The sequence below is a fragment of the Numenius arquata genome, chromosome 4 (genome assembly GCF_964106895.1).
Source record: "Numenius arquata chromosome 4, bNumArq3.hap1.1, whole genome shotgun sequence".
Classification (NCBI taxonomy): Eukaryota; Metazoa; Chordata; class Aves; order Charadriiformes; family Scolopacidae; genus Numenius; species Numenius arquata.
In genome coordinates, this window is record NC_133579.1 from 40,009,741 (window position 1) to 40,081,829 (window position 72,089).

The window sequence follows — 72,089 nt, forward strand, 5'->3', positions numbered from 1 at the left end:
AAAAGGCTCCAGGGAGACCTCACAGCAGCCTTCCAATATCTAAAGGGAGCCTACAGGACAGCCAGAGAGGTACTCTTTGTCAGGAGATGTAGTGACAGGACAAGGGGTAATGGTTTTAAACTGGAAGAGGGGAGATTTAGATAAGATACTAGTAAGAAATTCTTTACTGTGAGGGTGGTGAAGCACTGGAACAGGTTGCCCAGGGAAGTTGTGGATGCCCCATCCCTGGAAGTGTTCAAGGCCAGGCTGGATGGGGCTTTGAGCAACCTGGTGTAGTGGAGGTGCCCCTGCCCATGGCAGGGGGGTTGGAACGAGATGATCTTTAAGGTCCCTTCCAACTCTAACCATTCTATGATTCTTTGAAAGAAAATCCCACCTCAGGCCTCCGTGAAGGGTGGCAGAAGGCTCAAAGAGATCTTACTGGTGTATCTTCAGGCATTAATTATTTTATGTCAGGGATTTATGAGTCTGGTACATAGCTAGCACTGACATTAAAATCCTCTCTTGCTGCTGCTAATAACAAAAGCTTTTCACTTGTGAATTGCTCGTTGTCTTCGTGCTGCCTGTGATACTTGCTGATGAAAATACTGTCTGTATTCTCTGGCTGGCTGTTGCTCTTAAGTCAAGAATGCTCAGTAGCCCTCCCAGAGCGCATATGTGGAGTAGCTGTGGCTTTGAAGAGGAGTGTTTGCTCTCTGTCAGCATCTGAGGTGTCAGTAGCCCAATTTAAGACTGCCGTTGTTTCAGGAAAATAAAGAACTGTCTGTCAGCTTATAAATCTGCTTTCCTAAAAGGATTCCCTATTCTGTAGCTCCAGGAGAGGCAATATCTGCTGTTCAGTGTAAGAAGGCAAATGTAAGTACCTGCCAGTACTGCAATGCCCAAGAACTGAATGCCTGTGCAAAAACTTACCTCTGTTAGCTTCAAGGTACTATATATCTGTGTATTCATTTTGATATGTGTTGTAATTAAATTGAACTAATGATACACTCATATTTGAAGCAGTTCTCTAAGGTATAAGTTTTTTGTACAGGATTGGCAATGTTAAGTAATGTGTACTGATTGTTCACTGGGCATAATAGATGTATATTTTAGATCTCAAAGTGGTCGACAGAATGGAAATGTCTGAAGGATCACTGAATAAATCTGCCTTTTTTAGATAATTTTCATTCAACCTGGAAGTAGACAGAAAAATGAAATTGTTTCCTCAGTCTTTTGAAAGCTACTTTAATGTCATGGGAGTCTAGTGAATTTTAGCTGTTTACGCAACAGCAGTAGTCTTTGTACTTTTATTGTATTCTTGGTTTCCAAATTTTAGCTATCCTCTTGAGCTCTTGTAATATTTACAGTGATATTCTGATTGGGAATATTTTGTCTCCCTCCTGGATCAATTTACACTTTTTCTTGTATAGCAAAAAGTATTGTAAAAAAGAATGTGAATCCAAAATCTGTGGCTTAAATTGGTTTTGCAACCTTATTATTTGATTAAAATATTATTCATCTGGTCCTTTGAAACCTTGCCCATTGCAGTTTCTTTGTGCAAGCAAGATAGGGCTTTCCTAGTCAATCTAAAAAGTATTGGCTACAGCTGGGGAAAGGAAGTAACTTAAGAAAACCTTTCAAAGACTCTCATTTGAGGAGTTCTGTAAATAATATTTTATTTTATTCTCGAAAACAATCTATTGGGAGAATTTGGCATTAGGGGGATTAATGAGTGTGAATATTTGGTTTCGTGGGTGGTTTTTTTGTTTGTTTGTTGGTTGGTTTGTTTTTTTTTTTTTAATTCTAGAAGACCAATTTAAAAGCAATGCCCCTTCCCCACCCCACCCCCCCCCCCTCAAATACTGAGCTGGTATGGAAGAGTTTCCAGGATGCTTCTGGAAACAATTAATTTAGGCCTTTTGCTTTGTGTTCATTACTCTCCTATGAATTCCAGGCTGGAGGAGTGGGAGTTGACAGGACTGCTTGAATCACTGCATCCAGTCCCCTGCAGTGGTCTCTTATAAATCCAGAGGGCTCTGCTTTGAAAGGCCATCTTTGCTGAATACATAGCTCTCCCTCTGCCCTTCCCTTGTGGAATTGTGGTGCCTCATACAACGGTTTCTGTTTTTACATCTAAGAAAAATACTTAAATGATGCATCCAAAAATCTGGCCATGACTGGGTGACAGTGGCAGCTCACAGTGTCACCCTTATGAGCCTTTGCTTTATTGAAACTCCTCAGCTGATAGGAAAGTTACATACTCCAGTGCATACTATTGAACGTATTTTTTAAATGCCATCTCAATTCTGTTATTCCAGTCCACAAAACCATCTTCCTTCCTGCCTTATCAGTTGTTTCTTTCTAACAGCAACAGGTCTCAAGATCGCCCATCTAGATTAGCACCAAGATTACTAAAGAAGTAATCTTTAGTACTAAAGTGCTAAAGGGACATTCTCATCAGCCTACTAAGTTTTTTTTTTTTTTTATAAGGCTTTACAGTCGTTCCTGTAATCATCTTGTTTATCCACATTAATCTTGTAGTATTTCTGATCTTCCTCATCTTAAATAACAATTTTCCTTGTGGGAACTGTATTTAAAATGTTTTGCACTAGCTGACAGCAGTAACTTTGAAGCCAGTTATAGATTGAATAAAATTTACTCTGTTCTAATTTTATCAAAGTTGTGTTGCTTTTTATTCAACTTCTTATCTACTTATATCCCTGATCGTTTACTCAGTCTTTATATACTATTAATAACTTCATTATGTTAATGCAGTATTAATATCATAGAATCATCCAGGTTGGAAGAGACCCTTGGGATCATAGAGTCCAACCATCTACCCTACACTACAAAGTTTTCCCCTATATCATATCCCCCAACACCACATCTAAACATCTCTTAAACACATCCAGGGATGGTGACTCAACCACCTCCCTGGGCAGCCTATTCCAATGCCCGACCACTCTTTCTGTGAAAAATTCTTTCCTAATGTTCAGTCTAAACCTACCCTGTTGGAGCTTGAAGCCATTCCCTCTCGTTCTGTCATTAATTACCTGTGTGAAGAGACCAGCACCAACCTCTCTACAGTGTCCTTTCAAGTAGTTGTAGAGAGTGATGAGGTCTCCCCTCAGCCTCCTCTTCCTCATACTAAACAGTCCCAGCGTATTAATATACTTTAATATATTAAACTAACCATATATGTCTGGACAACTTGATGTCCTTCTGAATATCCTTCCGTTTACACCTGTTTTGGGTAGTATATGTAGTAAATTACTAGACTTTTCTGCTATCACACTTTGAAATTTCACATGGCAACTCTTTCTGGGTCTTACCGAATGGATTATACAGGCCATCCTGGTTTTACCAGAATAGGTAATCTCAGTTGGCTTTATTTCATCTTGGGTTTGATAATTTCCATTTCCTTGACTGTGTTGTGATCAATTTTCACATATTTAATCCTTCTTAAATGGAGGTAAACTGTATTTCTAGTATAATTAACATTTGGGCCATACTAGGTAGTTACTAATCTGCAAATGATCATTTTTGTTTGAATAGCACTGATTAGGAAGAGAATCAGGAAGGACTGTGTAGTAGTGGGAACTGCTTGAAAGCGTTGACCAAATGCTTGCTTGTTTTCTTGGAAAATTTCAAGGAGATTTAATCAAGATAGTACATGCTGCTTACAAACTCATTTGAGAAACTGTTAAGCACTCTAATTTGCAAAATGATAAACTGTTTTCAGAAGTTAAATGATTGTAGTTAAGATGTTTCTGAAAAGTATAGGTACCGAAATAGAAATGTATTTTAAATTAATTTTCTTGCAGTAACTGACAGAAGAGCTTGGTTTTGAAAGCATTTCTACTCAGTTTAGAAATGTTATTTCCTTACTGTAGAAGTAATTAGAATTAATCATAAAAGTTAGAGGTTAAGTAAAGACTACTGAGATAAGTAAATCAGGAGAATTAGAGGTTCAAGTGCACAGTGACTAAGTTCCATACAGTTATAAACAGTTTGACAAAATTGTGGATGGAGTACATACCTGTTGTCCCATTTTTGGCATTGCTTTTCTATGTGATGAGCCAAATTTTCATCTCACAAGAGTTTCTACTCTTTTAAGCATATTTATGCTTTCTAATTTATCTGTAGGAGTTCATAAAGACTTTCCTAACTTTTGCCTTTGCGTATTAAATTCATCCTTGTTTTTTCAAGCATAGTCAGCTACTCCTATGTTTCTGTTTTATTCTTCCTTAATTCCAAGGCCTACCAGTTTCATAGACATAATTGATAGGTTTTTTTTCAAATGGTCAATTTAAAAATTAACTTACGAATTGACAATTCACTTCTGATGAATTAAAAGTGTAGTCTTCCTGCACAGAGCAAGAAAAGTGGAAATTGATTTTAGTGACCTACATTTCTCAGGTTTTTCTGAAGAGGAAGTTTGCTTTTAATGAAGTGTTCCCGTACTGCTCAGACTGGTATGATCTGTGTTCTCTCATCACTTCTTCAGAACTTACTGTTGCTGAATTTTACTGAACAGATGACTTTTGAACACTGAAACCTTTCAAAATCCATCAAACAAGAGTAGCCCAATGAAGAGTACTTCTCTCTGTGTTAACTTTTGAGCAGAAGAGAGTACTGGCATCCTCAAGCATATGAATATTTTTTGCCTGATGTTTACCAGAGGTGTTTATGTTTCTGTAAAGACAACACACAATACACCTGTTTTCCACAGGTAATGGGTTTACCCTGTGATTTGAATATTTTTTTTTTACATTTGCTTTTATAACATTGGAACAAGGTAACACTTTGTTTATCCTCAAACTTACCTATTTACTGATGAGCTGATTGTAATCAGCTTTCCGCAAACAAGCACTAAAAAAAAATTTAATGGGCCAATAAAAAGAAAAAAAATACATCAGCACAGTAGCAAAAGTAGTTCTGAAACCTGAGTCTAATGTTGACATCACTTCTGTTTTCAAATATAGACACACTCAACTGGATAGGCCTCATTAATAGTTCAGCTATGTGGAGTTTTAGACAATGCTTATGATGACAGTTTGCATTTAGTTCATTTTTTAGAAGTTTGCTCAAAAATCCATACACATGCCTAATATGTTACCTAGAGTATGCCAGTCTTTTCTCTCTCATTACTAAATAGACTGAGAAGCTGAAAATTGAATTTTATGTAGGCCATCAATCTTTGCTAAGACGCTGTTTAATTAATCACTTTCCATTTGCTTTAAATTCGTATTAATAGCTTAGAAATAGAAAATGTTGTGTCCAGATTTTGATGAGCTCTTACTTTGTGCCAACTACTGCTTATTCATATCTGAAAGTTTGGAAAACAAACTTTACATCAGCTTTGTCTGTTTAGGTGCCACATCCAGCGTAGAATCCTATTTAGTTCAATAATAGGAATGAAGTCTTTTTTCAAGTCTGTCACAAAAGTCATATTGAACACTGATCACTAGTATAAACAAAGATGAAGTTGGTCCAGAGATAAAAATGACTGAATAGTCATGTGTCATACTGAGAAGAGTAAGCATTCTTTCCCATGCCAACTGTTTGTAAAGGAGGTGGTAAAGTGAAACAATACTGTTTATATGAGTAGTAATTTTAAAGATGACCTTTTGCTACAGTGTCAAGTGTATCATGGATTTTTGTCAGAGGGGAAAAGAAAATCACTTGACCTTCAGAAGTAACAAGACTTGAATGCACCCATTTTTCCTCCTTTCACTTTATTCTTGATAAGCTACAGACTCTGTTTCTACTCTTTCCGTGGTGTTTTTAGTACTACTTTTACTTCCATGGTATAAAGGTTTTGTTATCTATTATCCAGTATTTTGAAGGGAGGAAAAATACCTGGTTGTGCAAAAACCTTAAGTTTTATTACCTTACTCCGTAGCAAAAGCAATTATTAAACCTGTGCATTCTGGGATTGTTGCTGTGGTTACTGGACTTGTTTATAGGTGCAGTTGACCTTTTGCCATAATGACACACTGCCGATTCATGTTAAAGTTGCCATCAGGCTCCAAAGGTTTCTTTCTGCAGAGCAGCTTCCTAGCCTGTTGACACCCGGCTTATATGGATAATGAGGAAATTCCATGGTGGCTTACAGGACTTTCTGCTTGCATTTATTGAACTTCTTGAGATTTTCAACCTGCCTGCTTTTCTAGCCCGTGGATGTCCCTTGGATTGGCCACCCAGGGCCGTTCCAGGGTACTGTTTCAGAGTGTTGTCTGCATGCTCTGCCCACAGTTGGGTGTCACCCACAGCCTTGCTGAGCGTACATTCGGTCCCATCTACCAGGTTCTTGGTGAAGACACTAACCAGTATCAGCTCCAGTTTTGACCTCTGAAGGACACCACTGGTGAATGTCCGTCAGCTGGACTTTGTACTGCTGGTCAAAACCCATAGAGCCTAGTGGTCTAGCTAGCAGTCCACTCACCAGGTAGCCCACTTCTTCAGGCTGTGTCTCGGTCACTTCTGACAGAGTACTCTGGAAGACTGTCACAGTCCCTCATAAAGTCAAGGTAAACAACATTCACTGCTCTTCCCTTGCCCACCAAACCAGACATTGCCTTAAAGCAAGCTGCCAGGTTGGTCAAGTATCATATGTCCTTGGTGAATCTGTCCTGTCTGTTCCCAGTTGCCCTTTTGGTGTTTTGGTTTTGGGTTAGGTTTGGGGATTTTTTTTGTGTGTGTGGATGTAGGTTCCAGGAGAATTTGTTCCATAATCTTCACAGGGACTGAAGTGAGACTGACTAGCAGATGGTTCTCCAGATCCTCCTTTTTCTTCTTGATGATCTCTGGATCACCATGACCTTTCAGAGATGATAGAGAATGACCCTGCAGTAAGATCAGTCTGCTCCTTCAGCACCCTCAGATGCCTCCCATCTGGTGCCATGGAGTTGCACATGTCCAAGTGGTTTAAGAGATCCCTGACTCAGTCCATCTGTACTGCATGAGAAGTTTCACTCCCACTCTAGACTCTGCCACCAGACTCCGATCTGGGGCACCCAATAACAAAGGAAACAAAAAAGGCACTGAGTGAATATCTTAGCCTTTTCCACACCCATTTTCACCAGGTCTGCTGTTCCACTGAGCAGTGGATCTTCCAAACTTGAATTCCAGGGTTCCCCGAGTACCTCCCCACATGCTCAGGAGATATTTCTGTATTCCTCCTAAGTAGCTCTGCTTCTAATTTCTGTGTATTTTGCAGAAATAGCACAAGAACCCTCTCCATGATGCTGCTTGCCTCACTTTATCACACAGATCCTGACCAGCAACCCTCATTCCTCAAAGTCCTGTGGTCTTAGAAGCCTGCCTTTGACACCAGCCACGCAGCCAGGCGTTGATAGACTGTGTGTGCTCCTGCCTGCATTTTGCCCTCCCACTGGAGCAATTGAGGAGAGCAGTGTCATGCCTGCTACTCTTTACGCCCCTGAGCTCTGCAGTCACTGTTCATATGCTCAGGTTCACACCTGGCAGTATCATTGATTCGTACATGAATGAATAGCCAAAGGGTGGTTGTCTAGGAGCTGAACTCGGGCAGACTCAGCAGTCATTCAGGAGCATCCCAGGCAGCTTAACTGATCTGGAAATGCACATCTGCAGGCTTTCCTTCTGTTGCCACAAGTCACTGATTTCTTGGATTTGTCCCTTACTCAGCCCCCATCTTAGGAGTCTCCATCCACTCATCTTTTGAGTGCAATGCCTAGCTGTCTCTTCTTCTTGCATCATGAGGCTCAGACTTGTGGCACTGCAAGGTCTCTGTGAAGACCTATCTACTTACTGTTCAGCCTTGCTCATGGTGTACCAGTCTCCCCACTTTGTCCTGTAGCCTCTTCCACTGAAGCAGCAGTGCCTCAGGCAGAGCACCCCTCCCGTGGGTGAGGCCACCACCACCGCTCCAGCACCAGAGAGAGGTACCAAGCATTTCCTACAGCCTAAGCCAGGGATGGTGGAGGTCTGTCTTGGTCAAGGCTCTGGTATGCTAAGAGCAATTGCTTCAACAGAGTTTTTGGGCCCCTCTGCTTCACTGCTGCACTGCCTAAATTCTGCTGGTAAGCAGACAGTGGAAGTGCTGTCATAGACTGTATTTTTCCCACTGTTTCTAATGCATGAGATGGTAAACTGCCCAAGGGAGTGAGAGCCTTTGTGTAAAGGTACAGGGAAGGGCCTTACTGATGGTACCTGGTGCATGCTGAACTTTGCATTGCTGTCTCTTGATCACTTCCCTGAACCCTCAAAGGATTCAAAGGGTTCAGAAAGTGTCTCTTTGACATTTCATTGAACTCTCCAAGGAAATTTCTTGCATTAGAAGCAGATATAGTGACAGCCTATGCATTTTAAAACACTTCATACAGTTGGTGTTTTCATGGACAAAAAGTCTAGATAACAGTTCTCCTCCTGGTGTTTTGCTAACTTGAGGACCACTGAGCACTGTGCTCCTGTGTGTTTTGGACATTCTTTTATATCCTGGTGTCTCGCAAGTCTGAACCTCAAGAAGTCTGAGATCATAAGAATTTATTTAGTTTTAAAATATGTTATTTTTAATTAGCTTTTGTTTTCTTTTAAGTACAAGCAGTGTGGTAGTATGGCTTGATTCTTTGCCAAATCACTTCTGTGGTGTCTCAAATTAGAAGAAACCTGTCGTATGGAGAGTTTAAGTACTGTTGTACCATGTCAGACAGATTTCGTCTGTATACAGTATTTGTTTCTGCCAGTGGTTGATTGTGTATATCTGGGGAAGAAAACAGGGGAAACAATAGTTCCTTGCTGTACTCTCCTAGTGACCTGGTCACAGGCCGGCACTGCCTGAAGTAGGGGTGAGGATTTGGTATTTAATAGCTGATGAATAGACTTGCGGCACTGTGGCCGGCAGTTCCCCTGCATAACCACACATTGCGGGGAGTACCTTCCTTTTGGTTTTTAACCTCTTGCTGCTAAATTCACTTGATTTCTGCCGATACAAGAAGTAGGAGTAACAGGCAACAGTTCTCTCTTTATCACCTCCATGCAGCTTGTGATTTTATGGACTTGCCACTTGATTTAGGTTACGTCTTTTCCAGCCAGGAAGAATGCTACTCTCTGCACTTACATCTTACGATGAAGCTGTTCCTTTTGCCCTTCTCCCTTGTCCTTTCTAATCTTTTTATATCTTTTTTTTGAAGTGACAAGACTAGTTGCTCATACAGTGCTCAAGATGACAAAGCAGATATTGTGTAATGGCATAGTGATGGTTTGATTTCTGTTCTTCTCTTAGTATTCCGTAACAAATTATTTTTCTCTGCTGCTGATCACCAAGCTGATGGTTTTATAGAGCTCCAAGATTCAGAGTCCAGGCCCATCCTTCTGTCTATTGGAAAAAAAACAAAGCAACCAACCAAAAAACACAACCAACCAACCTTAGGATTTTTTTCTTAACATAATGTTTAATTATGGTAACTTCATCTGTGATTTTTATCATCACGTTGTTAACTACAGATACTAATGCACTTTTTGTTTTATATAGTCATCCCTGCATATCAAAACTATATAGATGCAAACCAAGATTATCCCAAACAAAACTCTTTCTTGGCATTTGATGCACACCTGTGCAGGAAGCAGAGGGATATACACCCTTCTAATCTTGTACAAGTGGAAGGCTACAGGCTCCTACGTTGCTATGGCATCTGAACCTATGCCACTTAAGTGTATAGGGATGCGTGGAGACATGAATGCCTCTGCTACCACTAAGAAATAAGCTGTATTTAGAAGAGGGTTGTCGTAGTATTTCCCCTCAAGAAGGGCGGGGGGGGGGGGGGGGGAAGGGTAGGAATCAAATTATGACAATGCAATACTAAAGGAAGGGTAGTCTTAATGATACAGGGTTTTTTGTGAGGCTTTTTTCATAATCATGGTTTATGATTAAAGTTCTCCTTTCCTTGCTTACTCTTTAACTTTACCCAAAAGGGTTGTTTATTTTTGGTTTGCGGAAAGCAACGCATTTGTCTTGGTGACAAAGGTGTCATGTGCCATTGGACTTTTATGTAAAATAAAGGCATTTGTAGACTAGTATTCCTAATGATGGGCCCAGAAAGTCAGCATGTACTACATGGTGGGAGCGTGAGGAATATTAGCCATGGGCTTCACGCAGCACAGGCTGATACCTTGCTTCCGGGGATGTTCCTGGTATTCATTCATTTAGCTTGTTCTGATTTCCAGAGGATCCAGAGAGTTCCTTATAGTTTCATTAGATGTGCTTACCCACCTCTCCAGGGGCTCTGCAGAGCACTCTGTTTTGGTCACTCGTAACATTTCTGGTGATGAATATTAAGGTAATGGATGACTGGAGTAATGCTGCTTTAATTGATCCTGTTCCCTTAATGTCACTGGAGTGCAAAATTTTGATACTTACAGCCTTCGGTAATTAAATTGTTACTTTTAAAATGTATTTAAAATTTCTGCTTTTACTTGCTGTCCCTAGGTAACTTTTTGTGACTTTTTTCTTTTTCTTTTTTTTTTTCCAGATATAGAACGGGGTCTCTCAAACTGGATTAAGGAAACCTGTTGATATTTTTATTTATACTTTTTTATTTTTGTATTTGACTTAAAGTGCCATGAAAAAATTTGCATATTGCAAGGTGGTCCTTGCCACCTCTTTGGTTTGGGTCCTTCTGGATATGTTTCTGTTGCTGTACTTCAGTGAATGCAACAAATGTGATGAGAAAAAAGAACGAGGCCTCCCTGCTGGAGATGGTAAGTGTTCTGCCTGAGTAGTCTTTAAATAATGCACATCTAAAAATTGCACTCCTTTTAAACACTTGATTTTTGTTTTTCCTCCCCCAACAATGTATCATCACATCAGCATTTAGATGTTTCAGAATGTTCAATGTTTCTTTGAATGACTAGGGAATAAGCATGTTGCCTGAGACGTATGTTGCAGACTTAATTGCTCACTTAGGATGTAGAATTTTAAACACTAAAGTACATGAAAAATAATAAAACTACACAATAAGCAGTTCAGGAATGTAAGCTATGTTAATACAGTCTAAAGCATGTTCTAAATTTCTACTAGCGAGGAAGCAAAGGCACTGTTAACTTAAATAGACTTGGTGGTAAAACAGACCAACAACCAAGTTTACTTGTCCCCCTGCCACTGCAAAAAAAACCAACCCCAACAAACCAAAGTATTTCCCTCACCCCCCCCCCAAAAAAAAAAAAAAGCCAAAACCGCACCTAAGCTAAAATTTGGCCAGTGACAGTAGAAATAAGGGACAGTGGATGTTGTAATGAAAATGAATTTATGAAAATAAGTAGAATAAACTTGGATGTAAAAGTGACAAATATGAGGAGGGGGTGTGTGTGTATATATATACGCACCCACATATGCACATGTTTATGTATGTAACTTTTGCTTTGAAGTGAGACCTGTATTATTCAATACTAAAGCTTTTCAAATAAGCTTTCACTTTTGTTACTGCCATCTTAGTTTTTGGGTAGTTATTTGAGCTGAGTGCATTTTTTTTCAAAAGCCGGTACCATTCCTGTTGCCAACTTTATTTTTGGGAGGTCATCATAGTTGGTCACATGGGAGAAATGGTTGATGCAGGGAGAGTTCTCATCCCTGCAATGTCTCAGCACAGGCATTTAAACCTGCAGGCAGCTGCTGCCTCCAGTTCATTTATGAAACATCTAATTTTGTAGTATGATGTCTCACCCACCGGAAAGGCTGTGTCTATATGTTTCACTGCTGCGATAGGAAACTTATGCAATGATGCTCAACGTTAAGTCCCATCAGCCAACATTTAGATTAATCAAGATTAATCAGTGGTTTCCATCACAAAAAACTTTTTCACCTGTTGACATCTAGTGTGGACAACTTTGATCTCCTTGGGGAATTTTCTGAAATGTTAAAGAACAATGTTGCTGTTACAGAATACCACTGGGGAGATGCTTAGGAAACACTAGTTTTGGTTTGGCTTTTTCCCCCCCCATGATGAAAGCAGGCCGGTAAATCTCCACAGAGAAGAACAATGTATAGGAATGTAGAATTTTTGTGCTTAGTGTGTCTGAACTGTTGTTTCCAAAACTGCATGCAAACCTTTTAGAGAGGTTCTAATTCACCTGAATTTTGCAGAAGGGACTGACATTTTCAGTTGCACTTCATCTTTTGGGTTTCTTTTTCAATAAGTGGAAGAGAAAGTGACATAAAAATGAATTAGGGTTATGTAGAAAGAATGTCTTTTATAGGAACTCAGTCTTTTCTCTTTTTCTTTTTGGTATTCAGAAGTTGGGAAATTTTCTTGAGGGTAAGGTGATGACCGATATTGTGGTGTTAAGGAACGGATCCACTTTTTGGATTACCACAAATTTTTTACCTGATGCTAAGCAGATAATTTATGCTGGGCTTCTTTAGAGCTGTCTTGCAAACAGGATTTTTTTGCTGTTGACAAACAGCAATTGAAGTCAATATATATCAAAGTGGTTTGATATATATTGATGATATGGAAAGTTCAGATGACTTTACACATAAAATAATCGGGGGATCATTCAGGTGAGGGAAAATCTACATTTTTTCATTTTTTTTTTTTTAAGGATTAGTGTTATAACTTTCCCTATGCCACATTAGTTTTACTTAAGTAGTGTCTTCATTCTGGCCTTTCCCTAACCTGTGTGTATTAAAATTCCTGATATCTTTTTAAATATCTTATTGGCTTGTAAACAAACCAACCAACTTATAAACTTTGTTTATAGTTTTGTACATTTTTCTTGTGTCCTTTTTTTTTAAACAGCTGACTTGTAGTAAGGTATGTGCAGAAATATGTCTTCTAGAAACCATGGTTGTGGTTGACACTGTGATACTTCCTTTAAACCTAAATGCATGTCTGATCTTAGATATTCTTACTTGTTCCAGTTGTTTACTGATTTGGAGTCTGTAGTGGATTTATTCCCGCTCAGAATGCCTAGACTCTCCTCAGATACCCAGTTTCACAGAAAAAAAATAGCCTCAATGTTATCAAAATCTGCTTTTTCACTTCACTTCCCCGCCTCCCCGATTAATTTCCATAATTGATTTAGTTTTCTTGATTCAGCATAAATTATGTAAGTGTTCTGAATTTAATAGTCTCTTTGTCCATGTCACTCTGGTACATAGCTTCTCTTTGCAATTAGTGGAAGAACTCTATGGCATTTAATGAACCTACTTGGCATAAGAGTAAGTTTTTCTGAAGAATTTGTAAGTTTATTTTAGGTTGTGCTTGCCTAGTTGGGAAAATTAATCTTTAGATATTTCAGCAGGAGCTAAGGATTTTGAGGCTAATTTTGGACAGTTCAGGCTTTCATGAAGTTAGAGGCATCTCTTTCTTAGTTTGTTTTTTTTTTTTTTAAATACAGAAAGTGCAGGGAGTTTCTTTTTCAAAATAAGGCTTAGAGCCATGGTCTAAATTGCCTTCGGGAAAAATCTTTCTCCTTGGTATTGATGACATAAGATACTAGCATCTTAAATCGTGAGCTTCAGTTTATATGCCTAGTATTGGATTGTATGTATATGGCTGTTATATTTTATAAGTTGCTCAAAGTAGTCTGCTATCATAGATATTGAAGGTTGGTAGTTAAATTGATGTGAGTGTGGAGATGAGGGGACACAAGGTCCCCTCAGTGGACCTTGTGGAAGTGGAAAAGGGACAGGCACTTACCAGGCTGTGAGTAAGAGAGCTGGGGTGGAGATGTTTGGGAAAAGGGGGCCTGACACAGTGTCTGGGTAGTATGGAACTGGGGAACTACAGTGATACCAGAGGCAGGGGATAGTTGAAATCTAATGACTGTAGTTGTGTGGAATGATTTGGACGTAGGCCAGATGGATTTGGCCTTTGCCCACCCCCTCCACCATGGTGGAAGAAAACAGTAGGTAGCCTGGGGGAGTGGGATCAGAACACATAGCAGTGTTGATTCCAGCATCCATCCGTGGGAGCTGGGAGGGAGCCTGTGCTTGTCCTGGCTGGTACTGCTGATGAGACAATCAGGCTGACCTGGATACAGCTGATGGTGCACAACCATTGCCCAAACTGTCACAGTTGTTCTTTCTGTTGGCACACCTTCTGGGTGGTGGTTCCCTTTTTGTAATTATTGATGGTTCATCAGTCAAATTCACAAAGAGTGATAGGTGATTATGGAAGGCTATTGCTGTAAGCTTACAGGTTGTTATGAGTTAGAAAATCACTGAAGCTTAAAAAGCATCATCCATGTTACGTAGTAGTTTTTTCCAAACCTGAAATGCCTAGGTTGTCTAGTTGAGCACTGTTGTTTCCAGGTGGGGACTCAGCATTGTAATTTAGATTTCACACCCTAAAATAGAATTTACTAATAAGTGTAAATAAGCTCTAGACTTAAAGGGTTCAAGCCATTTCTAACAATACAAAAAGGGACCATTACTGGGAACAAGAAATACCCAGGTAATACTGTGGTTATTTTAGTACAGATTTTTTTTTGTGTAGCTCTATCTTATTTCTGTAAGAATCTTGCATGTCAGTTCTGATGTCTTGACTTAAATGAAGATCAAATGAGTCCTTCCTCACTTGCAGTTATAGGCTTCTTACAGGTATGACTGCAAAGGAACTTCCATCTTTGACACTTGAAGCAGTTTCTAAATAAACTTCCAAACTCATCCTTTTTTCCCCTCAAGGACCATTCCACTTGTGTAATGATTAGAAGCCCTGCAAAAAAAAAAATTAAAAAAATTTCTTTCAGACCTAGGATTGGTTTTGCAACACTCTTGTGATCTCAGTTACTTGCTATTTACAATCTTTTCTTGGGGCAATGACAAATTTAAACTAGGACCAGTCATTTTTGTCAAGTACCAATCAAGGCTGCCTGTTCTGAATTTTGAACACTTTAGTATAAAGATGGGGTATCTAAGTTGTGATTCAGTTCTGAATATTCTCATCCATGTGAAAAATTCCTAAGAAAAGTGAGCAGGTTCAAGACATAAAATACAGATTTAATTTTTGACAATAAGAACTGTTCATCATAAATCAGTCACTATGAAAGCTGAGGTGTGTGTTAGAGGCAAAACTTCTCTGAACTTTTACCTGTTAAAACAACTTTCTTTTAATTGTGGTGGTTCCTCCAAAGGTGACTGGACTTGGTGTTTTGGTCAGTTTGCCATTGGTGTGGCCCCTGAAGACATGTCAGGGAAGAATCCACCCCTTTTTGTGGCTTTGGGTGGTCTTAGATTTCGAAATATCTGTTTTTCATCAGACACATTGCCTAGTTAAAAGGAATTTATAGACCCTAGTGTGTAAGGAGTTCCTGAATTTTAACAAAGATCCTGGAAGAGATCAAACACTCTTTGAAACTAATGGTTTACTGATAAAATGAGAAATGTCTGCAAAAACATTAGTAAATTTCCCAATCGATCAGGTGCTGATTAAGTCATTCATTTAGCTCCAAAGCTTGTATCTGTAAATTGAAGTGCTGTTTGCTAGCAGTAGGGAATCAGTACATGTCTATAGCCGATCAAAGGAAATATTTTTTTCATAGTTACTGACAAAAGAGCACAGCAGATTGACTTTTTAACAATGCATATTAGTCATTTTAGGAGAATGTTTTAGTTTGTGTTGATAGGTAAACTACATGCTTTCGTGAGAAAACAGATCACTGTAAATGCAGAAACCTGAGAGAAGATGGTTAACTCTTCTTGGAAAATCATCTCTGCTTGCAAACCAAGCTTGCCTGTCTTTGCATTCAGTGAGTTCCATAAAATATGTGTGGATCTAGTTAGCTATTAGTGGATTTTTCTGCAGGACAAAGTAGTACTTCATTTAGGTAAAATGTATAATCAGGTAGTACTTATCTGCTAGTGAAATTTAAAAATTGAACTGATGACTTGGTGCAATTTGTACACCTGGATCCAGCTCACTGATGTGCTAAACTAGCATCTAACAGCAAGATCTGTAAATGTGAAAGATCAGTTTTCAGTTGATTTGGCTATTCAATTTAACTGGCTTAGTCAAAGTTAAGAAACAACACATATAAGTGAAACGGGAAATCGTTTTTTCTTTTAAGTAGCAAATATGGTAGAATAAGACATTCAGTCTTGAGAATGCTGGAAAAAACATGGTGAATAATCATATTTTTTTAACATATAGCTATATTCTGATAGCTTCTGTTTAATCATTTTAGGTATTTGAACACTCAATCATTTTCTGTCCAAGTGAACCTATATATTAATTGCACTTAAAAATAGTTATGTAGCCTATGTAATAGAACCAAGATGAATATATAAAAGTAAGTCCAAATAATTGTCATCTTATATACCATAATTTTATGTTGATTACCCCCCAGAAGGCACAAATTTTAGTTTAAAAGGTTATACAATTGCAAATCAGTGAGTTTTGATGCAGGATCAACCGTACTTTCTTAGGAGGCAAAGATGCAAAGCAAACTGCGTGCTCATTTTAGCCCATAGTTAAAACAAATGCAGAAATCAGTCTGCTCAGGATCTGCTTGGACATATTGATTCTATCAATTCTCAATTTGAGTGGCTGACTGGCAACTTCTAGTATTATAGAGCTCAACTTGCAGTCAAAGGGAGTTTGGTAAAAAGAAGGCATTTCTGTGGTGGGAGGATTTTCTCTGGTAAATGTTACTGTGCAGCTAGGGGGGTTGCTTCAGATACTTGAAAATGAAAGTTTCTCAAGGAACACGTTGTGCTTGTAACCAACTAATGCTAAATGCAAACTAGCAAATGTTTCCCTTATTAGTAAGTATATATTTTAAGTCTTAGTATTTCAGTAAGGATGGAAGGCTTGGACTATTTAAAAAAAAAACCCACTATTTTTTATTCTTTAAATGGCTATTTGCTCTTGGCATAAGCTTTAGTTATAGAGTGCTGTCCTAGGTGCAAATTAAAGACAATTTGAAGCTAGGCTTGTTACCGAAGGCTTTGGTGCCTTTATTTTAAAATACATCCTGTTCCTCTGTTTAGACCTTAAGTTACTGTTTCTTAATTAAAATTTGTACTGAATTTGTATAGTAGTAATATATTTCAAGTTTAGTATTTGAGCATTTAAAACATTTCACTTTGGGAGAAAAGTAAACGGGTATTTGTAAAGAAAATGTTACAGGGTTTTTTATGTTTTGGGTTTTTTTCACTTCTTTTGTTTTAAAAAAAACAACAAATAATTCAAGAGTCTGGATTCCTTTTCTCCTCCCTCTCTTGCTCATCAGTTTGAGCAGATATTTGATATTTAAGATTTCTTTGGTTTAAACACGTCAGTGTTACTGTGTTACTGTTACAGTAACAATACAGTGTTACTGTTTCTGTTTCGAGTACTAACATTGCTCTCCAAAACTAATTATGTTGGCTAAAAATAATGTTAGTGAAACCAAGAGAAATTATTTCTAAACTATAAATGCCAATGTCATTCTGTCAAAATAAAATTGTGGAACCAAATGTAAAGTTACAATTTTACTTTAATCTTTACTAAAATCTATGTAAAGGAAAATTTTACTTTTCCTGGAAAGCTTGTGTGTGCAAGAACAATCTGGGATATAAGTGTCTCTTGTTCCAGAATTTTAACAGTAAAGCCAATTAGGACATGATAATGGATAGATATATAAGCCTTTATTGTTTTTTTCAAATGAATTGTGGTGTCTAAAAGTAGCACTTAACTAGTTCTGTTAAACTCCCTAATATGAAGATTAGTTGTCACTTCCAAAATCTGGTGCGTTTAGAACTGTTTTCAACAGGAACACTCCTATAGTGTGAAATAAAGTATAAACAAACAAAAGAAAGCATAAAAGCAGTTACCAATGTTCTATTTATTCTTAGTTCCAGAACCCATACAAAAACCACATGAAGGACCTGGAGAGATGGGAAAGCCTGTGGTCATTCCAAAAGAGGAGCAAGAAAAAATGAAAGAAATGTTTAAAATAAATCAATTTAATTTAATGGCAAGTGAAATGATTGCACTCAACAGATCTTTACCTGATGTCAGGTTAGAAGGGTAAGTGCTTTATATTGTATTAAAAATGTATTCAAATGAAAAATGTGCAAAGAATGATACAAAACAAGAGTTCAGATCTCGAAGATATTACTGTTGAAGTAAAAAGTAGGAGGATTACCTGTATATCTGGTACTTATTTTACAACTAAGATTGAACAGCAGAAACCAGTTTTCTTCAGTGTTATTTAACTTCGAATCTGATTACAAGTATAATGCCTGCTTGGGGAATAGAAATTAATTTAGTTGAAGGAGAACAAAGTTAACTTAAGACTTGGCATTTCAGGAAAAAATTACTTATTTGAAAAATTCATGCACTGCTTGTAATGAGGCAGACTAAAATTCTGCATTATATGAAATAGAAAAGATTTGATGATGAGAAAGAAATACTTTAACAATTTCTTACCTCATGAAATGTGCAAAGCCTCATTTAGATTGCATTATAATGTTTTCTAATATCCATCTGGTTTGGTTTTGATCTTGCCTCTGAAATATTGATCCTTTCATAGCTATTTGAGTCATAAGTAATTAAAAAGAAAATTGTAGCCTTGTTTTAAATAAAACTAAGATTGCTTTGCTCTCCTGGGGCTACCTGGCAGGGTAGCTGATGACTCCCTCCACCCCGAACCTCTCTTGTTTTGAAAGGGAGTCTCAAGTTAAATAAAGCTCATGAAATAAGATTTTCCCAAGCAATTATCTGCATTCTCTTGGAAGAATCAGATGCTATAGAAACCCCATTTCTTTAGAAGCTCTGCTGTTGCTTCTGTGTACACAAGGCCTAACTGCTGGATTAATTTATTTTCATTTCTTACCTCAGAAGATAATTTTAGAAGAATGAGACGAAGCTCTGTCTAGTTTTTATTTTTAATGCATGATAAAGACCTGCCTTTATAGGTACCTCAACCTATTGAAACGAATGTGATTCTATGTAGCGTGAGTTCCTGGTAGTCCTGCTGTTCTTAATAATTGAGCCGTGTATTCTTCAAAACATGATTTTAATAAGTTTGAATTAATGTAACTTTTCAGTTGATTTTCAGGTATATTATTAGTCATTATTACTAGAAACTTGCCTGTTTCTCAGTATAGTGGAAGAATGCAAATCATGAACTTGCAGGGTTTTCTTTCAAAACTAACAGATACTGTTTTGAGGGGGGGTTATATCCTTTTCTCTCATGTTATTGCTCTGGTTGTGGTTGTAACTTGGCAATGGGATCTCTTAGCGTTCATGCAGATTCATATGTAGTGTCTGTTCCTTTTATCACACTCTCTGTAGGGTAAGAAATTGCCTCACTGGAAAGTGGTGACTTCCACCAGTTAAGAACTTGTAGTTAGCATTCTCAACTGTTTTACCTATGAGGAAAATCATGCGTTTCATTGGAGACTTTTCTCAAAGCTGGGATGCTAATTTGGGGTGATTTCTATATATTTTTTTCTGCAAGAGCTGAGTGGAAGGAATTAACAAAACTTTGGGGAAATGGTAGTTGATTGTTTGGAAGGTAAACAGAAATAATTTCTCATTATGACCCTGAAAGTATGTAAGAAACGAAGTAACGTCATCTGTTTATCAGCATTCATATTGGAAAACTCACATGTATATATTCTACCATTTTTATAGTGTTAAGTACAAAGATAAAATAAATTTGTGTGTCTAAAAAGTTGACTTAATCCTAAGATTTGTGAAGTCTAGACTTTGACTTAACCAAAAATGGAAAGATGAATTGTTATAAACGGTGAAAAATTTAATACCTAAGCATTGCTCAAGCTTCTGCAGATAAATGAAATTACAATTTTAAAAGCAAGTTGAGCTATAGGAATTTTTTGTCTTTCACACTTGGCCACGCTCTGCAGTTACTGTGTTTCATAGTAAGATATGGATTATAAATTCACTAACATATGGATACAAATAACTATCACAAAACTATGTGTGTGAAAGTGGAATCTTAGAATAAAATTTTAGGTACAGTCTCAGGGCAGAGTTGGATTTTCTGGTTTTGTAAATTGCTGCCAACAATTTTAACATTTATTTGCTGTGTGCATTTTTAGTAGGCTGTGAGAAAAATGGTCATCAAAAAGCTCCTCCTTTTTGTCGTCTTTTCAGTGTGTACTCTATAAGGTCACACTAATTAAGAAGTTGGGGAGTGTGTTAACATTCCTCCAGCAAATTTGAGAACAATACTGTGTTTACAATGCAAGGGAATCTTAGTCTGTGTGTGGATTAATATTACTTTCCAAGAACACTGTAGCCTTTGTCAGAATTGTGAAAGCTGTAAATATGCTCTGGTGTTGTATGTATGTCTTATGAAAGTATTTATCTGATTAGTCAAAATACGCAGATGGTCAGAAACACTTTCTGCTGCGTTAGTAGAATTGCTTCTGTTATAACTTGTTCTATCTATATCCCTGCTAACATGGAAATAGTTTGGGGAGAAGGAGAATGGGTAACTTCTAATCATTCCTTACCACATTTATGTTCTTACAGCACAGCTGCCAGTAGCACTTTCAATCAAGGTTTTGAAAAAGCAGGATATGTTCAAAGGCACACTTAGGTGTTCAACCATGTAATTATTTTCTTCACAGGTTTTGTGGGTTGCTTCCTTTAATGTGGTGGTGGGGGAAAGATGTGACTTTAAAGTTCTATAATTCTCTGGCATGTCAGTTCTTCTGAAATACAGAGGTCTGTAAAAGTTTTGTCTAACGGTTAATCATTGAAAAGCTGGTGGAATTAGGTGTGCCAGGACCAATTTGCCACATGTATTTAATGGGGATGGCATGACCTGTCAGCTGGAGAGCGGCTTTTGAAGTGGTCTGCGTTGTCCTTCACATTAATTTTTAGTTCTGCCAAACCCCGTCGTCTGTGTGAAGGCGAGCACGTTTGTGTACCTGCTCGGTCCTCAAGGCAGCAAGTAACTTCATGGGTTACGTGTTCTGTCTTGCACTCTGCGTCCAGATGCTCACAGGTTAATCTCTGTAGATGACCCACTACAGGCATCATGTTTATGTTTTGGCCAAGAAGTTTTATTTCCTTACTAGGACAACAAAAATGTGAGCTGTTTTAATAACTTCTAGGCACTTCTCCAGCTCGAGGATCTACTCAGTACAAGACATCTACAGAAGCTGAAATCTGTGTTCTGCTGAGCTGTGCCCCCGTTGTATTAATGGGTTTATATTTATTATTTGGCACAAAATTACTGAGGCACATAGATGCCTTTAAAATCATTGACATATGCCTGAATTGCTAGTCATTTTGTGTCTGTAAGCAGAAACATTATTCTGCTTCTCATTAAAATCACTAAATTATTTGCCTAACAGAAAAAACTAAACCAGATATAATTTTTTTAGCCTGTCTACTTCCCTGAATCTGGACTGGAGCAGGTTAGTGTAACTAACTAGTATAACTGACAGTACCATGACCTCTGGAAGGATGTTGTTATGGGGGAACAAGCAGCGGGGGGGTAACAGATTGGTTTTTAGTTGTTAATAGAATAATTCTTGTAAGCATGTCTTATTCTGGTCTGTGAATCAGTCATCGAAGTGGGAGTTGATTCACAGTTGCCAGGAAAATACGCAGCTGTGGGCTTGACATGACAGCAAAGGGTAAAAGATGAGTGATTAGAATCATTGGAGTCTTGTCTTGATTTTGTTGAAGATGAGGGAGGCAATAAATAAAAGGGGGGTCAATGACTAAAATAGGTGTTCAGCTGTGCCTGTGTGTCTTAGACCGGTATGGAGATTGGAAAGTGGTGTGATTAAATGCATGAATGTGTATGTGTCGTATGACTTGGTTTTGCTCTCAATGCTGTTTGAGGTGACTTGGAAGCTGTTTTGTAAAATGAAGAATGAGCACTATGTTCAAAGGCTGAGCTTTCCAGGCTGTAGTCATTATTTAATAATTTGTGGAATATATAAAACATTTAAGGAGACATTTGGGTCCCTGGTGTGAGAGTTTAAACCCAATTCTGACTTTTTTTTTAACACTAGAAAAGAGCATCTTTAAACACTGCTCTTTTCCAAGCACAAGCGGTGAAGGCTGGAAACAATCGGGGCATAGCTGGGATGGAACAATGTCGTTCATGTAAGGTCTGGTCCCCTCTGGAGTTCTTTGATGCCAGTGCTAGGAGGCTGTCATATTTTGCAGGTTGAGATTTCTTGGAAAGGTGATGGGCTTTCGCAGGCAGACCTGCAGCAAGGATGAGTGTGGATAGCTTTGGGATACCTTAGCAAGCCTTTCTCCAAGGTTGCAAGTTCTGTGGAACTAGACATAAAAGATCTTCCTTGTCATTTTGTTCCTTAGTTGGTATAATTTTGCCAGATTCAAGGGTATCGGACATCTTATAAATAACTCAGTTCTGCATAACATTTGGGATCTTTTAACTATCCTTTTCTCAAACTGTCTGTATTCAGGAATTATGCTGAGTTTTGAGTGGTATAGATAGTGTTAGGGTATCTCTAACTAAGACCATGATGTTTAACCAGTGTGGTAATGTGTTCAGTTTAAGTTATTATTGAAGGCTTTTTTACTGAATCAAACTACCCTGCTCAGTTCCTGCTGCCAAGCTTACTTTCACAATCAGGAGGAAGTAGGTAATTTTTTTTCTGGGGTTAAAAAACATTCTTCTAAGTCTAACTTATATGAATGTTGTGGAGTTTATAGCAATTACACTGGGCTCCTTTTGGTACTGGCCCATTGTAGAATCAACATTTGGAAATGTTCTTGTTCATGTTGACTTAATGAGTTTTCTGGAAGAAACTACCTATAAATCCTTTTCTTAGAGAAAGTTTAGAGGGGAAAAAAGTCACTTGAAAAATCAGCCTGCTTCCTGTAAACCTTTTTTTTTATTTTTAAAATATATATAGACATGATTCTATGATATAAATACACTTGTATATATGCATATCTATACATACGTGTGTGTCTATATATACACACAAACACTTAGCAGTCTCACTCTTAGTTATGAGTGACTTCCATTTTGAATGAGCAGCCGTATCCTGAACTTTATTCAAATTGATAAGTGAAGTATGGAAAATAACGAAATGTAATTTGACTGGAAAACTTAAGGTCCAATTTCAGTCTTTGAGGATGGAATTGTTTTGCTTCTATCAAGAGATGCTTCCCTGTGATCACTTTCAGGATAAGGAAGATTGTCAATTGAAGCTAATTATTCTTGTGAAATTCTGCTTGAATTCTGTAACCACAATGGTTTTAAGGACCATTTTGGATTTTGTTTCCAGGGTCTAAAGAAGATTTCCACTTGACTCATGAGATAATGCGACCTTTCTTATATCCAAATCTTTGACATCAGAAGAAAGGAAAATTTCATACTCTTGATGTCAGGTAAATTACCTAATGCTGTTGAAGGCAGACATTAAGCAGGCTGGATGGAAATGCTTAAATGAGAACAAAGGATTTGCCTGCATTCAGGTCACCTGTTCAGAAAGATTAATTGGAGCTGTGATGAATTACAGAAATGAAGACTAAATTGTTCTGATTTGATTGGAAGAAGCAGCTTCAGGGGTAGCGTGAAGTTTTGTTTCAACCTTATCTACAGAGCTTTCTCTTTGTGTGGCCACAAGTTAGAGCTGTGGTTGTATGCAAAGCCTGTGTAGTGAAAAGTGGTTTGGCATGTTACGACAGTCGGCGATTCCATCTTTCTCAGAAGTATTGCTTTCAGCCCTTTTAGCTGTGTTGTTTCTGTGTGAAAATTAGATCTTTATCCAGCTCAATTGTCTTCAATTTGAGGGCTTGGGGCATTCTTAAAATTTGTGTCAGAAGCAGGTTTATTAACACCCTGGTTTGTGGTGATGTTCTGAGGCTGCTGCTCATATCCAGGAAAGACTAAGTCAGTGTTTACCAGAAACAGGCCACTTGACTTGAGTGCTGGTGGTTCTTGCTGAAGTGTTTTGACACACTCTCTGCCACCCCTGCTACAGGGCGTTATCCTCTGGTGGAAATGTAGGTCAGTCTCAGCAGCTTCAGGGTGACTGAGTCTTCAAAACTGTTCTAATCCATGATTTAAGTAGAGAGGAGTTTTCGTGTCGGGCATAGCTGTGCCTCAGCTCTGTTACATTAACTTTATTGCAGGCTATAACTTATGGCGAATGGACAGGTAAACAATGGAGCACTGACATTTTATAGCACTGCAGCGATATTAATCAGATATCAGTAATTAAAGCCTGAGGTTTCATGAGAGGAGTTCAAATTTTCCGATTTTTCTTCTCTATCGATCTGGCATTAACTTTAGTAACCTCAACAGAAAAGAAATGTGTATTTTCAAGTCTAAGGATACCAATGCTTACTTCCCAGAGACTCCTGTATATTTTAATACAGAAGAGTGTGCTGTTTGTATTGCATCAGTAATATTAAACAGATTTATTACAAGGGCTGTGCTGTGTAGCATTTCCTCAAAACTTTGGCTCTAACCTGATTTTCAGCAAGATTTGGTTTATTCCTTTGTCAAATGTAAGTTCTGGGATGCAGTTTATTTATAACTGCAGCTTTTATTTATAACTGTTGTTTGTAGTATGCAAGATAAAAGATTGTACTAAATTTGTAAGATGACTAAATATGTTTTCCTGCCCCAATCTGTTGCTAGTACAGCTTTCAAAAATGCATTGGCACTGCATTATCGCACTGCACATACGAGCTCCGGTCTGAGCTCCACTGGGATTTCCCTACTGAGCTGCTGAGTGCACAGGAGACACTTTTGCCTGCATTCCCTCGCTGTCCTTTATCAGAGTGCTCTGGATTGTGTGCACTGGGCTAGAAAACAAGGATTTCATACGTGTTTTACTGCTGTTAATGTTTTTGAGCCACTGTAAGTTATTGGTCGTGTTCTTATGAAAGGCTGGTGGAATCTGGCAATAAAACTGGTATCAGGTGTAGCAAATCATGGCTCAGGGAGTGTCTGAGTCTATTAATTTTTGTGATTAGGTAAGCATGAGTGGCCTTGTCCTGAAAATTCCATATTTAAAAAAAAAAAAAAGTTCTGATGTTACTCATCCTCTCTTTGGTCCTCTGTGGAGAATAACCTGTTGGCGGCAGCAGAAGGGGTAGAGATCTGCCCTGCAGTATTTAGAAATTCAGCGTTTATTTCCAATGCAGTATATAACTATGACATCGTCTTTCTAGAAAATTACCTACATTTTTTTTTTTCATGTTTTGCCTCAGTGAATGAGGCTTTCCTTGTTGCGTCCCACTGCATAAACATGGTAGTGTGCAGTTGATTTCCTACAAGATCCCTACCTTGTTTGTAGCTTTTCTGGGGGTGTGATTCTTTGGCTTATGAAACAAAAGTATTTAAGAGCTATCAGGATATTAAGTCCTGTTTTATTATGTTACTTTCAGAAATTATTTAGATGACTTTGAAGGGTGTGCAAACAGATCACTGCTAACTTTGTAAATATTTGTCTTTCAAGATATGACAATATTACACATGTAGCACTCAATCTTGAGTTTTAGGAATAATTTCTAAGTAAATTGATCTATGAATACAATTTCATAGTATTGATAGAATGCCAAGCGCTATTCTGTAACAAGGTGGCTGCACAGTTGTATTTTTTAAGATAATATTTGAAGTGTTTGTGAATGTCCCAACAGTAAACTGAAAGAGATGGCATTAGGATAGCAAAGGGCAGTGTCCTGTGTTTCTAACATCTCTGCGTCTCAAGTGCCAATGGCTAGAGTCGGTAAGCCTCATTGATCTCTGGCACTGAGTAGAGCAGAGAGGTATCAGAAGAATTTCACCTTCTGAGAAATTCAGATGGAGGATCTTGAAAGATCACCTGGTAGATTTCTTCTGTCCCTGCAGTGGTTAAGTAATTATTTATTTTTTTTCTCGTTCCTTCACTGGCATGAGAGAAGAGAGAAGCTTCCAGTTCTGCCAGATAAAGAGAAGAGTTAAGAATATATGGTTTGTGGTGTTGTAGGAAGCACAAAATGAAGAATTGTCTTCTTTCCTTGCAAGACTGTGCTGAAGCAGCAATTAAAATCTGAGATTTAATGGCTTAATTTTATTTGGACAGAATTGCCTTACTTGATGTCTCTGATTATTTTTGTAATGTCTCCTGTGGACTATTTGTACCCTGCGGTGAAAGAGAAAAGAGGAAAGCAGTTTATTCAGAGGCTCTTCAGGTGCATTTGAAGTAGCATCAGGTAGTTTTCAAGTGGTTATACATAATCGACTGAATAAAATTGTCTTTGAGATTTTTTTTTTTTCCCAAACGCCTCCTTATCTAAAAGCGTGCAGAGCTTCTATATATGATTCAGTTAACACCTTCACAAAAAGTTGTGATAACCGACCTTTGGCCTTTCATTTTAAAAACTTTTGTAATGGATTTAAAACTTTTTGAAATCAGGCTACAGGGTGTTAGGGACAACAATCTGTATTTATTTTGCTGTCACTGTTCTTTAGCAATGTTATGCGCATATATGCTAGGACCAGTCCTCCTTCCTTTGCTTTTAGTCCATTAAACTTGAATTTAAGTTATGAAGGTATTTGAACCTGTTACACTGCCTTGTGCTCTTGGGGATATATGGGCCTGTGAGTAGCCGTGTAGTTATGAGGGACTGGGCCAAAATATTCTGAATATATGATGCAAAATTGCAAAAAGGTGAAATTCCGTGAAGAACGTGTATGAGCATCTTAAAGAGGTCAGAGCAGAGTCATGTCTTTATAGTCACAGAATCATAGAAGGATTTAGGTTGGAAGGGACCTTAAAGATGATTGAGTTCCAAGCCCCCTGCCATGGGCAGGGACACCTCCCACTAGACCAGGTTGCTCAAAGCACCATCCAGCCTGGCTGGGGGAGTCCTGTGCCTCCTTTGTAAAACAACTATTAGGGAAGAATACAAGGCTAATGCAGCTGAAGGTAGGGATTTCAGCGCATGAGAAGGAGTCTTGCTATAAAGAACGTTACTGTTTTGAGCGTCGGAATGAGTACATCAAGAAATGTAGACTAATTAGGCTTTTTGTCATAATCATATTTTAATAATCTGGCCTATTCTTTTTCTGTGTCTTTAGGTAATAGGGCAATAAGTCTCTGCTTGCATTTAAAATGTCTGATATTTTTGGGGAGTTTCCACAACCTAAGTAATATATGGAGTCACATTAGCTGAGAGTTTGCATAGTGAATGCCATAGATTAAGGAAAGGATGATGCATTCTGTGTGAAGTAGACATTCTCAGCTGCTGTTTGGAGTATTCATTAAATTACTGGAGATGGTATGCCTTCCTTAATATTATGCACTCAATTTTAAAACTGTTTGAGGCATGATCCAACAAAAGGAACATAATGTATTAGTAGTGAATTAAAATTCAAATTGTCCTTAATTCATACCCTATGTGTCATTCCCCTCATGGTTATATTCTGCTACTAACGTTGCATAACTCTTGGTTGAAACTAATGCTTTATTTTAAATTCAATAGTAATCTCTTTCTTGGGTAATTTGTTTTAAAAAGAAAGACAAAAAGGATTCTTAAATTAAACGTTTGTTAGCAAGGATAAAACATGAGGTTTTCATAGAAGGTTAATGCTCTAATCGCAGATGTCAACTGTTCTATTTTATTTGTCTTGTGTTCTGCAGCAATATGTTCCTGGGGGGGAAGGAGCGTATGTCAGTGTTTCCAAAACTAAAATGAGGGGGGTTTATTTGTATATATTCACAAAAATTTGTATAAATCTAGCTAAAATGTATATATAGAAAAGCAGGGGCAGGGTGGTCCCAAAAATTCCTGTATGCCTTCCTCTTAGTGTTAAAAAAGTCCCCCTTCAAAGATAGATCTTAAATGTTTTGATATATTTATACTTCAGACTGCATAATGGTTTATAAACATGGTAGTCCTTGATCACTTGGCTGGCTTTTGTTATACCAGTTCATTGATTTGAGCTAGTAAAATAAAATCTTCTTGTAAAACTGCAAAAAAAGGCAAGACTGTAGATGAGAGATGTCATGTTACAATAGTAGATCCTGTGGCCACCCCAGCAAGATATTCCTGGTGAATGGCATATTGCTATTGCTTCTCACAGAGAGCTGCTAACGGGCTTCTCTCAACTTTTTTTACAAATATTCTGCCAAAAAGTAAAGGAACAATTGGTGGATTGGATTTGTATTACTACTGTAGCTGAAGGCCTACAATCAGACGCATTTTCTGATCTAGGGAGTGGTGCAACAATGGGAATAAAACATTGAGAATTTGGTTTTTAAAGTAGCAAAATAGGTTAAACAAGTGACAAACATGGGAGGGGAGGAATTATTTGGGTTATGACTTTTTTCATCTGAAATTCATAACATTTTTGTGAATAGCTATTTTATTTTTGAAGTGATACCACAGAAATAACTTTATTGGTTGGTATGCTTTGCAAGTTTTGGTTTGTTTTTTTTTTTTTTTTTAAAACATAGGGGTATATGGCTGCTTTCCCTAAAGATTTTATGATGTTCACTTCTGTGTGGTGAATAATTAAATTTGGGTATAATTATTGAAGATAGATAGTGCCTGATCCTACTGCTTCAATTCCCAGAAATGAAACATCATTCCACAGAAGCTCTTTCAGATATTTCTTCAGTTGTACCTGGACTTACTGTTCTTTTCTGGGATTTTGGTTCACATTGGGCTTTTGTTATCATGTCAGAGCTAAAACGCCTATGTGTTCCAGGAGCTGCTCTCACTTAAAAGAGCTCTGGCTAACCAAGTTATCCCGCAAATAAAATATTCATGCTGGAAGCCCAGTTTTGGCTGATGTTCCTGGTGTCACCAGTTTTTCCAAAGGGGAAAAAAAGGGTGGGGATAAATGGTCCTGTATTGGTCCTGTATTGGCAGGTTGTTCCTTCAGTATTGTTCTTATATGTTTAGGGTAGAGGATATGCACTACATACTTCTCAAGCCTTCAGGCAGGGCCCTGCAGTTAAGGTGATAGACACAAATACTTGTTAGCATATTTTAATAGCATTTAGATCAGGTTACATTAGAGTGAAATGACTCAATAGTTTGGGACCTAATGAAAGCTTTTTTGTTGGAATTAAGTTCCATTGAATATGCTCCATTGAATATGTTTCTTTTGCTGCTTCAGTATTTTCCTTGTGTTTGAGATCTGTATATATCTCTAGCTTTGATTCTTAAAGGATTTAGTACCATCAAATCTTACATAAGTTTCTGTGTGTTGTTTTAAATATGCAGGAAGAAGAGATCTGTGCAGAGAACACTAAAATTTGCGTGGTTATTTTTTTAGAGCAGAATTGTATTTTCAGAATTAAGAGTATTTTTGTACAGCGTGTTGATTTTTTTTTTTCTAGGAGATACTGAAAATAGTGTTGCAGAGTTTTAGATGTTGGGTGCATGTGGGGTTACTTGGAGTGTGTGTCTATTTTGCATACATGTCCTCTATATCCTGTTAGCATGAAAGACCGCAGGTTTAGCTCTCCTAACTTGGGAATGTGAATATAATTCTTTTCTAATTTGATGAACCTTTGTAGCACTTCCAACATATATACAATGAGGAGAAAAAAACCCTCTCTTTGTGTAATACAAACACATCAAATTATGAAATCTACTTAACTCACCAGTATTATAAGTAGCATACATGTAGTCTGGGCTTTTTCCAAATATCAACTGTGTACAGAATTCTTTACCTCTTTTAGTTATTTTTTGGGTTTGTTCTATATATACTTTTTATTGCATTTACTTCCTAGTTTGAGTTTGCCATTTCTTGTCTTGTGTGTCCCTCTCCCTGCACCCTCTGTCCCCGTTACAGCACAAGGGTTTCCCCCTTGCCCTCTGAGGGAATGCAGACCAAAATTAGGGGCTTGGATTAGTGTATCTGAACATGCTACTCTTCACAAAACAAGAGTAGTAGAAATAAATAACCTGTTACCATCTCTGTGTGTTAGCAGTATGGATGTCTCTTTCACTTCTAGAATTGGTTATTGGGTTGAGGTTCTCCTTTTTAGTGGTAGGATGGAAAACATAGATGTATACATAAAAGTCAGGGTGTTTTTTAGGTAAAAATATAAATCTGTCCACCGTTTGCTTCTTTGTCATACTTCGCATACAGTTGATATATCATGAATGTCAGTACTGATACTCAGAAATAAACCCCACAGTTGCAGTTCTAACTGAAGGCTTGACCTTTACCAATATATGCCTTTTTTTGGTTACAGGTGTAAAACGAAGGTGTATGCAGACAACCTTCCTACAACAAGCGTTGTCATTGTTTTTCACAATGAGGCTTGGAGCACACTTCTACGAACTGTTCATAGTGTGATAAACCGGTCACCACGTCACATGCTGGAAGAAATCGTCCTTGTTGATGATGCCAGTGAAAGAGGTAATGATGATGTCGATGCCTTAGCTTGCTGCCCTTTTTACTTCAAAAATTGAGACTGACGTTCTTCGGGCTTAGCTCTTCTCAGCAAAACACAGTAGCTGGGGCAGGGCATGGCAGAGCAATGAGCAATGCCCATTTTGAAATGCAGGCAGGCCATTCTCCACTGAAAACTAGTCTATCTGTTTGTTAACTTTTCTGTTGACAGTGTAGAGTTTGTGTTTGCTAGTGGGTTTATCCTGTTACAGTTTTCATGTTTTGCGTTTAGAATTTTAGCACATTCCTAAAGCTTGAGGGCATTTGAATCACATGGTGAATAATAGTACAGGCAACTGTTCCTCTCATACACCCAAATTTATTATCACTACCACCATGAAACTTGGTGCTCAGAGGGATTAATTTTGATTCCTGGGAAGTTGAAACTCAGTGTCTATGCTGTAAGAGATTTCCCTTTTTAATAACTAGTGCTCTAGATGAAAACTCCATGCTACAGAATGAAACTTTCCATGTGTAATGAAATTAATAGACAAAACTTAAGCTGATTTTTTTTTCCTTAAAATAAAATAACTTCAGTTAGATTTTACTCTTTTCATATTTTTTGTAAATTACAATATAGTATAAAAGAAATAATAATCTAGGCAATAATTGATATTTCATTTTGGTTAATAGTTGGTATTTGGCTTACTTGTTGCTTAATCTTCCTTGGTGGTATGGGTTATAAAATGTAACTTGAGGGATATTTTTTTCCTTGTATTTGTAAATGGAGATGAGAGGTTATTTATATTTTTTTTTCATTTAAAACACTTCTATATTTTTATATTGAATCACCCATTTTTTAATAGTTCTACATTGAAAGTTTTCCAATAGGGCTAACAGCTAGTAGGCCACTAGAAAAAAAGCCTTGGCAGCCACCAGTTGTAGGCAGGAATCTATATCAGCAGGGATTCCCATTCGCTAGTCATGGAAGGATCCATCATGCTGACATTTCTGCCTGATGCTTCTGATTCCAGTGCTGCAAAATCCATATTCTGCTGCTTATAGTAATTCCAACTTCAGAGAATACGGGTGACTTGTCCAAACAAGATCTATCTATGAAGACAGACACTGGATTTCAGATCATATGGTCTAAATAGCATTAGGGTGCATGGATTAGAAAGCTTAATGGGAGGTTTTATGATAGTAACCATTGCAACGGTTAGCAGGAGTTTTTGTAGCTGAAGAACTTTAGGAGTGGATTTTTGCACTTCTTTTCTAATGTGGTAGAAAATATGAGTTTCTTCTTCAGGCTGCATGTGTGTGTGATGCCTTAGCATATTATCTGACCTATTTCAAACTACGTATGTCTAGAGCACAGCTGATTGTGGAGTAGCTGAGTAGACTAAAGAAAGATGGTGTCGGCTTAACTGAGCTGTATCCAACCTGTTTTCCTAAGGAAGCACTTAGGAAAGTGCTCTCCGGTTGTGTTTGCACTTGTGTTTGAACTTGTCTGTGTTCCTTTCCTCTCTTGGGCACCCTCACTTGCTTATGCTTTCTTACCTGGTACTAACTTTAGCTGCTTCAGCCAATTTCAGTGCAATTTGGAAGAAAGGATAGAAGCCTTAAATACAATTACGCTCTGGCAGCAGAGGAGGAATGCCTATGCAAAGGGCAAGGCTACCACATAAATGTGTTTCAGATCAGATGAAGGGTGATTAGCTTTTGCTTTTAGAAAGGTACAAGATCAAATTTTCCCTGTTTTCACTTGTGGGGAATTGTAATTATGCTGCACAATTTCTTGTAGTTTTTCAACCCTTATGTAAAAATTCCAGATTTATTTCTTGTTCTAATGCATGTGAAACAGCTCACCTCTCGGCGTTGGTCACGGGGAACTATCTTCTCTCTAACACAGATACTGACATTTAGAGGCTGAGTGCCTATTGTAGGTTATTGTACAGGTATATGGTTCCTTAATGGAAAGAAGACAGTACAATTGTTTGAGTTAGCTTTTGTGCACAGGCTCTTGTGAGGAAAACAAAGTTTATTGCAAGTGTGCTCTGTTTCATCTGTTGAAACAGTCCTTGGCACTAATTCAAATCACTACTAATGATTGATTGTGACAGGTTACCTTTCAATATGTCCTAGAAATAGAGCAACCTAATATTAAAATAGTGTAGACATATTTCTTATGTTTTACCTCTTCAATTTCTGATTTAGAAAAAATCAATTTTAACATAGCAATATCCATGTCCTCACTATGAAGTGGAATTATAGCCCAGTTAAAGCATGTGGCTTTCTCTAGATATCTTTTTTATTTCTGCGTTTGGGTTCGGTAATATAAGCAAGGTAACTTAATTCCAGGCTGAAAAATATAGCATTTCAGACTTTTTTTGGTGGTGTTATTGAATCTGTTCCAATACTTAGTTTTGAAATTTGTGATCTTCATTTCAGATCACTCGGGTATCTTTTACTTGTCGTTATTTTCAACAATTACTAAAGATTTTTTTGTGTTTTGTTTTCCTAAAACTTGTTATGGTTCCAGCAAGCATGCTTTTACATTAAACAAAATGGAAGGGTATAATGCCTGAAAATTTTGAAGGGTTTAGCATACGCTACTTAAGCATTCTGTTTGTGTTGAACTAAACCAGCAGACTTTTCCAGAAAAAGAAAATGTTCAGCCTGAGTATTGTATTTCGAATTCTAGCATCAGAGTCAATTTAATTGGAATAAAGTAAGTATTCAGTCTGCCTGAAGCACACTTTGTACCTGCTAGTGTCATGCTCTTAGAAGAATTAATTTGCATAATATCACACACTTATTTACACTGAAAAGAAAAGCTTTGGAGAAACAAGACATACCTGTAATATCGTTCTCTAGTTACTGATCAGAATTGCATATTTTAAGTGTTGATCTCTGGTAACTATTAAAAAAAAAAAAAAAACACCTAAAAAAACCCCCAAACATTAACAGGAGAAATCAGGATTAGTCAGTACTTAAAACTAGCTCAGCACCGAATGGCCAAGCATGGTAGGCAGATTGCATCAGGATAGAATACACTCAGAGAAGTTAGTTATACAGAAACAGATTAAAACAATGTAAGCAAAACTAAATTCCTGCCAACAATGTCTTATAAAAGTATTCACGCTTCTTGAAACTGTTTGCATTCTTATATGTGATACATCTGTGTTTTATTGTATTTCAATTTTAAAAAAATGGTTTGAAACTTAGTTTTACATTTATATCCATATAAATGTGACTCAGTAATAGAATTGGCAAAGTATTTTTCAACTTATGCACTTACTTGACTTGAACTGAATATATTTGCTTTTTTGGCTTTCTTAGTTCTGCTACTGCCACAGAAGATGCTCTTTAAACTGTCTATAGTCTTAGGTAAAAATATGCACCCTTTTGACACAGAAAAGTTTGAAAGCAATGGAGAGCAGAAAGTTAAATGAAACTAAATACACGAATTATTGTTCCCAAGGAAAAGTATTTGTTGTTTTCGGTTTTGGTTGGTTTTTTTTATATATTATAAAAAACTCAGTCTGTTTGAAGAAGTGTATGAGGCAGTGCTAAAAATTTTCTCAGCTGTCATCCTGGGTCACTCATTAACAACTAACTCTATAATGCATAAAACTTTTCATTTGAGTGTTTAATATAGGATTTTGTATAAATATGACCAATAGGTTTGTATAGAAAATCATCTCTACAGCTTGATTCTGGCATTTCTTGTAGGCCAAAATGCATTGCATGCATTAAAATACTTGGAAAATACTGTGGGTTTTTTTTCCTAAAAAAAAAAAAAGCAAGTCTTGCCTTACAAGAAACTATTACCAGTTTCTGGATCGATGGCTAGTCCAAACCTCTAAACCCTTGCTACTTGAGCTAAGAGAGGGGATTGTGAGGGATGTGTATTGCTCTAAGAGACAGTGCTCTGAAGGGAAAATACACTGCTTAGATTTGAATATTTAAACCCTAACTGCTGGTAGCAGAGAAACACCAGAAATCTTGATGCCTGAGTTACCTTCCATGCCTTTGTAGGCGCAAGACATCAAGCTTTACCTTTTTGCTTATTTTGCTGAAATTGTAGTAGTATTTTAAGGGCACAGTTACTGAGTGTCTGGCACAGTGTTTTGTTCCTGGGAATATTCCTTCTGACGTTTTCAACAACATGGTAGTTAATAATATTTTTATGGACATGGTTAAACATGGGAGAAGGACTGTTCTTAACCCTATTCCCTCAATAGTGAAAATGCTGCACACATCTCTGTGATTGTTTCTTAGAGGAAAAACTTTGAAAAGTTCTTGAAAAGATAAATTGAAAATTGAAGTAGTTCACAGAGAAAATGTAGGTAGGTCTTAAGATTATTATATGCAATATGTTGACCGTGACTTTCTGTAATGTAACGTTCTGTTTTATGCTAGTTCTTGACTGGCTGCAGTTGTATCATTGAAATCTTGAATCTCGTTCTCCTGGCAGAACTTTACCATTCTGTTAATGTAACTGAGCATTCAAGGACCAATGTCACAGCCCATAATCATTCAGCTTTAAGTGGTTAGAACGACTTTAGAAGCTTTTAATCAGCACAACACCTGAAACATGCAGAGGAACATGCTGGTTTGTGTCACTTGTTCATGAGGTGGTCAGCATGGAGAGAAACACTTCAATGTTGTGTTCTCTTTGTGTATATCATGAAAGCCATATACATTAAAACTATAAAAGTTACCATGATACTAGTTCTTTTAGTGACTTTGGGAAGCTACGCTGTAAAGAAATGAGTTTATATTTGCTATACACTCAGTCAGCCAAATTGTCTGTGATCAACCCCAAAAGGGCTGCAAAATGTTCAGACATGTACACTTGCTTTGTACTAATAAACATTTATTCATTTGAGTCTCTTAATATGCAAAATAAGACTTAACTTGCTTTGAGTTTCTCTGGAGACATATAGTTAAGATTTATCAAACTCTTAGGCTCTTCTAGAACAGTTCAGCTTTCAAGATGTGTCAGAATTTATTTCTGTAGGTTTTAGTGACAGTCCAACAATGCACAGAAAAAAAATGAGGTGGTAATTAGAACTCATTCATCCGGAGCAGTGGTAAGGAATGGTAATCACCCTCAGGTCAGCTCTGCCTCTTGAGATTTACAAAACAGCCACTAAGAGTTCATGCCGTGGTTTTCCCCCCCACCTCCTCCAGTGTCATGCTTATTTTTGTATGAGGTAGTTACTATCTTACGCTAAATCCTACTACAGGCTTTGCACTATTGTAGTACAGCTCCCATGTGTTTTGAGTGTATAATCTGATATATTCTGTAGCTGTATTATAGACTATTTTGCCTTTTTTACAGATTTGAAATCTGCAAGTTATTGCAGAAGTCTGTTTCTGTGATTGTCAATTGCATTCTCCCTCAATTCTTTGTTCTTCCTGTGGCATCATCCATCATAGTCTAATTTTTCATGACGGACAAAAACTGTGCCTGGCAATGGGAAATTTGTTAATTTGGCAGCTCTTTATAATACAAGTAATTTTGAGTCTCTAGGCATATGGTAGTCAGCTATGACTCTTCTATTTTCAATTATTTGTTCCTCAGCTAAACTGAGGTTTGTTAGTGTTACAGACACTCATTTATGTGTAGCTGATTGGCTTTATTTTTGTTTTTAGGTGTTATAGTGATAATTTAATAGAAAAAAATATTAGCCTGACAAATGTAGAGAAAGCACAATTGAAAAACGTATTTGATCATGTTTTACCCTGCTTGCAAAGAAATTATCTGTAAGTTACATTCCTGTAGGAAATAACTCATTATGTTAAGCTTCTTGGATCATTTTCTGTATTTTCTCGGTAGAGAAGTGTTATGGCCAAGAACACTTATGCATATGTTTTTGAAAGTAAGAGTTGCATCTACTCCATAATACTTGCCTATCCCATCTGGTTTCTGTCTAAGCATTCTACACCCTCTTCATTTTTGTGTTTCCCATAATGAAGAAAGGAGGAGGAGGAGGAGGAACTTCCTGCTCTGGCAAGTGAAACACATGGAGATGTGGAAGGGCATATTGTGAAGTATAGAATAAGCAGCAGAGGAACCTAGCTGAGAAAGTAGGAAAAGGATAGAAAAGAAATGAGGAACTGCCTCTAATTCAAGTTTCTCATTAAAAACAACAAAAAAACCCAAACCAAAACTGAACTCTGTAACTGACAGTTTCCATGGTTTTGATCATTCTTTTGCAGACTTCTTAAAAAGACCGCTGGAGAATTATGTGAAAAAATTAAAAGTACCTGTTCATGTGATTCGAATGGAACAGCGTTCTGGATTGATCAGAGCCAGATTAAAGGGGGCTGCTGCTTCTAAAGGCCAGGTCATCACCTTCCTAGATGCTCATTGTGAATGTACAGTAGGCTGGCTTGAACCGCTGCTGGCAAGGATCAAAGCTGACAGGTAATTATCCATCTATCAGTCCATGTTGATTTTTCCGGTTATTAAGAAATGTTCCAAGTATTACAATATAGCCTACGAGCAAATACCTACTTTCTGAAGGAGTGGATAAGTTATATACTTCTCAGTTGTGTAAGGATAAAAGGCTAATTCAGTACAACTTCTAAAAAGTAAAACTTGGTTTAAAATGAATCTTATATTAGGATGCATGAGATAATGTGTTAAACAGCTTATTAAATAGACTAGATATTAAGTATGGTGTTACATCTCTGTTTTGTTCCTATGGTTATAGATAAAAATCACTTTTAAAATTTAATGTTACAAAGTACAGCATTACATGATGAAATACCTGCAAGTAATAATCTTTATTGAGAAATGTGCTTAGACATAATACTAACGTTTTAGTTACCATCAACATGTTTTTGTGGGACTATGATACGCAAATTGTTACAACTTGTGCAAATGGCCCAACTAATTAAATCCTTTGAATTTAGTTGCAAGCCTTGAATCTTTTTACAGAGATTTCTGTTAGAAGCAGCCTACTTGAGGACGGTTATTTAAGTGTCTTTACGTGATTAGAATTAGTTTCTGTGAGTATATACTTCAATGTCAGGACAGTGACAAGGAAGCCCCTTTCTGTGGACTTCGATGCAGTACTTTGTTAACAATGGCTATTGTTTCTTAGTACTGAGGGCATATAAGAATACTTCTTCAGAGCTAATGACTGAGTTTTAATTTCAAAACATGAAAGTTGCTTTCAAAACACTTAACTAGAAATGAAAGTTCTTATTTTCTATACAATCACTGTGTAGCATTGAGAAAGCTATGATCAATTTTTTCCATCTGCAGAGGGATGAATATTTATTACTAGTAATAATGCAAATACTATTTTAAAAAAAGAGCTAGTATAGCCAAAATTGCATCAGAAAAACACAATTTCCCTTAAATGAATTAACAAGACAGAATTTGAATATGTTCCGTCGTAACAAATCTATTGAGTACTGTTGATTAGAGATGCTATTTGAAAATTAAATCGTATGTGTTAAAAGGGAAAAAAAAAAAAACCCAAACAAACCCAACCTTTTTTGATACTTTAACTAATAGGTTTTGCTTCTTTCCTCTTTCTAGGAGAACAGTAGTGTGTCCCATCATTGACGTAATTAGCGATGACACCTTTGAATACATGGCAGGTTCTGATATGACCTATGGTGGATTCAACTGGAAATTGAATTTTCGTTGGTATCCTGTTCCTCAGAGAGAGATGGATCGGCGGAAAGGAGATCGAACCCTTCCTGTTCGGTAATGAGAAATTATTAAATTGGTTAAGATATTCACCTGATGTTTACTTATCTTTTCTAGGTTAATCTTGTAATTAATGAATTGTGTTGTAGCATCATTTTTGTCTAGTTGAAGGAACAGCATAGACATTTTTACATGGATTGTTTGTTGTAAACTCTTGGTAGCAGTGAAGGAAGCAATCAGCTTGTCACTTTAGAAATGTTTTTATGTCAATTACTGGCTAATTACTAGCTTTTACTAACTTTTATACTGATGCATGTGTTTTTATTAAAGCTTATTTTTATATTTTTTTGTTGAGCCTTATTTTTATCTTTTAACAAAGTAAATAACATTTTGAAAAGGTGTATCAATTTTTGACATGTATATATTTGAGTGCATACACATATAAACTTAATGTCTTCAAAGTGCGTAGATGGGAGGCAAATTTTTTACTTGGATGTCATGTAGATATTATGACAAAGGTAATGAGAAACACAGATGTGTGTAATGTGTACTTTTTAACAGTTGCAAACTTATATTTTCTGGCCTTGCTGTTCTGGGAAGTGGGCGGTATTTACTTACCATAAACCTGAGGATATGGCCTTTACTCTTTTTTGTTTGTTTTTAATTTAAGAAATCCAGAGGTCTTCTCAGGATATGGGTAATTGTATTCCTCCCCATGCCCCCGCATTTTGTTTTTTAGGGGGGAAAAAGCCACATAAATCTTTAGTTAGGTTGTGACCTAGCTTGCATTTTATGTATCTTTTGGAAAAAGCCCGAAGTGTTTCGGGAACATTGCTATTGTAGAAAATAATTTATGCTAAAAGTATAAATAATTTGTATATTTGAACTACAAAGTTATATCGTCAACCTAATACATAATTTACCTATTGTATATAGTTATTGACTAAAAAAAATGGAAATTTGGGAGATCTTGCTAAAGTTAGGAAAAACTAGCACAGTATTGTGGGGGTTTTTTCTACCAATAAGGAATTTGTAAAGAAAATCTGTGCATACAAAATCTGACTGTACAATTTTCTTGTATGAAGCAATAATAGTGAAGGCAAGCAGGCCATTTCATGGTCTCCCATAACGTTTTCAAGAGTAGTTGCTAGGAATATAAATTTCCTGTAAGAAACTGATTTCTCTTTTATGAGTTACCAGCACGGGAGGCAGAAGTCGTCTTTGCAGGAATGGCCGCAGCTTTCTAGGGGCTTTTTCTCTGTCTGGATTCCAATTTGAAGTGAGACAATAAGGAGAACTGTCACTAACTGGTTCCATCTCTGGAAAATTTTGAGCTAGCAAGTACATCAATAGTAACTAAATTAGGTTGGAAGCCTATTGAGAAGGAAGATGTTATGAACCTGGGAAATAAAAAGCCATTTTGTCAGTGTAAGCGTGAAATGTATTTAAATATATGTTTTCATAGTGACTCATCCTTATTTTTTGTCTTTTTTTTTTTTTTTGGTCTTTCCAGGACACCTACCATGGCAGGAGGTCTTTTTTCAATAGACAGAGATTATTTTCAGGAAATTGGAACATATGATGCTGGAATGGATATTTGGGGTGGAGAAAACTTAGAAATTTCTTTCAGGGTAGGTGAAACTCTTCTCTCTTCAGTGGTTTATTATTCAGGACAGTGCATCCTGAGTTCTGTAAAATACTTATCTACTGCCTCTGTCAGTGTCCTTTCCTGTTGCAGTTAGGACTTCGCTTGCTGTCAAGTTCCTCTGACAGAGATAGGCAAAGACTGTATCTGCCAGTGAAAGGTGCATGGGGAATAGTTGGCAGAGCCTTGTGATTGAAAGACTGGGATGGTCATTCTGAAGGATGAATGAATGCATGTGTGCTAAAAGGAGTTCAGTTAGAAAAGCTAATTGGGGAGCATAAGTTAAGGGTGATGTCATCTGTGTGTGGTTTAATGTGTCGGTGAAACGTGAGCAGCTCCGTTAAAAACTCTCTTCTTGCTGTTCTCTAGCATAATGATTGCATGTGTTCATTTGGATGTGGACCTAACCAGCACTCTTCTCACTTTCATTCCTACCAAATAGCACTGTTTCCTTTTGGTTTACTCATTCACTCAGCCTATATAAGTGTATACTTCTGAAATAGTTCAGCTTTCTGAATCTGCCATATTTAGAGTTCCAAAATAAAACTGAAAGTATTTTCAGAAACTGTACTTGGGAAGTGAATGGGTGTTTTTTTCATGGAGGTTCTATTTTATAATGGACTTTTTTGGACAGAGCACTTCCTGTTACTTCCCTATGATTCATGTGATCCTCTTCCTTTGCTGTCAGCTTGTTCCGTTCTCTAAAGCACCCTCTTGCTGATGCATTACTGCTGTGAGGCCTGACGTACTCTCTTACGCTGCCTTACTCAGGCTTGTGAGCATCTTTGTGTTGAGCAGGAAACAGGCAGCATGTATTTGTTCTAGACCTCAACTAATGTTGTTTCTCCAACTTGAACAGAAGTGATTAACATTTTTAACATTTTTTGAAATGACTTGGAGCTATGCAATAGTTGTTCTGTTTCTTTCAGATTTGGCAGTGTGGTGGCACTTTGGAAATTGTAACTTGTTCACATGTCGGGCATGTGTTCAGAAAAGCAACACCATACACTTTTCCAGGAGGTACAGGGCAGATAATCAACAAAAACAACAGGCGGCTTGCAGAAGTCTGGATGGATGAATTCAAAAACTTTTTTTACATCATTTCCCCAGGTGAGCAAGTCTTTGGTTCTAAGAAATACCTATTAAGAATTAAAATACTATTACTACTGGGAAAGAATATGAGCATTTAAATAAAAATATTACTGCTTTGAAGTTTGTAAGACAAAGCTCACGTAAGATGTACAAAAAGGAAGGTCTTAATTGAAAAATAATTTTGTTAGCTGGAGATGTGCCCTGAAGTATTTTTCTTTTTTTCTTTTTTTAAATGTGAACATGATTTATGACTGAGCTGCTTATGCAAGAGAATTAAAGCTCAGTAGAATGTCAAAGTGCTCAACTGTAGTGCTGAAAACTGGCCATCCAAATACATCTCATAATGTGCTGGAGTTTGGCCTCTGGCTTTGGTATTGTAGACATTCCATGTTGAGTAAGTCAGAAGTGGCTTAAGTATAGCAGGAGTGGCAAAAGGTAACATCTTTTGGCTTGGTAGTGTTTGCACTTCACTATATAGGAGCAAACTGCCAGTATACTTGACTGTGATATTTATTATGTTTCTTAAAATGCATGTTAACAAAACAAGAGGATGTAAAATAGGAGAGCAAATTTCCTATGAACTCAAACTTTCTGAAAAAAAAAAAAAAATCTGGAAAAGAAAGGAAGCCTGGGAAACACTGAATAATTACTTTCCACTAAAGGATATTTTTTTTTGTTGTTTAAAAAGCCAACCAACCAAAAAAAAAAGAGACTAACTTTGGGTAACAATGGACATCCTTTCCTACATACATGAGACATTAGAGACATCCAGTTTAAGTACTAAGTCATAGTTCTATATGCCATGTCTGCTTTTCCAAAGACTTATCTTTAAAACTAGTATTTGTTTATGAATCACTTATTAAGCGTGCGTTTGTATTGAAATTTAAAAGCTGTAATACATTGTAGTATGACTCTGAACAGTGTCAAATTTTAGATTACACGTTTTAAGAATACTGACTGTGTGGATTTGTGGTGGTTTTTTTGTCTTAAGAGAATGCATCACTCAAGACTGTAGGATTTTTTAACTAAAAAAATAATTCTTGCAACTACTCAAAGCTTTTTAGGTGAAATCAGAAGCTTAACAGTTACTCCGTTGTGTTGTTATTAATGAAGCATTATGAATTCAAACATGACATGTATAGATATATCATTCAGAAAAGTTGTATATAAATAATTGCAATCATTTTTGGTTGAGATTCCTTTTATGCATCCATGTCAAGATAGATTTTAAAATGTACTAAGTGGCTGGAACACCTGACTGTAAAAATAACCTAATTCTTAAAAACAAATGTAAATTAATGAACACCATGATAAGGCTATGTTACTTTATATATAATCTCTATAGAACTTTCATTTCATGTGATAACAGTAAGCTACAAAAGGAGCTATACTGTTGGAATTTTGTAGCATTGTTTTTTCGATAGGACTTTCTTTCATAGCTTTGCAGTATTGTGTGATATGCATGCATTCTCCTGTTGGAGAAAATGAATGAAAGAAATTTAATTTAAAAAAGAATACCTTAAAAAAACTTGAAATGGTGAAAGTAACTTAAGCAATTACCTATAACTGCACTGTATATCTTCGCTTCTTTCAAAAGATGTATGTCTGCATGATTTGTGTGCTAATAGCCTGAATGATTGGTGGATAGGGACGTGTTCTCCCATGGAGAGAGATGCTCCTCTTAGAGCATCTGCACCTACTGACTGGCACACAATCTCATTTGTGTACCCATATATCTACTGACACTGCACTAAAGTTTGATGCTAGAATTTCCAAGTGTTTCAAGAATAGGATCATATAGTTCCTGAATAAATTGGGGTTATTCTGAAATTGGTTTGTTGCCTGGGGCTGTGAAGAGACTACTGTGGTTCATTCCTAGCTTATAATACCTATTGTTCAGAGAATGAACACAGAAATGTACTTGGTGCTGCTCATGCTTATTACCTCCCAAATCTATTTAAGTTGTGCGAGCCAGTAGGTATTAACTAGAAAGGGTTACTATTTTGGGAAGTTCACAAACACCTTACAGTTGTTACTTTGGTATCTCCAATCTTATCAGAATTCTGCAGATCCTGATTTTACCTGTTGACAGCAAATAACATCAACGTATATTTCAGTAAGTTTTTCTGGCCAATAGTGGTCTTAGGAACTAGGTGAATCTCTGCTACATTGGCTGATTTAGCCATACTTGGCTTTTCCAGGTGTCCTTCTCGTATAAAAACTTAAATGCTTAGTTCCTGCAGAATGATGGTGTAGTGACCCCCTGGCAGACTGGAGTATGCCGCCTGTGAAACTCTTTGCTAGTACAATGTGTACTTTAAATATTGCTGTGACAGCAGCATGAGTTCTTGCAAGGAGCGAGGTGAGAATTTTTTAGCTGATGGTGGTTTGCAAGCCTGGGTGCTGATGAGCAAGGAAAACAGGCAATCCTGTGCAGCCAGGTTCTTTTCTTGTTAGTTGACATGGATGAGAAAATTGGATTTTGAAGGAGGTAATATACTGGCAGGCATCATTGAGCCTAGCTAACAAGAAATGTTTCCTACTTTATATCCTCTTTCTTCTGCTCCCCTAAGATAGTGAATCACAGAGAGATTGGTCCAGGAAAGCAAACCTAAGATTCTCAAGTAGCTTTCCCACTTCATGTAATCTATGTTGTCTGGAAAAAAAGGCTTACTGCTTGAATGGTAGGAACTCGAGAGACTTTTTACTATTGATGTGATGTAGTTAAATGGAAAGTTGCCCTCTTGAAAAGTAAGCTTGTAATCCTTTTTTCTTTAATAAGTACAGCCTAGTAAAAATTGTTACTTGTCTGTTTTAAGCTTTCATGCATTTTAGAAGCCATCTCTCTGCTTAGTGGTTAGGCAGAGATGGAGGTAAGGCAGGAAGGTGTTGCAGCAGCTGCTGTTCAGCCAAAATCAAGCCTGTCTCATTGCGTGCACCAGCTATTCTCCATGGCAGTAACGGTACTAGCTGTAGTCTCATTAGCCGATGTTTTTTCTCAGTCATGCGTTACAGCAGGGTGCTGTTTCCCAGGCCATTTTCTCTTAGCCTTTCAGAAAACGGATGCAGCACATGCAGGTGAATAGTCTCGTTCCTGGCTCCAGTTGTTCTGTTCTGTGGGCTCTGCCACTTCTTTATTGCTGGTGCTGGCATTTCATCGCTTTCTCCAGTCTAAAATACCAGGACTAGATTGTCCAAGGTGAGGCTTCAAGACATGGCAATGCACAGCAGCTTGCTGTTAGAGTGCCTTGCTTTTCATGGCAGGTGATCAGGCTTCATCTCCCCTTGCTTATTGATTTTTCATCTCTCTCAACTGATTTGACTTGCCAAACTTGTCAGGAGTATTCGCCCTGTGGGCTGGTTCTCTACTGTTTAAGTTAGCACCTGTGTCATCACAGGAGGTGCAGCTGGAATCTGAAGCTGAGCAAGGGAAGACTGCTGCTTTCCACAGCAGCAGCTGCAAAGTATTAGTCTGGCTTAACACAGCTACGTCTCCCTAACCTTCTCCTACCTGCTAATTAATGACAAACTGACAGTTGTAGAATTTGTTGGTATCCTTAATCTAAAAGTGAAGCATGGATACTTTCAGACAGTGTTCTTTCCCCCTGCTGCATGTGAGTCTGGGTTCCAGCTCCTACGTGTCACTCCCTGCTCCTTGTCCAGCGTGTATCCTTGTCGTTCAGCAGCCTCTCGCATCCCAGCTGGTGAGCTGAAGGCATCCCGAAATGCAGCTCCATTGAGCTTGGGTAGATCCTTGTCTAGCTTGTATGGAAATCAGTTTTATTCTTGACCAAAAGTTTGCCCCAGAAGGTATCTTCCGTTCCATTGGGGCTAAGTGGATGGGCAGAAGGCTTCAACAGAGAGCGCTGCAGAATTACCTGAGCAAGAGCCATCTTGACAGAGAGATAGACATGTTATCCTGAAAACTGGATTAGTAGGCCTAATATCTAATTGCTGCATGCACTTGTCTCTAGCTAAGCATGGAAAATCAAGGTTCATTATGTACATGGATAACATTTTTATTTATGGGTGATGGGGAGGACAGAGAAGGGGCTGAGTCTACAATGGTAGATCTCACAATGTAGCGAAGCCTGTGTTCAGAGTATGTACTCAGAGTTTCCACGTATTCTTGTTTTCAGCTACTATTCTCTATTACCTTTAACTGGGAATGCAAATAATGTAGCTATTCGGATTGGTTTTAAATGATTATTGCTTATCAAGTTTCATAATACTGAGTAAAAACAAGGTCTATGATTTTTAACGGAAGACTAGTTTTAGATGAAACAGTTTTCATCCTGTGCTTTTGAAAATGACTAAGCAATTTAAAATCGTGATGAAAACATCATACTTTTTTTTTTTTTTTCCCCAAAGCAGTTTAGCATAAATATATTGCCACACGTGGAACTTGGCAAGCAACTCTTCAGCTCTTTTGAAATTTTGAGGATGGGCAGAGCTGTTGCAACACAGCTGATGGGAAGCTTGAATACAAGGTGGCAAAGAAAGTTAAACTGAAGGAGTAGTCTGCTGATAGACATCATTATATGTATGTTTTTGTAATGGAAAGACTATTATATGCAGCTAACCAGACTAGTTTGCTATAGCATACCTAACTTTTTCAAGAACAGGTCCAGCACAAGCAAGTGCTAAGATGACTTATCTTTGTACAAAAGAACTGGTGATGGTGTGAGTGGATGATCTGTTGTAGGGTTTTTTTGCCTTATCGATGTTTATTTTTTAGTACATCTTTAAGCATGTGTGGGGGAAAAAAGCATACAATTGTCCCACATTAAACAAGTGCGACAAATCACCAGGGAGGTCCAAGCTTTTAATGTAATTTGGTGTTGGGGAAAAAAAATATGTTGCGTGGTCAAGTAAAGACAACAGTAGCAAGTATTGTTAAATGCTACTTTGGGGGGGGGAGAGAGAAGAGGGAGATGGGCTGTTGTTGTTTTGGTTTTTTGATGAACCAAAACCAAATATTGGAAAGAAAACTAGTGGACATGATTGTCTTCTTCATGATGCACATACCTGTACAGTCTGACATAATTGTCTCCTAGGAGGAAGATGTGATCTAATTCTGATTTTGTGGTTTAGTTTTTTCGGTTTTTTTTAGCCAAGCCTTTAAAAACAAGTATGAAAACACTGGAAGGTATATGTCACTGTTACGAGTATATAAATTTTACTGGTCTGTGGAGGAAATAATAATTTAGATATGTGCATAATTTTTTATATGCTTTATATTTTGCAGTTTCCCTAGTTTTCTTCCATTTTTTTCCCTGAAAGAACTGTTACCCATAAGTAACTGTCACTGCACTGTATAGTACAAATGTATAGGAACACTCAAGCTAGTTTTGAGTAAGATAAGTAAGATACTAGAAACCCAGGGAACTGAGTAATTCAGCCTTGTTAGAGGACACCCCTGAGACAACTATACCAGTTCTGCTATTCAGTTCATCTGCTAACTGTACTCTGTGTGCCAGTATATGTTTTGGTGCAGACCTAACTTCAGAGAGGATTTTAAAAAAATCTTTCAGACTAAAAATGGTGAAACGGAATATATTACACACCTTTTATTTCATTGTAATGGAGGGAAAATCAGCTGGCACTTTTCTTTCTACATGGTGACATTTAAAACTACTTTAAGAAGCAGCACACTTGTATGCTATTAAGCATCACTTTGCATTTAATTCTCTATGGTTGTGACTTTAATTCTTACTGTCATTCAGTGATGTGACAAAGCCTTAACAGTGTTGTTTTCTGAAGCTCAGTGTAGCAAACTCTGATGAATGAGTTTTGAGTATCAAAGTTGTTGTGAGGATGGCATGATAACGGTTTCATCCATCAGCTGCTTTTTCATCACTGAAAAATTGAGAAGTCCATACTTAGCTGTGGTTGGTACAGTCTTTCTCTTCTTACTTCATCATCTTTTGAGAGAGTGCTCCTTTTGGTGTAGAGCAAATACTTGCTTTGTGAATACGTGAAGATTTCGGTTGGTTATTTTTGTTTTTTGGGTTTTTTAAAAAAAGCCTAAAAATGTGGCTAGCATTTTATTTCTTCTTGTAATATTGAAATTTCTAATGTTTTTATTGATATTTACAAACATTTAGCTGAAATTATGCGGTTATCTGTCTCAATTGAGTAGAAATACACCATCTGCTGGCAGGTTGATTTAATAACACAGTATCTGCCTTAGGAATGCCTCAAACTGTTTCAAAAGGTCAACAGTTTTAGAGGTAATTCACAGTCCTCTAAGTGGAGGGATTTCTGAAAAATGTATGCAGCTGGAGTTCTATAGTGTGGTGACGGTGAACCATATTTGTGGTCTGTGAGGGGAATTGCTAGGACTCGTTTATTTCTCTTATGGGTTGGGTTTTTTGTAGTGTATTACTTTTGTCCTGTGTGGTATGGAGTGTAGCGTGGAAAATAGTTTTCAGGCATCATGGTCTTCTGTAGAAATTATCCTACCCTTAATTAATATTATTGGAATATTAATGACGATAGTGCTTAATTCTGGTGAGGCAAAAATATCTACTGATCATGTATAGCTTCCTCAACCCCTCTGCAGATGGGACTTGCACAAATTAATCTTCAGAAGGAGTTAAAATGACCATGAAGGAGTGGGAAGATACAGGAGGAATGAGCACTTAGATAAATGAGGAGCAAAGGAGAAAAAAGACAAGCAAAATACCACAAAAAAAGATAACAGTCCTAATGGTGAACGTAATTCCTGCAAATGCTGCACTTATATTGAAGAAATACTGAATTATTAAAGGATTAGTTCCCTGTATGAAGGCTGCTTTCTGACTGTTTCTTTATGCAGTTAGATGATAAAGGGTCCAGCAGGTGGTACCTGTCTTAAAGAATTAAATTAAAATGGAATTCTCCTTGCTCCACAGAAGGAGACTGGTATGTTATGCTTTGTAGATACGCACCTCAGTTCCCACAGGGGATAGAATAGTATTATTGACTACAGTGGTTTCAGCCTTTCTCCTCTGATAGCTTAGTAAGCAACTGCATTCAAATTGTTCCACAAACCACAGGTAAGAAATTGTCATGTGTAGCACAGATGTAGTGATTCCATCTTTTGTATAATTGCCTGGAAAAAGAAGTCACAGGTAGTGACTGATGTGTCCTCTCTGAGAATATGAATGGCATAATGCTAATTAAAAAAATAAAAAATAATTTCTTTGTATAGAGATTAATTACTAAAGAGAAAATCTTTCGTGCAAGCAGTTAGTATTATACTGATTGTTTTATTAAGTGGAATTATAAAATGTTTTTTAGCAGTCATTGAATAAAACTTTCTTTGTTTCTACAGGAGTTACTAAAGTTGATTATGGGGACATATCATCACGACTTGGACTAAGACGCAAGCTCCAGTGCAAGCCTTTCTCCTGGTACTTGGAGAATGTTTATCCTGATTCCCAAATTCCACGCCATTATTTTTCTCTGGGAGAGGTAAGATTTTATCCTGCTTATTTATCTACCCTATGTAAAGTACGTTGTGCAGTAAGTTGTTTGTATTCTGAACTGAGTAGTGCAAACAAGTTATCTCCAGCAAAGTTTAAGTAACTTGCGCTAGTGTTCCTGTCATCTGAAAACTGATACATCTGGTTCTCAGTAGGTAAGAAAACTGAACTTTGTTGTACAGTACTGTATTTTTTGCTACAGTACTAAATGTCACATAGGCTTCAGAAATACTCCTTCAGAAATGTATAGTTACGAATAACTTTCTGTATGATGTTCTGTGTAGATTGAGCAAAGCTTTGCTTAAAGTAGACCAGGTCAAACAAGGACTTTGCCTAAAAACTGCTCTGAACTTTATCCCCAGAATGCTCATCAGTGACCAGCAAATTTCAGTGATACCTAAGCCTTGTGGGGCATTTCTGTTTTTTCTTTAAAGTTTCTTAAGTGACTGTAGAGGTGGTACAGATGATGCTGTCCTAAATAGTAGGCACCTACTCTCCCCTGCAAGTCACGTTGAGCTGCATATTAAGCCTGTAGCAGAGTGACTTCGGACTGTTTTGTTTAAAAGAACTGCTTTTAGCAAAATGGAGCAGGCATTTGTGCTGCTGCATGACTGTCAGGAGACTTGATATTCATGCCCACTTACTATATAATAATATAGGGATTAAGGCTGTTACTCAAGAAGTGAGGAAACTGAACCCAGTCACCCGTGTTTTCAAAGGGAATTAAACCCACTGTGCCTAGGAGAGTGCTTTAAAACTTCTGAAGGTTTTGGGCTGGAGACTCAATTGTGTCCATTCTGTTGTAGCTGAGTCTTTGAGCAAAAAGAGTCCCCAAGATGGAAAGATCCCTGAAAAGAAAACAAAGAAACAAATGTAGTTCTGTAACCTGGTGACTTGAATATTTGCTTGGGAGTTTGAGTCTCAGACAGTGGTGTCTCATTGTAGTACCATTCCTATGTTTTACATTTCTTTCACATAACTTCTGGTCTATAGCAGAGAAAACTGATGCCAGTGTGGTTTGATTTCGACCTAGTTCTCTTCTAAAAGTAACAGCCTTTGATGTGCTCTTTTTCACTGCCAGATAAGAAACGTGGAAACAAATCAATGTCTGGATAACATGGCAAGAAAAGAAAATGAGAAAGTTGGAATCTTTAACTGCCATGGAATGGGTGGCAACCAGGTGACTTTTTTTTTTGTTTCTTTTTTTAAGAATGATCTGAGTGTATTGAATTATTTGGAACACTGTTTCTCATCAGGACAATTCTTCATTTCTTTCAGTAGTTACCTTTAAATTATACTTAAGTTGTAAACTTTAGGAAACCCTCATTGAAGAAGATGCCTGTAAGAGGAAATGTATGAGAAGATTTGTTGGTGGTTTTTCATTTGTAGGTTTTTGAGGCCTGATTGCAATAGGTTTTAGATCAACTTTCAAGTCAAAAATGAAATGAGGGGAGAGGAGACTGCTGTAAGTTACACTTCACCTCCTGTAGGGGCTCTCGAACTGTCTTCTGGTTTGACCTCCTGATTAGCATCATTACCTCAAAAAAACCCATGCCCGTACCTGAGATGCTGTTTTCAATGTACATTTTTCTGGATGTCAGTTCTGGAATTCAGTTTACATCTGGGTTTTTGTTCTACTTTGTTAATAATTCTTGATTAATTGTTTTCCAATGTACAGAGATTACCTGTGTTGGGGATCCTTCTGTTTCTATACAGGGAAGCGGTCTTCAAAAAAAGTCAATTTTAACTGAAGAGATTGTTCATACAGTGTTTATACTTATTCCCTAAAAAAAAAATTAAATCTTTCTATACATGCTAAAAGGAAAAGTTAAAAAATAACTTAGTGGATATTGATGAAGTAATGCACAAATGTTCCCCCTTTCCCTCACCCCAGGAATGAATTTTTTTAGTTAAACTTTCTTTTCAGTCCCTCTCATTCTTTTTCTTTCTAGGTTTTCTCATATACTGCCAACAAAGAAATTCGAACAGATGATTTGTGTTTAGATGTATCCAAACTTAATGGCCCAGTAACGATGCTCAAGTGCCACCATCTAAAAGGAAATCAGCTTTGGGAATATGATCCAGTGGTAAGTCTTCTAATGACTTGTGACATTAAAATGAGACAACTTGGGTTTTCACGTGAGCCTACAGAGCAACATATTTGACAGTCAAGACAGAAAAAAAAAACAGGATTATGTTCCCTCTCTTATAAATTCATGGTTTAGTGACTCAATGGGCACCTATATTCATTTTAATTACCTCGTGAGTTTTGGGGGAGCTTTTAGAAGAATATTTTCAATGTGCTTTTGGATCCTCTGGAGAAAGATAGTCTAGTAGTGTAGTGTTGTGTTACAATCAGATCATCAATGGAAAATTATTCCAGGAATCTACTGGACCAGTAAAAGATAATGCTAACTATCTTGTGACAAATTCAGCACCTAGTGTCTTATCTTGTACAAAGTTAAAAGGAAATTTTCTGATTAGAAAAACAGCATCCCAAAATTATAAGGAATATTTTACATTTCTAAATGTGGTATGTTTAAGGTAGAGATGCTTAAAACGGCTTTATTTTAATCATTCTTTTTCTTGTACATAATGTTCAAATTTATGTTGAAGTTGATATGTTGAACTGCTGGATCTAGAAATCGTTGACTAATGATCCATTCATCATTAGTTTGATTTTCAAGCTCTAAAAACAATTTTGTGATGGAGTAGTGTAGTCAAGAACTCTGACATATGGCATGACTAGTTAGAAAAAGTAGTTCTCAAGCTTGTTAATTTAAAGTCAGTTATTGCAAGAGACAGTTGTGGAACAAATAGTGGAAGAATCTTGCCAGTATAATCATGATGACTATTTTATAAAGAGAACATGTAGATATTTAGCTACTAAAAAGTCATTTAACTTATTTTTATTTATTTTTTAATATTTAAAAATTCAGACTGTTCTGGTTTTTGTGAAGCAATGTTTTTAGTATCTACAACATCAAATAGCATGCTTAAGTGTTCTTTAGGATTGGGATCTGGAGTCAGTAACCAAGGGAGTCTTGTCTAGTTCCTATTTACCTATGGAAGAATTTTAATGGCCACTAGAAACTTTTTGGTTAGCTTATGCCTGGTGACTTCTGTAGAACTAATTTCTTCTTATTTTGTTTTCAAGAAATTAACCCTGCTGCATGTGAACAGTAACCAGTGCCTGGACAAAGCCACGGAAGAGGACAGCCAGGTACCCAGCATCAGAGACTGCAACGGCAGCCGCTCCCAGCAGTGGCTGCTTCGCAATGTCACCCTTCCAGAAATATTCTGAGAGGTTCTAAAGAAAAGCAAGGATTGACTGGGCTACCTCGGCTGATACTTTGGCTACACTGTTAAGTAGCAACAGAAGAAACTTCTGCTCGGCAGAATCCACAGTTTGTCAGCTGTTAGAACTCCTGCAGCTTCTCAGTAGCTGTGAACCAGCCTTCCTGTATAAGGATGTGAAACTACCACAAATACTAGTGAAACTGCGCCCACTGATGTTTACAAGATCGAAAGAGTTTCTTCCAGCAAATAATTTAGAGAATGTTTGGACAGTGGAAACATAATCAAGTGAAATAGTCTCTCCGAAGAGCTGCATATCGTTGTAGTTTGCTTGCACATCAGTAACCTCTGCTGAAAGTGCTGTTGTAATGAAGAAAGTTCCAAGAATATTTTTTTTCCTGGTTAGCGGTGGTAACCAGGCTACTAAATATAGATCCACAAATAAATGAGAGCGAGCTGGAAACCAGGTTCAGTAACATGAAATAAGAATTCTGTGGTTTAAAAACAAAAAGTAAACAGGGTTTAATGGAAACTAAATCAGAACTATGAAAAGTACAATTTGTAATAGTGAAATATCAAATTTATATGTAGATTTTATACCTCAGTGGGGGAAAATAATCAAGTCAAAAGGCAATTGTTTCTCTTTTGCAATTGTGTGATAGTCCATAAATACTTTTTTTTTTTCTGGTGGGTCTAAAATTATTTTGGGCGCAAACAAAATGAGCATAAGAATAAACTTAGTTCTTGAATGTCAGATCAACTTTTTTCTTTTTTTTTTAATTTCTTGGCTGTTGGAATTGTATCTTTTTATTACTGTCTGAAAACTGGAGGTTAACATGCTAACTTTTTTTTTTTTTTCTGTCCAGACCTGCCGTTTTGGTTTATACTTGGGTCAGTCAGCTTATGGACTTTCATGGCCAAACAAAAGATTTAAGTACACATTGAAATTTTTAAGTTAACTTGATGGAATACACTTAGCGCCCAAGACTCATACTACTGTACTACGGTTTTGTTTTCATAGCAATAAATCTTTTGTTCCTTGTTTGATTTCAGTCGTCAGAAAGCCAGAAGAGATTAGGAGATTGGCAAAACCGAAGGTTTTCTGGAGTCCTTTTTCATTCATACTCAGATGTGCTTCATTGTCAAGTGCATATTTAGATTAGACTCTGAATTGTAATGTTGATCTGCTGCTTTTTTTTTTTCTAATAAAACCTAAAGAAAAATAGCTAAATTGGCATGTTTTTTAAAGTTAACATAGCCAAAAGCAATATGACTATGTCATTACATTGTTCTGCATTTTTTAACTGAATTGCTTTGTTTTGTTAAAAAAAAAAAAATAAATCTGTGTGGGCTGATCTTGAAAATGAGCCACTGAACGCTCAGAGTATACATTGAATTTTCTTTTGGAAAGAAAGATGAGATTTGCTCAGTGGAAAGAATATTTTTATGATAAATGTCATTGTTTGGCCAACTGTCCTGTAAAGCAAATTAAACCTAGACTCATGCAAAAGTTGTGTGGAATTATATTTGGCTGTTATGGCCATTTTAGATTTGCTATTCCAAGTTACTTTAATCAGTGTTATCTCCATTATTTCTGCAGCAGTACACAAGAGAAACAAGAATGTGTATGAAAACAAGAGTTTTCATACACAGCAGGGGAAATATTAACAAATTGCAGTATTATGTTGCTACTTTAAAAATACGTAGGATGAGATGATGTGATGCAGGATTAATATCACATAAAGCATCTAAATATCTAGCTATCTTTCATTAACCTCTCTATTTGGATAGCCCTGTAAATCTTATGAGGTCGAAGTGGATTTATGAAAGTAATGGTATGGTACATTTATCAGCAAGATATTGAAGTATGCCAAAATGACTTTAAAAAAAAAAATATTCTGTCGTGGTGATTATGTGAAAAGTGAGAAGACTTATTCTTTTGGTGCCATTGATGAAGAGGATGGGATGGGTGACAGTGTCATCGTTTGTAATTGATAAGTTTTCTTGCTCCTTAGATATTCTGTGGTCCCTCCTGCTTTTATACTGTTTCTCAAGTACAGTTTGTGGTTGTCTGATACTGCATGTTAGCCACCAAAATACTGGTTTCAGTTTTCTGCTGTGTACCAGTGAATGAATGTTTGGGTCATGTTTTGGATTTTATTTTAGTTTATCTTAGCAAACTAGCACTTTGTGGGGCAGGGGGTGGCGTGGTGCTTAAAAAATGAGGTTATGTATTAGTTCAGAAACAATTTCCCAAACTCAAAATAGATCCCTTTGAAAACATTGCCAGCAAAGAGAGTCTAAATCAGAGGTGGGTAACCTTTCATGGAATGAGAAGCAGGAGCATCAGAAGTGCAATGTAAAAGTCCTGTAAGGTTTCAAAATTCCTTATTTAGTGCTTCAGATTTCATAAGTATATGGCACATCACTGAACAAACATGAATACATTTTTCACTTTGTATTTTTAACTCTTATGACTACTGCTGTGATATCCTGTTAACAAAACTTAAGTGCCACGGCTTGTAATGTAACTAAACCTGTAGGCAGGCCTTAGTGTTACTGTGATTTTGACCCTTGTTAATTCAACGAGTCATTTTGTATGTTGGTCACATAAAACTGCAGTAAAAATCACCACACAACTGAAAACCCACATATCAAGTTGTCGGCTTCAGAAAGCTGAAGCAGCAATCAGATTTCCAGCCTGTGCCCTATCAATCCTTACCTGCAAAGGGAGCCCCCTTGCCCTACTGAATATGGGGAGGGGAGATGGCATACTGGAGAGTATGTGCAGCCCCCCCGTTGTCTGGCTCAAAACCCCATAGGCTCAGCCAGTCCCATGATGGGGTAACTGGTGCTGCTTGACTGGCAGTTGGCTGTTCTTAGCTTGCCCATCTGGCCATGGCACGTGCTCAGCTTTGTACAGGCTGTGTTGGTGGACAACATGGGGCTTCTGCAAAGATTCCCTCTAGTAACGTGCATTTCAAATACCGTTCTCTGTTAAGCGTCTTTCAAACACGGCCACAGAGTAGCTTCCCCACATGGTTTTCTTGTCGCTTCCCTTACCTCTCGCAAGTGTGGTGGCCGTCGTCAGAGCTCCCAGCTGAAAGTGAGCTTCCTCAGCTTTCAGTAGGAATATTAGTTGACTCTATCCTTTGAGTTCCAAGCATGCTTAATTCCTTTCCATCTAACCTGTCTTCCCATGCTGAAGTCTTCAGTTGGAGTTTTTAGAACCTCTGTATCTTTTTTTTTTTTTTAACCAGTTCTGAAAAAAAAGAAAAAACCAGAAACACATTCTGTTTTTCTTACTGTGTGACATACATACCTGTGTTGTTAGGCATATGAATAATTTCTAGTAGAAATCCTACACTGTTCTCCAGTGCCTCTGCAGTTATGGCTGCTGCTTTGTTCAGATCAACTGTAGAAAAGGAAAAAAAAAAAAAAAGACTACTGTTGCCTTATTTTCTTATTTGACAGCAAATGCAAGCAGGTAATGACAGCAAATGCAGGAAAAATCAGTAAGTCGTATTTTGAAGAGAATTGGTAAACTCTTTGTCCTTCTTCTGTCTTGCACTCAGTGTGTTTAGCATAAATTTCCTATGCATGCTGTAAATACAGTGTTCTGTTCTCCATCTCTTCTCATTTGCCTGTGTAAAGACATTTATTGAGAAACACCAGTGCCTTTTAACTGAGTTGAAGTGTATTACATATTATGGTACAAACTTTGGATAGCTACACTGTGCCAGGTCTGATTAGGTCATCTTCAGTCTAAGTACTGAAAGACACAAAACAGTGATCTGTGTGTACATGCAACTGTGAATGTTTTTGTCTCCATCTGCCAGTTTGTTTTATCAGTATGAAATTAAATTGTATTTTAGTAGCTTTATTTTTATGGTAGTGCTATACAAAAGGGTTTAGCAGTCCCTTTTCATTTTATCACAACAATGGTCCTAATCTGAGATTAGGTAATCTAACGTGCCGTAAACAGAAAAGATAATCTCTATGTTACAAGTTAGCAGCAAAAGTAAGATAATATTTCAAATTCTTGCTCTGCAGAATGCTTCTTAGTTGCTGTATTTGTTCAAGTAATACAATGCATTCAGAGAGATGAGCACACATTGGCAGATTTATTCTGCCATATTTCCCCTTCAAGGTAAGTCAAGAGATGCAAGTGTGCTTCAGAAGGTTGACTGAGAAATAGTTACTCAACACTTTCCTTTACCACATTAACAATCCCTTCATGCTTTCAAATGAAGAAATGCAGGAAAACTTAAGTGTTACAGAATAGATTTTAATAGCATTAGGAACCTTGCATCTTATTTGAACTTAACTGTAATATTAGATATTTAGTGTAAGGCAGGAATATGTCAAGTTGAAATGATCAGACTTGCACAATGTCAGTGTTGTTTGCTCTCAGGTCTGTAAGAAAATTTCTTACAATCATCTTAAAGCAAATAGTTCCCAAGTTTGGGTCTTACTCTAAACACTGAGAATTGTTTAGCTAAGAGTAGTTGTGATATGTGGAGGCGATGCACATGGTGTACATTAGTTCGAATTACAAAATAGTACTTTGAATAATAAAAGTTTTTAATGTAGAAAGCAAAATTGGCACATAGCTAATAGGCTATCTAGAGACTAGAAATTATGATATTGAGATGAAAACTCACTACACTGCTCCTTTTTTTTTTTTTTTTAAATCTTAGAGAACGCATTTGTAGCATTCTGCTTGTGTTTCATGCCATGTCATCTGATCCTTACCATGCCGAGCCGCTCAGTCAGGTGATGCTCTTTCATATCCAAACTGAACTCTGAGATGAAAGCAAGCTGCTACTTCTGACAATAAACCAAGTAATTGCAATAGCACTGTGTCAGGGCATAGGTAGTAACCTGCCTCTGAAATCATCATTACTGGTTTCCTCGCCTCTACCTCTGAAGCAACTAGTAAGACACAGGAGAACTTCCTTTTGTTTTGCTTTAAATGCATCATCTTTCTTTCAGTAGATGGATGTCTTTAGGAGTTCTCAAATAACCTTGGTATTACTCATGCTTTGTGTTTATATTCTTCAGAAAAGCTTTCTGGTCTCACCTCTTGTGGAGTTCTGTCTCGTTATCACTTTTCTCTGAGTCATCATTTTGATTCTTTCAAAGATTGGATTATGGTGTTTAAGGTACTGATGAGTTCTTATATTGCCATTAGAGATGTGCATTTTTTCTGTGATAGCCATTAAGCATTCTAATAGTGCATTAAGTAAACGTTTTCATGAAGTCATCCTCAGTGGTATTTTAGTCTTCTGAACATTTAGCTTATAAGGTAGGACTATAGAACTAATTCTTTGTTCCATTTGCATTAAGTTGAATGTAGAGGTTTTTGCTTTCTTTCCTTGTATGCTGTCTAAATCACCTAGTTTGGGTTATTTTGCTGTGTTAAATAACTTTTTTTCTCAGTACTTAATGATAGCAGTTCAGTCACAAGTTTCTGACATTCCCACTTTTGCTTTTCCTCTTGGGTTGGAACAGACCCTGCAAGTCATCTGGTCCAAACCCCTGCAAAAGCAGGGCCAACTTCAAAGCCAGAATGGGTTGCTCAGGGCAACTTGTCAAGTTCTCAGTATCTTGAAGGATACAACCTTCTGGCCAACCTGTTTGTGTTTGACACCTCTTGTAGTGAAGATTACCGCCCCACCCCGCATAATACCTAATTGGAACTTCCTTTCCTGCAACTTGTCGGTTGTCTCTCGTCTTTTCACTGTACATTTCAGAGTTGGTCATAAATCTTTACTGTTCGGATACTCTGTCTGTTATGTCACTTCCCTGTTTCTGGGACTATAATCAGTTGGCCATGTATAATTTATATACTGAAAGTGAACTGCTAATAGAAAGGAGGTTAAACCGGTGTTTTAAGAGACTTCTCCACTGCTTCCTCTAAATTCAAGAAATATGCCTTTCCTACAAACTGAACTTTGGCAAAGGGAGGCACCTATCCTGTGAAGTGGTCCAAGAAAAACTGTTGGGTCTGTGTCCAGCCCACAGGAAGTGGGAAACGAGCCCAGCCTTCATTGCTGCGGCAGCTTCAGCTTTGGAAATATTCAGACCAAAGAATTTGAGACTAAGTTTTGTAGTTGCCTTGGCTGCACGATGAGATCTGGGTTGTTTCAGAGCAGAAACCTTGTTTCGAGTTCAGTGAAAACAGGAAGAATTTTCTAGCTGCTGTTTTCTGTCATGGTTTTGATGTACGTGAATTGATTAATGAGGGTATTCAGGTCTCTAATGGATCTTTCTGGTCTGAAAATGTTTTCAGGTAGCTAACCAGATTAGCAAAGTGGTAGCTTCAGATCTGTGCCAGTTAGATGGACACAGCTCAAGTGACCAATTCTGATGGTAAGTGTTCTAGGATTTTGGGATATAGCAGCTGTCACTATAGGTGATTGCTGTGACATGGTAAGTGATGGCTTCTTGAATGCCAATGAACCCTTCACTTGCAATTTCTCCTGTAGCCTTTTAAGTCAGGGAAATGCTGGGAGTGGAAAGTGTCATTTTCATTACCAGGGTAAAGAACCTCTCCTCATGCAAAATGAAAAAAGAAATGTTTCCTTGAGGCAGTGAGATCAAGTTGCATATGTAATTCCATTCAGATGTGGCTGTACTAATATGGTGAATGAACTGGAGACAAATCTCAAACCCCAAAATCTTCTCTTTCATTCCCAGATGCTGAAAACCACAGGAACCAACTCTGTATTACCGATATTTATGACTTGCTTGAATGTAGTAGCTCTCAAAAATTACCCTTTGTAGTCAAAGCCAATCATTCTTCTGATCTGGCCTGGGTTTTTTTTGTGATCTTGAATGTGAATTACTAAAAGAAAAAGCAAAGAATTATTTAATTACAGATTGTGCATATGTGTGTACTTATGTGAAGTAGTTTAGACAAAGCATATTAAACCACTTCAACCAATTATAACTGAATTTCAGCCCCAGAGCAGGAGTGTGTACACCCTATCAATTGAGAGGCTGTTTTACTACTGTATTATTTGTTGTAGGCATTCTTAGCCCTGGCTGTCATGTTTGGTGCGTAAGATGTAGTCAGTGCCGCCTTAAGCCTGCTCAAGTCCCTGGTGCAATGAACTCTTCATTGTTCTCATTCCTTCTCAGAGTTCTGGACTGCTAGGAGGCATTGTGTGCCATTTCCACTTTTCTGCATTGTGTTCTTGCCTTGAAAAGTGCCTTTTGGCCCTGTGCGACAGTGCTGAAATACATCGTGAAGGAAATTGTATCTGCGTCTGAGTCATGGGTTTTGTAGAAACCAGACCCCAAAGGTCTGGGTTTTTTCTGGCTAAGGACTTGCCAGACACTGGATCTCTTGAATGTGTCACAGTCAGTCCCCTAAGGCATGCTTTGTTTCTCTGATGCTTCAGTCCAATTGGATCAGTGATCTTCCAGCCTCAGGAAAGTTTAAGAAGCCATTTGAGTATAATCCATTAACACAGTTGGTTCCTGCAGTCAGATTTATGACAAATGCTAGGGGTGATCTAAAGTAATCTCTGACAACACTAGAAAGAAATTCATTGCTTTATTTAGGTTCCCCAAAATTCCATACCCCCGTCCTCCAGCACTTTGTCAAAAGAGAAGGGATTTTGGGGGGCTTTGTCAGGACAGTAACTAGAGATAACTCTTCAACTATGCTCAGGCACTGGCATTTTAGAGCTACTGGTTCACTCTAGTTCATCACACCTGGTCTGCTCTGTAGTCAGTTGTCCTGTTGGAAGCCACTTGCTTGCGAGCACCTCTCTCCTCCTGCCACCGCTGTGCTGCCACTGTGCATCACATCAGGGACAGGTAGCAGTGTCCGCCTCCCCTTCACCTGATATTACAACAGGTGCCTGGAAAATACAGACCTGGTTTGCAACAGTTTAGAAGGATGCATGATTTTGTTTTGAAGGTCACAAACTACTGACTGAAATGTTTTCTTTTTTGATACTCAGTAAGGTGCAATCCTCTGTCCCATTTTTTGCCCGAATAGTAAGTTAAAAGTGCTTCTATATGAACCATTTGCTTAAAGGAGGACCAGCTTGTTGGCTCATAAAGAGGAGAGGAGGCCATGTTACTCTGAACAGTGAACAGGCGATGCCTTTTTCATCAATATCTGCTGGGATGTTGCATGCAGCTGACAACATGATGTAACCAACTGGCATAATATCAGCAACACAGCAAAATGTTGTGTTTTGGTGTAGAAGCAGTTGACACAGTGATATATTGATATCAAATTTGCTTATGGCTCATGTACCGCATACTCTGAGCATTCTGGTGCATGAGCTAAATTGGTTCGAGTTCCGGTATCTGGTGTAGGAAATATCAGAGGAATGCATAATGGACTTTCTTCCAGACATGGGGCCATTTGAGTCTGCCTGTTAATTGTGTGTTTGACTTGGCCGTTGACAAGACACATTAATTGTTCTCATCCTGTCAGTGATGTGTGGGAAATTAAAAAAGAGATCCTTTAGATGTGATTCTGACTGTAGGACCGGAAAGGCTGATGTACAAGTTTCCTTAATTTTTCAAAGAGATGACAGAAATAGACTCATAGCAATAATGGCAATGTGGTAATAATCGATGTGGTTTGGTAGGGACTAGTGACAGTGGGAATGTCTTTATTACCCTCTTAAAACTGTTCAGCAATGCTGTCCCTTCTCCCAGACCTGATGGAGAACTGTGGAGCACTGCGCCTAACAATTCTCCTGTGCTCGATCTTGGGCATGGGTGCGAGACGGCTCTTTTAGGAGTACACATATCTTTTGTCTTGCAAGATAGTCTCATTGATGGCTAAAAGGATTACACGGTGTATACCTATGTATGATTTTCAGAGTATTCTTACAATCCTTAATATTGCTGGTAGAGAAGTGAGAACAGGAGGAAACTGGTTTGTCCTTCAGTTTTGTGGACGTCATGTTGTAAGGGGTTTTGTTTTGTGGTTTTTAAGTTGGTGGTTTGTGTTTGTTTGTTTACTATCCTTTGCTGTGTCCACGTTCCATAGTATTACAGCTCCATAAGGAAGTTAGATCTGTCCTACCTGCACCATGATAGAACTTGTCTGTGAGGACGTCTGCAAGACAAATTCTGCCAGAAATACAGAGAAGATAAAAATGCTGACGGGTAATAACTCCCCTACCCTGCACCAACATTTACCCAAGTTTTTTTGAGATATGGTACTTCAGCTTAAATTTCTTCCTGTAGTAATCTGAGGTCAACTTTAATTGTGATATAAAGGTACCCAGGATTTTCATTAAACTGCTCATCTCAAAAGCTGTGCTTCGTAATATAACTGCAGACAGTTTTGCTTTTGTCAATGGTGTGAGATTCTTTAGATGAGCCCACCCAAGGTTGTCTGTAGTATTGAATGACAAAGCCAGGAGAATGGTCACCTCTGTAGACACTGTGTTCTCCTCCTTTGCAGAGTACTTCACTGCAGTTGATGTTATATAGTGTTCTTCCTGCCCCTTCTCAAGTAGATGATGTGAGCACCTGGGGCTAACATGGGGTTGGTAAGGTGTTTGTGAAGTTGCTGTTTGTGAGAAGAAACTCTCTGACAAGTAGTTATCAATGTGCCAGGCACTTCATCTGAACACTATAGTTGACTCAATCTTTCTCTTGATAATAGGATAGTTAAAAGCCCACAACTGGAATTAATTCATATGTGTGTGCTTATTTTTCTCCCTCCTTTCCCTTCCCATAAGAGTCCTTACAGTTTTTGGCTATCAGCCAAGTGGCTGAGATGGAATTTAAATGTTGCTGTGCGCGTCTGTCCCCCAAATATGAAGAGCAGAAGCGTTGCTTTCCCCACTATGGATACTAGAAATAAGGAATGGTGATATATGTACAACCACTATGCAAATGTGCAAGTAGACTGCAACTTGGAGAACTCCAGTTAGAGGTAATCTCACTTTTATGCAAACTCATGTATGGTTGTTTTTTTTTTTAAACTGATGAAGTGAGCCTTGTCTTCTGACTATCTTGATTATTCAGAGAAGCTTATTGAAAAGTAAGCTGTTGCAAAAGGCTAATGAAGTGATTGTTCCTGCATCCTGTGGATGTAGGTTGATGACTGTAAATTTCAGCTTATCTTTTTTAGGATGTGCCTGGACTAGGAATGTTAACTAGCTAAAATAGATTTAGTACAGCTGTATATAATAAAGGAGAGAAGGAATAGGAGTTAATATTCTACCTGATGGTGTTTGGATTAAAAGGTAATGGGGTAAGTGAGACTTGGAACAGACTTGCTCCTTGTTGGCACATTTAAAAAAAAAAGGCAAAAAAAAGCCAGCCCTGCTGGTGACCATACTATGTTTTAATGATCTCTCACAGTTAGGAAGATAATAAAAAACCTCAATGAACAATTGAATATGTTGCTTCTCTGAATTTCTCAAAGATTGATTTCTAATGCTTCTCTACTTACTTGGGATTTTTTCCTTATGCAGTCCAAGATACACTATCTTCTTAACCAGTTTTTGCTGTGTATGCAACCACTCTAAATGGGAAATGTTTAGGGTCAGCACAGGGACAGTTTATGCTTTCTCAGGAGTCATTCTGTTGGTTCAAGTAACCTACAATAAATACATATAGCTGAGTCCTAGGAAAGACAAATTATTTTTCTTTTAAGTTAGAAGAGCCAAAAATTGTATCTGGATCACTACTGGAAAAAGAGATGTCTTCACAAGTTTTAGCTAAACTTAAACCTATTATTTTACAATCCTTCCTCTGAAACGGGTGGCTGAGCTCACATGCTGCTTGTGGGCAGGTAACTAATGCCTGTCACCTCCTTACCTGCTCAGTGAGGAAGGCCAGCCCTGCATGTTGCCACCACAGAGACCCATGGGGCACCTTTGCTTCGGGCTGCAGCTGCTGAGCACAGCCCGGGGATCTGGGCTCCCGAGTGCTGTGGGTAGGCACAGAGGCAGGTTATTGAGAGACAAGAGCAGAGGTCTGTTAAAATGCAATGACAACTGGAAATCAACATGAAACATTGTGAACTGAAGAAGCATCCCTCTGAAAATTTGCTCATTGTGACTACTTGTCACTCTCATGGCATCACTCGTCTGCTTCACAGGAGGGACTTGTGGATACCCTGACAGAGCTGTGCACGCTGAAGCTGAGGGAGCATCTTCCTAAGGGTCAAAGCAGCACCAGCCCCAGAACTGGAATTTCAGTAATGGGGCCTTTCTCTGAAGCACAACAGTGCTGGATGTGCCAGAACGGCTATTGTAGTTACTCCCTGCCCTGCTCAATTCTCATTTGCAAAAGCGATAGCCCACAAGAGCCATCCTTCTCTTCTCATTGAAAAGATAGTGTTCGTCTTTCTCTCCCTTTTTCCCCTTGAGCGTAGAATAGGTTAATTTTCAAAGAAAAGGAAGCTTTGCTTAACAGGCAAAGGAAAAACAACAGTTACATTTCCTCTTTGTGGGAAGGAAGGGTGCAAGTATGGAGAATCTAAGACACTGTTTAGTCTTAAATGTCTCCACTGAATTGGACAGAAAGCCCAGCCAGGCAGGATTCTGCAGCTGTCAGCGTGAGTATCTAGTTCATGGGAAGAAGAAAAATAATATATTAAGCAATTTTTTAAAGAAAAAACCCACTTCCATAGCTGAATATTTTGAAATGTTTATCCTTAAAGAAGAATACACAACACATCATTTTGCAAAAAATTGGCAAAGTATTTTAAAGATGATGACAACTAAAAGCGCTCACTCTTTCCTTTTCAGGTCTAGTCCCATTTTCTTGGCATTGCAATGTCTTTTCACTCTTCCCCTCCCTTCCCCCTTTTCTTGAATGCCAGAAATGTAACTCTGTGGTTACATCAGAGGCTTAATCTTGGGGCAGAGCAGGAGGTAAGCAGGTGTGGTGTCTTGCTGCTCTTCCATTGCTCTGTGCTTCCCCTGGTTGTAATTATTCTTGCAATTCTGCTTCACACTGTTTATGCTGTTACAGACAGTTGCTTCATGTGGTTTTTCTCTCACTAAATCAGAGCAACCTCCCACCCTTCTCTTTCTGATCTCAAACCAGGGACCAAAGACACCATTAAATTTCAAAACCTTCCCTACGCTGGGTATATCTCTCTGGCATAATCTCCTCTCTGCTTTCCCTCCTCATTGCAAAAGGATCATATATCTAAACCCTGTTCAGAGGGGAGATTTGTATCTGTGGTTTCATCTAACTACCTTTTTGACTGAATCGCTGTGGCAGACACAGCTAAACCAGGTCAAACATTGGCCCTGGCATGCTGTGGCTGCCGATGGCTACCCAGCTCCTGCTGTCCTCACCACCTCCCACAAGGGACCCCCATCACTGGGCCGCTCTTGGTGTAAATGGCTTCTGCTGCACCTACCCATGAGGTGCAACCCTTCTCAAAGTGATAGCTTAAAGCTGGTGGCAAAGACAAAATAGGTTGATGCCAGCATTGGTTCCAGATGGCGTATAAAGTGGCTGCAAGCATTTTGATTTTTGACAATGTTTTAAAAGTGGGGAAAAAAAAGTACTCCGTTTAGTGCTATGAAGGGTGCTAGTGATCTTGCTAGTCGCTGTTAGCCACCAGCATGGGTTTTGTCCAGCTAATAGTACCTGTGAAGAACAAACCTGGACTAGTCAAAGCCAAGTCTCTTTCTTCAGCAATCTCCTCATTTATGAGTTGCATTGTGAGTTTCTCCCAAGATGTGCAGTCTTTTTTTCCTCTGTGTAATGAAAACCTTTCAGAAAACTTCTGGGCATTGCAAGCAAAATCCTTTGCATACCGGCAAGCGATCAAATCTTAGAGAAAACCATTTTACAATTGTTTTAAACAGATTTCAAGTGTTTGTATTGGACTGATTTTTGCCGTCCCCTTTTTTGTTGTTAAAGCCAGGAGCATCAGTTACTATGAGTCCAACTGTGCAAGGCTAGAGGCAGCTATAAAAACATATGAAAGAAATTAAAACCTCTTTCTCATGCCTAATAATGTTGTAAATTCTGTGATCTGAAATTTTAGGAACTTGTAGGGTTAGCAGTAATTACCAGCTGTCCTGTCAAACTTTGTTATAGCTGGCTTTAAATGCTGGGATAAGCATGGAATTACACCCCTCCAAAGTACTCGGTTCCAGTCCCTTTCTAAAAAGTGGAGGAATACAAAGAATGAGAAAGCAAATCTTTCAAGCTGGTATCAAACAGCTTTCTAGATGATACTGAAACTCTTTACCGCTGACCATGTAAACCCAAACTGCTATTGGCACCACATTTTGATTCAGAGCACAACAGTTAAAATTTTTAGTGCAGTTATCCATGACTTTTATCTAGTTTGCAGATTTTTGCTTTGATAGACAGCAAGTGCCCTAATTTAAAGAGTAAAGATGGCTCAAGTTATTAATTTGCACTGCTGATAAATGGTCTTTCCTGTGCTTGTCTGGGTAAGTAAATTGAAAGTTTCTGTGATGGCCTTTTTTTGTTTGCAAGAACTACAACTTCCCTGTGATTTTAAAAAAGCTATCTGCTGCTTCACTTTTTTGCTTAGCTACATAGGGCTGAACTTTACTGTACAAGTAATGCACTGTAACCCTGAATCTTGTTTGTTCTAAAACTAAACAAGACATTTGCAGAATCTTATGTGATTTCCACCCTGCTTTTCAGAATGGTCATTCCTGGGAATTTTCCTTTCTGTGCTTATATTTTATTGTACCTCAAGAACTGGCCTAGAATTGACTTGATCTTTCATATTGCTCAGCTGAAGGCGGCAAGTAAGTTTTCAATAACTTCCAATAAACAGAGAATGCTGGAAAAAAGACAACGAGAAGGAGAAGATTTGAATAAAATAACATGGTCTGCTTTTAACTGAGAAATAGTAGTGCTCTGAATCTGTAAGTTAAGACTAAATAAAAACCTCAGAAGATAACATTGGCTTTCTACTATGATACAATAGGACCCCTTTCCTAACGCACAGCTCTACCAGGAAAGTTTCTCTGGGCTATAAATGTCATCCTCTGACAATTGCGCCATGTGCCCAAGAGATAAGGTGGGAAAACTAGTTTAGATGATGAGTTTGACTTTTTAAGTTAGATCAGGCTTTTGTGGAGTAAAGTTCCTGAACTGCATTAGGATTATACCAGAGTTCAAAGGGGAAAAGCAAGGGGTAAGGAGAAGAGCGTATGGCCATGCCATCAGCCTCCAGTGTGTTCCATGCTGCATTGAGAAGCAAGTGTCTTCAGTCTTTGTGCTTTCACTTTCCTAAATGCTGATGTGTGGATTTAGTGTGCTGGCTGTTATTTAAGTAGGTTGTTTAAAAGTCCATTACTCAGTATTTTTTTACTCTTGTTTGCTTCACATAATGATCATCGTCTGTTTGAAATTAAGGCTTCATATGGAAATAATCTGGAGTGCAATGGCAGTGTTCTTATTTGGATGTGTTTCTGTTATTTTTTTAGTATTATACATCTAATTCTGGCTAAAAAGAAAAAGAGAGGGATTACGGGAGTATTTGGGGTATTTCAGTCTCAAGGGCCACTCATAGAGTCGCTAACTTCCCAGTAAAAGCCTGAGCACCAGCTACCGAATAAACTTGCGTTATTGTTCCTCTGTTTGAGCAGCGCTTTCAATGAACTTTTCCTTCACCTACTTGCACTGTGCTGATACCAGCAGTTTGCTCCTTGTGAGCCTCCTGCGCTCTGTCAGGCAGTGTTTCCATCAGACTGTGGCTGGTCTTGCATGAGGGATTTGGTGGGAGAGTCTATCACTATTGTCTCCTTCTAATAGGCAGAATGAGTTAGTTCACCCTTTTCTTCCTCCTTGCCCCATCTCCTATGTTTTTCTTATAAGGAAGAAAATATTGTACAATGCAAAGGTGAGGTGTAAGCAAAATTGTTATCTCGGGTCTTTGAAGAAGGGGTAGGTAGGCTCCTGAGGATGGTGGTCCCCATGGCACATCCATCTTTTCTCAGCTAAACCCAGCTTTGCAGACTGCTGTGGTACAACACAAGCTCCCAAGCTTGCATCTGGGTTTACTATTGGTGTTCATAGAAGTTGTGAACTGCTTTGGCTGCCTGGGCTTGCAACTGAAACATACTTATCTGTTTTTTGTCTCTCATGGTTTGGGCTGGGCTGGCCACTAAAATGAATGACAGATGCTCTCTTTTACCTCACTCCCCTTCAGAGTAGGACACGTTCTTCTGACCTGAGGAACTTGTTTGATCTGCTTTGGTTGTTGCCTAAGGTCTTCCACGGGAGCGGCAGTTTTGTCCTTGGCTTCTCTTGGCGTCATTCTGCCCCAACACTGGGGACAGTGTTACCTCTTATCTCCCAACATTTATTCCTCTGGAGTGGCAAGCTGGTGTGATGACTGCTGTCAGACTTCTGTCTGAAGTCACCGATGTCCTCAGCAGATGTGGGCTTGCGTTGCAGGAAGTGGAAGTAGGACCCACAATCAAAAATCAGAGAGCTTTCTGTGAAGTTTTATCTACCTCTTATATATCCATAAAAACTCGTCCCCTCTCCTACCAGCTTTCAGCATAACAGCAACCCCCTTCTTGATCTGAAAACACTTAGTTACCAGAAACCTGTGTTATATTGTAGATCTGCTCTAAATTTAGCTGCACTAGACACAGTTTAGCCTAACATCCGTTATCAGTTGCTGCTTCATTATTTGATATAGTTCCTGTTATATGAAACTTGCCTTGGTTTGTGTTTGCTCTGGCTCTTTCCTGAGATGCCGGTTATCACTGTTTATGCTTCCCAATATTTTTAACCAAATCAAGTAGTCATCCTAGGAGGAAAATATTTGGATGCTGAAGCTTTGTCGGATGCAATTTTATCCTTGACTTAACTTAAACAGATCTTCGGGTTTTATGTATTTAAATGCTTGGAATTGCTGCAGCAATGAGCAAGTATTCCCCTCATTTATCCAGCAAAAGGTAATGTTTTCCTGAGCACTGCTACGAATATTTTCTTCTTTGTTAATATTGATGGTGTTTCACTCACCAGCATGTCAAGTTTCCTTTCTCCTCTCACAGGACAGATTCCTCACAATAAACCCTGGACTCAACTGAAAAATTCTCAGTGCTTGGAACTTCTGACTCCATTTAATACTGTTGTTTCTGGCAAGTGACTTGTAACTGTGTAACAGTGACCAATTGAAAGTTAATAACCTCATTTGCCTTTCCGAGTGCTTTGCAGCAGACTATGGACAGATTGTCAATTCCCCTTAGCTAGCAGTACTTGAGGTGATCATTTCTGTCCGCTGCGTGCGTGCCAAAAATGAGGCAATCCATTACATGCTTTTTTTTCTTCCTCCGTGTGGTAATATTGTCTTGACCTGTGGAGCTCACCACAGCTTGCTTGACTGGTTTAAAGCTCAGCAAGATTTCCTGTCACAGGATTTTGGAGGCAGACAGTCCTGACGGCAGCGTCAGAGTCCAGGCTTCATTTTAGATTGTGTGCAGCCTGTAGAAATTGAATTGGGTTATCCAGGGATAAGTACAGGTCTCCTGGTAGTCTCTCTAGGGCTGCTGCATTGGGTTATCACTGCAATCTGATTTCTTTTCAGGCCCTGACAGAGGCTGGTCGACATCAGCCCTGGATCAGTCACCAACTCAAAATCACACCGAATTACTCATCTTCTCATCATAGACCCTTCCTTTTATCTTCCTCTGCCTGTGTCAGCTGACAGATGCTAAATGTACCACATACATCACTTAGTTAAATGAGGTCCTCTTCAGTGTTGCCAGAAAGTTCTTCATTTTGGGTAAAATGCTGCTTAAATATTTTTGTTCCAGAGGGACTCTATACTACATACACAATATCATGGCATTCAGCTCTTTCATTCTTCCAGGTGTGCATAGGACCCAGCTATTCTTTCATCAGTTCTTGTTAGGGTCTGATGTTTGAGAACTGCACAGGGCAGAAGCTCGTTGCAAACATGCCATCAGTGCCCAGCAGCAGGTCCCAGGGTATTTGAGTACCAGAAAGTGCTTTTCAGCCTGCTGAGTCACCTTGCTCTATGTAGGTCTCTAGCAACTAAGCCACCTGCTTGCCTGGACTTGGCCTTCCCTTCTGGCCTCTGTGTGTGCATGGGTTCAGCTGCTACTTTCTGAGAGCAATCGGTTTGATTTGTGAATCTGGTGGAAATTTTATTTATTTTGCCAGCTCCAAAACTGTTCTTTTGTGTGCAATAAAGCCTAAAGAGTAGTTATGGTGGCAAATGGCTGGAGAACACTTTTTTTTTTTTTGTATAAGCATCGTCTGTGTGCGTATCAAATATGTCTGCATGCCCGTATAAAAATAATGAAAATATTTTAATGTGTCCATATGGTATTTCTGGTGAGGTATTTTACAGAGGGATTAGGGTCATATGGACCGTGATTTCCATTTAGAAAAAGAAAATTGAATCACTATCCATATTTATTGATGGGAATTCTATGCTTCTAAGTAAAGTTATTTTAGGGGTGGAGATAAATGGCCTGCAAAATGAGGTATTTCCAAATAGGCAAACTGCTGTGTATGAATGGAATGCGTTCGACATGTTTAGTTGCAGTCTTTATTCGTCCACTTGTTGCAGTGATTAAATGGGCAGCTTTGGGTTTGGTTGCTGTTCCACACACGTGCAAATGAACACTCATGCATGCAAGCAGATTGAGCATAATCCTTTTGTCATTTACTTTGCTATTTTACTATGTTAATCCACGTTCTGCATGTAGTTGATTCATCTGTAGATTTTCAGCACTGACGTTTTGTGTATTTGGCAAAGTGATGTGTGTTGTTTGGAAGAGCCAGCTGTCCTCTGTGGCTCACTGGCCCAGCTGCCACCAGGGCCTGGGTGCTGCAGAGTCCAGCTGGGCACCACGGCAGCAGCCAGCCCAGGGAGCAAACAGCCCTCTGCCTGGGGGCTGGGCTGCTTTGCTGGTCAACCTGTATCTTCCAGCACCTGAAACTTCACCCATCGTAGACCCTTACCTCTAGAGTGCATTTACCCACTGATTTTGATAGAAAATTTTTTGTCTGTCTAGATACATCTAGGTTTTTTTTTTTTTTAAAAAAAGTTCATCACTGTAGAGGAGACTCGCTCTTGTATTTTGCATAGAGACACTGAGGGAAAAAAAAGGTGAGGGAGCCTGGCAGGTCCTCTGGGGTCTTGCCAACAATAAAAGATTTTATAGATAAACAGACCTATTGGCAGCATTGGAGTCCTATTCGTGTTCCCTGAGCTTTGTTTTGGGTTGTGTGCAACTTGCAGTAAATTCTGTTGCATTGCTAAGGAGTAAATATGGGTCTCCTGGCAGTCTCTCTAGGTAGTCCTTGTCAATAAAGGGCCCAAGGAGCCTTCTTACTCTGATGCCCTTCGCCCTGCCCTTGCTCTCCTTCTCCGTGCCCTGGCATTTGCAGCTGCTACCAGGCAATTGGTTTGTTGGTGGGATATAAGGAGCCAGGAGGTGAGAGCACCACAGAGGGATGACCTGCAAGTTTAACACTTTGCTTGTTTTGGACCTTGTGACACCTTTTGTTCTCTCTGTTTCTGTGGAGCTAATGCCAAGTGAGGGGTGGTGTTATAACTTTGTCAGAATTATAAATGGTCCTTAAAAAGTTAGTAAAGCAAAATGCTGGACTAAATCAGGTTTGTTTGGATATTAGTTTTGCAGTGTTTGTTCTCTTTGTCTACATGTTTAAGTTCAGATGTTTACTGGTTTGAGCTGAAATCGGATCTTTCCTTTGACTGCTGCCTTTCCCGTCTGGTTACATCTCCTACATCAATATCACAACCTCAGAAGACATGCTGCCTACTGGAGGTGGGCACTGGACCTGGATGGCCTTTTTGTCCTTATTGTTCCCCGAAGCCCCAGAGCTGCAGTTGCTTCTTCTGGTTACGTAGCAGAGACGAAGCGTACATGTCATGTGTTGCATTGCCGATATTAGGATGTTGTTGCCAGGGCCCAGCAGAAAGACATCCAGCTCAAGTAGCAGTTGTTGAAAGCTACTGGGGACAAAATTAAAGTGAGAGAATCACCTGGTGCCTTCAACATTGTGTGACTGCAAGAGTATGGAAAGAGGAAGAATCCTTAATTAAATGATTTCAGAAGAAGTCTCAATGAAATCAGATGTCTAGTCCTGGAGGTACAGCTTCTTTCAACTCGGGCATATTGGCCTCACACGAAGAGAATGAGCTCAGTTGAAAATCAGCTCTGGTTTCACATTAAATTAAAGTCTCCAGAGATGACAAGGGTTTTGAATAATAACAACTCTTCAAAGTTATCAATAGCTTTTTGAAAGTGCAGCTGTGTTATTAAAACACAGTTTGGATTATATTGCCTCCATTAAGACAAGGTCCATGGGTAAAGCATATGCATGTCAATACATGTCAACAGGTGAAGTAGGTGGTTGTCTAAAATGCACATCAGCTGCTTCGTGCAGACTGTAGGAATGTATGTGACTGTCAGTATACATTTCTTTTTAGCTAGTGTGCAACCCTAACATTTTCTTTCATTTCCTCCTCTCCAAACAGCCTCCATGAATCTTATTTTTCTTCTTTGAATGTTGGCAACAGTAAGTTATAGGGGAAAAATATAATTTCTTTTTCTGATTTTCTTTTTGTCCTCCTCTCTCAGGCCTTAATCTGTGATTTGCAAATTCTTCACCCTACCAGGATACTTCTTCACTAGACTGGAAGCGCACATTGGTGTCAACTGTCCAAGCATTTGGGCAAGTCCTTCAGAGGGAAAGGGGCATAAAAGGGGAAAGGAAGCTTAACAAACTTGGAGAAAAAGTGCTTGTAGGGATAGAAAAAAAGGATGAACATATCAGGAGCAGGTATAGGGCCGTGCTTTGAGTTCTGTTTTGTTTAAACAGTCCAGACTTTAGGTTCATGATTGGATATTAGGAAAAATTTCTTCTCAGAAATTCCAATCATTGGAACAGGCTGCCCAGGGAAATGGTTGAGTCACCATCTCTGGAGGTATTTAAAAGAAGGGTAGGCATGGTGCTTAGGGACATGGTTTAGTGGTGGTTTTGGCAGTGTTAGGTTAATGGTTGGACTCGATGATCCTGAAGGTCCCTTCCAACCTAGACAATTCTATGATTCATGTCTTCTGAACCAGTACTGTGCAGCACACTGGAAGTAATATGATATTCATACATCACAGGGATGTCTGTACCAGCCTATATTGTACTCATGTTTATGGATAAAAGTGACCATTGTCATACATGGGTGGGATTAGCATATTCTGGCTTTTTCTCAGTTGAAGTAATTCATGGTTTGGAAGGATCCCATTTCTCCAGAGGGTTTGGGTGGTGGCAGAGCACAGGAGATCACAGAGGAGCGGTGACATGTTGTGCAGCTTTCATGTCTATATTCTATTGATTAGCTGTTGTGAAAACTAAACCAAAAGTCCTGAAGTCAGGAGTAGTTTAGGCTTGTGTGTGTGCAGCTCCCTTGACTTCTGCCTTCAGCTCTTAAAAGCTATTCCTTTGATCCACTATGTTTCTCCATTCCTGTCCCAATCTGTAAGAGGTGTCTGAAGGGGCAAGCTGTATCTGTGGAAATACACTTATCAAAAAGAGAGATTCAGAGTTCATGTGAACAACATTTTGTTAAGAGAATATATAACATCTAACTACCCTGGCATAGCATGATGGAGAGACAGAAAGTTTCATA

At 38.2% G+C, this 72,089-nt stretch overlaps 1 protein-coding gene across 2 annotated transcripts; it reads left to right on the forward strand.

The window, feature by feature from the left end:
* Nucleotides 1-10,586: 10,586 nt before the first annotated feature.
* On the forward strand, nucleotides 10,587-53,904 carry GALNT1 (polypeptide N-acetylgalactosaminyltransferase 1). 2 transcript variants are annotated; one of them, XM_074146959.1, is made up of 11 exons: nucleotides 10,587-10,725; nucleotides 17,801-17,975; nucleotides 30,125-30,291; nucleotides 36,496-36,703; nucleotides 37,829-37,999; nucleotides 39,456-39,573; nucleotides 40,517-40,697; nucleotides 47,998-48,137; nucleotides 49,230-49,328; nucleotides 50,101-50,235; nucleotides 51,306-53,904. In XM_074146959.1, exons 1-11 carry the CDS (start codon nucleotides 10,587-10,589, stop codon nucleotides 51,450-51,452), a joined length of 1,680 nt encoding a protein of 559 aa, XP_074003060.1. In that variant the 3' UTR covers nucleotides 51,453-53,904. The 2 variants fall into 2 exon arrangements, with proteins under 2 accessions (XP_074003060.1, XP_074003061.1); XM_074146960.1 differs by having other exon boundaries at nucleotides 17,807-17,975.
* The last annotated feature ends 18,185 nt before the right edge of the window (nucleotides 53,905-72,089 follow it).

Excerpts from the sequence above, each read along its gene's own strand:
- GALNT1 (XM_074146959.1), top strand. The coding sequence starts at position 10,587 with ATGAAAAAATTTGCATATTGCAAGGTGGTCCTTGCCACCTCTTTGGTT. Across the intron at positions 17,976-30,124 it reads CCTGATGTCAGGTTAGAAGG|GTGTAAAACGAAGGTGTATG; the intron begins GTAAGTGCTTTA and ends TTTTGGTTACAG. Across the intron at positions 38,000-39,455 it reads GATCGAACCCTTCCTGTTCG|GACACCTACCATGGCAGGAG; the intron begins GTAATGAGAAAT and ends TGGTCTTTCCAG.